This window comes from Benincasa hispida, chromosome 12, assembly GCF_009727055.1.
Source record: "Benincasa hispida cultivar B227 chromosome 12, ASM972705v1, whole genome shotgun sequence".
Taxonomy (NCBI): domain Eukaryota; kingdom Viridiplantae; phylum Streptophyta; class Magnoliopsida; order Cucurbitales; family Cucurbitaceae; genus Benincasa; species Benincasa hispida.
Window position 1 is genome coordinate 26,645,630 of NC_052360.1, and position 71,741 is coordinate 26,717,370.

At 32.5% G+C, this 71,741-nt stretch overlaps 3 protein-coding genes across 9 annotated transcripts; all 3 read right to left on the reverse strand.

Moving 5' to 3' along the window:
- Positions 1 to 8,207: 8,207 nt before the first annotated feature.
- LOC120067936 (putative calcium-binding protein CML23) lies at positions 8,208 to 8,991 on the reverse strand. Its single transcript, XM_039019581.1, has one exon. The coding sequence runs from the start codon at positions 8,698 to 8,700 to the stop codon at positions 8,293 to 8,295; it is 408 nt and encodes a 135-aa protein (XP_038875509.1). The 5' UTR covers positions 8,701 to 8,991; the 3' UTR covers positions 8,208 to 8,292.
- Positions 8,992 to 10,483: 1,492 nt separating this feature from the next.
- On the reverse strand, positions 10,484 to 23,240 carry LOC120068066 (uncharacterized lipoprotein syc1174_c-like). 7 transcript variants are annotated; one of them, XM_039019740.1, is made up of 11 exons: positions 23,085 to 23,240; positions 22,839 to 22,973; positions 21,669 to 21,785; positions 21,403 to 21,546; positions 20,932 to 21,108; positions 20,261 to 20,401; positions 18,444 to 18,629; positions 18,204 to 18,275; positions 16,148 to 16,313; positions 15,787 to 15,843; positions 14,930 to 15,011 (listed from the first exon to the last, which is right to left on the reverse strand). In XM_039019740.1, exons 1-9 carry the CDS (start codon positions 23,208 to 23,210, stop codon positions 16,149 to 16,151), a joined length of 1,263 nt encoding a protein of 420 aa, XP_038875668.1. In that variant the 5' UTR covers positions 23,211 to 23,240; the 3' UTR covers positions 14,930 to 15,011; positions 15,787 to 15,843; position 16,148. The 7 variants fall into 7 exon arrangements, with proteins under 7 accessions (XP_038875665.1, XP_038875664.1, XP_038875663.1 ...); XM_039019741.1 differs by having other exon boundaries at positions 15,007 to 15,091; positions 21,403 to 21,531; XM_039019739.1 differs by having other exon boundaries at positions 15,007 to 15,091.
- Positions 23,241 to 36,886: 13,646 nt separating this feature from the next.
- LOC120068569 (heavy metal-associated isoprenylated plant protein 37) lies at positions 36,887 to 39,213 on the reverse strand. Its single transcript, XM_039020384.1, has 3 exons — positions 38,854 to 39,213; positions 38,584 to 38,659; positions 36,887 to 38,171 (listed from the first exon to the last, which is right to left on the reverse strand). Exons 1-3 carry the CDS (start codon positions 38,890 to 38,892, stop codon positions 37,087 to 37,089), a joined length of 1,200 nt encoding a protein of 399 aa, XP_038876312.1. The 5' UTR covers positions 38,893 to 39,213; the 3' UTR covers positions 36,887 to 37,086.
- Between the last annotated feature and the right edge of the window lie 32,528 nt (positions 39,214 to 71,741).

Consider the following 71,741-nt stretch of genomic DNA (forward strand, 5'->3'; position numbering starts at 1 on the left):
TTATATATGATGTAATTTGGACTGGTTATTATATATGATATAATTGGCTAAATGTATGAGACACATTATTTTGAAGGAAATTAGATATCAATTATGATTTATATCAAGTAGAGGAGAAAATACTATAGTAGATATGTGATATCAAACTATAGGATAAAAATATAATATGATTATATTTATTATTACTTAATTGGTTAATCATATGATAATTAAGCCAATTTTTCACGTTCGGACGTGGGTTAGTGGGGCAACGTCGGTTATTGTAACCGATGAATTAAAATGAAAATTGTTTTCATTTTGAATCGTCTGTCCAAAAAAAAAATAGACATCGCGCTGGTGAAAAGTAATCGATAGCTTAAGTATTTCGAGAGCCTATATAATAGTCACTCTCTGCCTAAACGATCGTCTACCTCACGCCTAAACGATCGCACACTACTTCCTACACGATCGGATAACTTCCCTAAACGATCGTAGTGTTTGTCGAGTTTGTTAAATGATCGTATACCATTTCCTAAACGATCATTCTATAAAACCTACATGATCGTGTAGTTTCTCCTTAACGATAAGCATCATGCTATACGATAATGCCTTTTTTCCTCCCACTTGCTTATCGCCTACATAATCTGTGCTTTCTTCTTCCTCTACCAAATTCACCAAAGACCACGCTTTGGGTTCTCACTCCAAGAATACCTGGGGCTCTTTTCTAGTGGTGTCGTCCCTGCAGTGTTCGTGTTCATGTGGTTGTTCTGGTGTTGGTTGATTGGGTAGAGGTTTCCGCTGCATTGAGTTCCAAGGTTTAAAGATTGTCTTCAACTGGTATGGCAACTCTCTCCTTCGTTTATTTCTTGTTCAAAGCATGCCTTTAATTGATTGTTAGTTTGCATAACTGTGCGTTTGAATGTATAATATGTATTTCAATCACGGTGAGATCGGAGCGATCCGATGCACTCATGGAACTCTTCGGTAAGAGATCCTTCAACAACCCCATTCATGACAGAGACTTCACTTCACTAGGATAACCATAGGTAACATGACCTCAATCGTGAGTGAGTTGGAAACTCCTACTATTGAGGGCGGTCCTTTGATTTGCTTGGGTGCGAATGGCCAGAGCGCCAACTCAAACTTACCACTTTGGGGATTCGTCTTATTTGGGAGTTGGGAACTCAGCTATACAAGATGGAGTTCACTCCTTCCCCGAAGTAGAAAATAGATTGCACCCGGGGGCATGAACAATGTGGTGCCACACACCTTTTCATGGCTCGAGAGGTGTTCACACATAGTAGGACTATGTTGTATTGTTCATTAGAGGGACCAGTGGTACTTAAGAAGTAAGATGTAACTATAAGGGCAAAATGGTAAATTGACCCAGTTGTACTTACGAGCATCTGTGAAGGGTCATCGTACTAATGATTGGTTATATCCGATGGACATAGAAATATAGTTATGGTAAAAAGAGTTCAGTTGTCGGTCTTTAGTAGAATGCCTAAAAGTTAACGGATGGTGGATATCGTGGCTAAAGAGTTTAGTCAGTTATTCACGTACTGTTGAAGCTTCAAGCCCTAGGTCCATAAAGTCCCCTTGATAGCTTGGATATAAGTTAAGGATCAGATTGTGGGTCAGTTTAAAATGTTCAAATTGACAAGAGGGAGTTCGATTATATATGATATAATTGAACTAGTTAATTATATATGATATAATTGACTTTATGTATGAGATATACTAATTTAGTGAAAATTGGATATAAATATGATTTATATATAGTGGAGGAAAAATACTATGGTTAATATATGATATTAAACCATAGGTTATGAATATAATTTAATTATATTTATTATTTATTAATTGGACAGTTATGGGATAATTGGTCGGCATCTCTTTTGTTTTCGTAACTGATGAGTAAGATGAAGAATCGTTTTGAGACGCTTAAATAGCTCACCGTGTGTTGCGATTCTAGAGAGTCATCGCTTAGTAAATCAGAGCTTATACGATAGTGTTGTTTACTGAACGATTGCTTACACCCACGCGCGCTATTTACTATACAATTGCTTATCTTTTACTAAGCGATCGTTTAGCGCCCGAGCTTCACTAAAAGATCATATAGACGATCGCTTAGCTTTTCCTTTAGCGCCTGAGCTTTACTAAATGATCGTATAGACAATAGCTTAGCTTTTCCTACACGATCGTATATTTCACCTAAACAATCAAGCATTTTGTCTATATAATAGACGAGTCTTTCTCCCACTTGCTCGATTGTTGTATACAATCTCTTTTCCTCTTCTCCTCTACCAAATCCGAATAGAGCCCACTCTTTGAATTCTCACTCCGAAAATATTGAGGATTCCAAGTGGTGGTGTCGTCCCTTTTTTTCATCTGTTCGTATGGAGACTGCTCGTGGTAGACGATTGGGTGTTGTTGAACGATAGCTTGCCGTTTCAGCGAAAGTGAGATTTGATGCGAAGAGAGTCTTCAACTGGTAAGTTTACTTGTTCTCCTGTTTATTTATCTCTAAGCATGTCGGTAATTTAGTATTATGGTGCATATCTGTATATGTGAATGTAAATGTGGTAATTCTGTCACAATGTTTTTGGAAAGATCCACTTCTGCTCAGAGGTACTCTTGTATAAGAGTTCCTTCAGATGGATGGCGCTTGAATAGAGATGGTGAAGAATGGAGAGAAGGAAAAGTGTAGAGCGACCACATGTGAAGGGATTAGAAGAAGAGATGAAGCTATTGTTGTGAGAAGGTAAAACGTTTAAGTAATTATTAAAAATTAATATGATACTTGATATTTAAAATGTATCAATTAATAACATAACAAACTTGACATTTTATAAACTTCAAGTTTTATGTTAGCATGAAAACAATCCGAAAAAATGTGAACTTCTGCATTTGTTTCAATTTTTCTTGACGTTTTATTATTAAAAAAGTATATTTAAAATATCAAGTAATTAAAAGTTGCAAGTGTCAAGTAACATAAAATTTGTAGTAATGGATCTAATTTTCATGGTTGAAAGTTTAAGAGTGCAATTGCAACTACCATCATATTTCAATTGTGGTTTTTGCAATTTGCCCATTTTTTCTTCCTCTTGGTCCTTTCTATTTCACTCCAAAAAAATAAATAAATAATCTAAAGATGTTACTAAACATTATAATTTAAGATTGAGAAGTAATACAAGATTGAAAAGAGTGTTTTTGTTAAAAGATTAGAGGCTAGAATAAAAATTTTAAAAATTAGCAACAAAATAAAATAAACTTGAGAATTTAAGGATTCAGAGTGTTCAATTAAATTGAGATTTAGACCTTGTTTTTCTTTTGAACTATGGCTTTGTTATGGAGTTGCTCACATGAAATTTCAGAAGCAATTTAGTTCATGAAAGTGAATTTGTGTTTGTATCAACTTTTATAGTGAAATATAACTTCTAGTTTTTGTCATTTCATCCTTTTATCTTTTAAATGTGATTTTGTTTTGAGAGCTATGGAGTTTGTTATCAAAATTGAATCTTCAACTTTTTGAAGGTTAATTGATATCTTCAGAATTTCTTACAAAATTTATTCGTATCTTGAGGTGACATTCAAATATTTAAATTTACCTTTGTTTAACAAATATTTTTTATTCTTTTTATTGATGTGACATCCAATAAAATTTAAAGTTAGGAAAAAATGGGTTAATTAGATTTTTGGGATTGAATTTTATTTTAGTTAGGTAAAAGGGGTAGTTTTCAACTTATTTAGGTAAAAGGAGGTATTTTTTTGTCTTTGTCTGAATGCGTCTCGACGCACTCTGGATTATTTTATTATTATTATTTTTTCTCCATATGAATGCGTCTCTTCATTAAAAAAAAAAAATTAAGAAAGAGACACATTCATAAATAATAATAAAAAAAGAAAATTATTTTTGCTTTTATTTTTTTCATTCTTTTAACAACCCAAAAATTAACTCTTTCATTACTTATGTTTTTTTACAATTAATATATTATGTTTAATTCTAAATCATTGTTACCTAAAATCAACTATCTCACTAATCTCGTTTTTTATTTTAATAGTAATATTACTAGTTTTTTAACAGTATAAACAATAATGTTACTTTGAGATTAAGAAATTTCTATGATTGATTTGATATACTTAATATTAATTTTTAATTTTAAATTATTGTTTTTGTTTAAAGTTGTTAGAAACTTATACAAAAATATAGATATTAATTTTTTACTATTGTAAATAATATTCAAGGTTCTTTAGGATGTGTTGTAGTCTGCAAGTGCATTTTCGTGTTTGAATTTCATTAATAAATTTAATTATATGTACAATTTTCTTTATTCACGACTAGAAGAAGATCCTCTATTATGCCTAAATCGATCATGTTGAGTCACATGGTGTCCACGATCGCCACGACCTCTTACACTTGATGGTTGGCTTTCCTTTATAAAATGTATACCCTCACCACGATGTCAGTATGTCACATAGTGGTCATGGACATCTGGATGGACATGTGAAGTTTGTTCTTCTTCCATATTTAGTGTATTGAGGGTTGTTGGAAAAAATTCAAATGTTGAGGGAGAGGACATCATGGAAGTATGTGTAAAATGATCGAATGGTGTTGCTGGATATTCATTCTGAACATTAGGTCGAATAGGAATATCCTGATGTCTTGCTAGATCACCTTATTCTTCCATTGAAACATCACCATCGAAATATTGCACTCGATATATAGAGGTAAGTCTACGCAGGGCTCTTTTAGCAGATAATGTCAAATTTAGAAGTTCAGCCTGAAAAAGAATTGAATAACAAGTTAACGACTTTAAAATTTATTTTAGTGTGCAATGAAGAAATAAAATCAAACAATCCTAGTAAACAATAAACTCATACCAACAAGTATTAGGATGCTCCTGCTTTCATTATGTATTGGCTGCTCACAGTGGAATACCATTCAATATATCCAGGCCCAGTATCTACACTATTGTTAATAAGAGGTCTATTAACAACCAAACTTTGACGATTTTCTCATATTGAGATTTGAGGAGCCAAATATGCAATTTAATCTCGCTCATACTGCCCCTTAGATCGTGTGAATGGAGTCAGGCGTCTGTATTGCAAGGTTAAGGAATTTGTTGCAACATCCCAAATTGACGCATCACACGATATGGGATTTCACTAATTTTTGAATGATTTGATTGCAAGGTTGAGGAATTTGTTGCAACATCCCAAATATACACAACCTTTGAATGACTTGATTATAGAGTTTTTCTCAGAAATAATAGCTACTATAAACAAAAAAAAAAAAATCAATACAAAATTATGGACATTTTAAATTTTTGTTTCATTTGAGAAATAAAACGTCCAATTAACCAACTATAAAATAAATTCTCCAATCAATCCACTATAAAATAAATTCTCCAATTAATCCACTATAAAATAAATTCTCCAATTAATCCATTATAAAATAAAACGTTTATATGTATGTATACATTTTTTTTTAAATTTTCATTAAAATCCTATTCCATATATTTTTTTAATCCATTTATCATTAAACATTTAATAGCATAGGTTTGTGTAGAATTTAATGCTTGATTTATTACATTACTTTGAATAATAGTTATAAGATATAAACATTTACTCATCACGTAAATAAATAAAGGATGTAATTTATACCAATACTACTATTAACTTTAAATTCTTATTTAAATACCTAATTTTGGATTTCATTTTCTTTCTTTAATTCTTTTTATTAAAAAAGAATATCATTGGTTTTATTTTTTTTTCTTTTCTCCAAAAAATAAAGTAATATCACTATTTTTTCCATTAGGAACATATTCTTAATTTTACATTTAAAACTATTAATAAATTTTAAAATTTTGGCAAAATGAAAAAAAAAAATGTTTGATTATGCTCCTAATTGCAAACCTTTTTCTTTTACGTGTGATAAATATAGATAGGTATTTGATGTGAAATAGATTTTTAGATAATATTAGATTTTTTTTCTTTGAATGTGAATTAAAAATAAATTTTGATTTTGAAAAAATTTGAGTTAGATTATTTTTACTAAAAGTATAGAGAAAATTATTTTTTTTCTAGTAAAAAAATCTCTCATTTTACATGATATGGAAAATGTGATTTTTATTATTTTTCTCTTACATATGATGCTAAAAAATAAGAGAAAAATAAATTATTGATGATTTCAAATGTAAAATTTTTCTCTTTCAAAGCTAATCATTTCAATATGAACAAAAATAATAGTAATACCATATTTATCAAAATAGTTTTAAAAGTGTCTTTTTGTTTAATTATCTTTGTAAAGTACCTTATTTTTCCAATTAACCCGTTAGTACATTTGATTTTGAATTTACTAAGTCATTGACTTAGTGATTTTTTTAAAAAAAATCTAGAATCATTTAGAAGTCTAATAACCTATTTTTAATAGTTAACTCGAACATATATAACACAATGTTAATCACATGTAATTTTCCCTTATAAAAATCTATGAAATTAAACCAATGTAAAAAAAATTATGAGAATCAATACAAAAGAAATTAACCCACTATAAAAAAAAATATATCAACTTATTAAAAGAAAAATATTGCACCTTACTAAAAAAAACTTTGAATGATGGTTTATAGAACTTTTCTTCAATAATATCTACTGTAAACAAAATAAATATTTAAAAAATCAGTATAGATTATCAAAAACTTTTTTTTTTTTTTTGTTAAATAACAAAAATATATCAACTTACCAAATAAAATACTATACTAAAACAAATTAATAATATGAAGGTGGAAATTGCGATTGTCGTTAAATTTGAAATGGGAAGAAAATATGGGGAGAAAATATGAAGATAGAAGTTTGTTTCTTGGGTGTTTGAAAATGAAGGCAGAAGATGATCAGTATTTGAAAATAAATGAAGAAGGTGAAGAAATGAAAGGAAGAAAATAGGATTCGGGTGTTTGTTATTTGTAAAGGAAGAAGATGAAGAAATGAAGGGAAGAAAATAGAATTCGAGTGTTTGTTGTTTGTAAAGGAAGAAGAAGAAATGAAGTTTATTTAGGGGTTTTAAGTTGGAAATGAAGGGGAAGAAGACAAAAGTGGAACAGGAAGAAGACAATAATAATAAAAATTTTATTATTATTGTCGCATTCAGACCTTTTTTTTTTTTTTAATGAATTGAAAAAATAATAAAATAATCCAGAATGCGAGACACATTTGGATAAAGACAAAAAAATCCATTTTACCTTACCCCTTTTACCTAATTAAAATAAAATTCAACCCCAAAAATCTAATTAACTCGGAAAAAATTGACCAAATGAATTGAAATAGAATGTAAAATTAAAATTGAAAATTTCTTATTAAATAACGAGTAAAAAATATTTAGAATTAAAAATGAAGTTGAGGTTAAGTTAAAAAATTAAGATATTTACTTGCTGAAAATTGAGAAGTATTTAAAATTAAGAATTAAAATATTAAGGTTGATACATACATAAAAAGTTATGGCCTTTTGGTAACTATTTGGTTTTTAGTTTTTTTTCCTTTTTAAAATTAAGTCTATAAACACTATTTCTATCTCAAAATTTCTTTCTTTGTTGTCACTTTTTACCTATGATTTAAAAAACCAAGCATTGAAAACTAAAAAAAATAGCTTTTAAAATTTTGTTTTTATTTTTGGAATTTATCTAAGAATTTAAAATCATTGTACTTAAATAAATATACAAATCATGGTAAGAAATGAGGAGGAAATTGAACAAAAATAAAATGGTTACCAAACGGGTCTTAATTTTGTAAATTATCAATATGAATACTAATAAAGGAAGTTAATTGCTTATAATAAATTATAACGGGTGTTTGTCCTATCAACTTCAAAGTTAAAGATTTGACTTCTCACTAACATGTAAGTAATCTAGGATAATATTATTTTTTATGTTTATTATTGAATAATCAGCATACCCTTTGAGTGGAAGAATAAACAAATATTAAGAATACAATAAAGAAAAATAGCAAAAAAGAGAAAAAAAATATAGAAAATGAAAGAAAATACTAATAAGGTGAATTAGGACTCGTAAACATAAAGTATAATTTACATTAATGAGTAGTTTGTGTAACAAAATGAAAATTTTGAGAATATATGAACCAAAATTAAAAATACAAGCTAATATTTAAACCTAAATAATAAATAAAAGAGTGTTGTAATTCTAATAAATACATTCCCTGAAAATCTGTATTTCTTAAAAAATAAATAATTAATTAAATGGTTGTAAATTAGAATACCCATTTTTCCCCAAACACAAAAAGAGATTAGGGGTGAAAATTTCAGAGCAACATCATAGTCCTAAATTCATCGAAACACAAAACTCCATCGCCATTGACATCAAATTTAGCGATCATTTTCTTGCAATCGCCGACGCTCCTCGACTCCCCAAGGCGGCTGAGCATCCGGCGCAAACTCACCGGCGTAATGACTCCCAATCCCTCCATTTCATACATCTGGAAAGCCTCTCTCACCTCTTCTTCATCATCCCCCTCCACCAACCTCCCAAACTCCTCCATGTCCAGCAGCCCGTCGCCGTTCCAATCGAAGGCAGCCACAGCCGCGGCGGCGTCCACCTCGGTAAGGTCCTCCCCTGTCAGGGGCGGGAGACGGGTGAGGAGATCGTGAGGGGAGACCTTGCCGTCGCAGTCGGTGTCAATGGTGTTGAATAGTAGTGTGAATTTGTCCATGGGTAATTGGATATTGAATTGGATGAAGGATTTGATTGATGAAATGGGTAATGGAGATGGAGATGTTTATATGGAGAGGGAATTTGCGCGTTGGGATTGCGTGTGAACAGTATATTTTAACAAAAGAAACAAGGGGGGGCCGTGGTTGGTTCCATCCCGTGGCGGCGGTAGGCGGTGGATCACAAAGTTTTAGGAAAACGCAACGCTCCTCCCCCCTTCTTTTTCACCTTTTTTTTCTTTTAATGATCAGAGCTCCTGTCGATTGAGCCAATATCAAGATTGCGTTTATCAATTTCTAATTAAATTAGAGTAATCATAATAGATTTCATTAGTAAATGAATCATAGTTGATCGGATTAAGATTGTTTTTTATCACATTTACTTAAAATTATAAATTTATTATATTTATCATTATTGTTATGAATCTTTCATATTTATTGTTATTTTTTCCATTACTATTAATAAATGTAATCAAATGAGATCCAACGGTCTTAGCCGTAATAGTAACAACTATATATAAACAATAACAAATGGTATTACATATTTATTTAGTATAGTTATTTAATGTTGTTATTATTATTATTATTATATAAATATTGCATTTAAATTTCATATTTGACTATTTTTTGGAAAAGATAATGAATTTGTTTAAATTGAATATTTAAATTTAGATTGTATATGTGAATAATTTGATTTATATTTATTTCTTTCTACTAAAAAAATTATTTTTTTAGGCCAAAATTTGAGTAATTTATCTTTAAATTCAAATTGTCATATAAAACTAACCATAATAAACTAATAAAATTAATTATTTAATTAAAATTTACTTTATTTAAATTAATTGACTTTTTACAAAAAAAAAAAAAAAAATGTAACGGAAAAAAAGAACCCAATCCCTGCGAATTCCCCGCAGAGAAGAGAATCCCGTCTCAATCCCCGTGAGGAATTTCAAGAGGATGTGGAATAAAATAGGGAGTTGGAATGAAGATGGAGAATGGCATTCCCAATCTAGCCCTGCCCGTGGACATCTCTAACTATATGTAATTTTTTTGAATTTTTTGAATTTTTTTCCTTAACTTTCAATTTTATTAAATTGAAACTTTAAATTTAGAATTTGTAGGTAAAGAAAAACCTTGAGTCATTTTTTTTTTCCATATCAAAAAGTCAAAAAATTAAAAGGGGAAGGATTCATCCATGCAATTTCTCTCAACATTCATTGACTTCCAAAATTACAATCAAGAATCTTCTTCTACTATATATGGACTTATATGGAATTTCATGGATGCTTCAAGATTATTAATTTTCCCTTGTATTTTCCAAAAATGCTTCTTATTTGCTTTCTCAAGAATTTCATTTCACTATTTAGTCTTTATTATTTTTTAAACTCATAAAATTTTTACATTTAGAAAAAAAAATGTCAAACTATTTGTAGAAATGGCAAAAAAACAATTTCTATCTGCGTTTGTCACATAGTTTCTGTCACATAGTTTGAGTGATATACTTCTATCAAGTTCTATTACTAATAGACACTAACAAGCTTCTATCAACTTTTATCAACTTCTATCAAATAAAATTAAATATTTGCTATTTTGTGTAAATAGTTTCCTTATTTTTCTATTTGAAAATCCCCATTAAATCCAACTAATTATTCTGTTTATTAGCAAAAGTTTCATCGATAAGTAAATGTGAACATAGCCAAGAGACCTCATCTTCAATTATTCAAACTTGTGAATTATATAAGAAAAGATTATACAATTAAAGTTTAAACTTTGATCGTAGAAAACTTGAGACAAAAAAAATGCATAAACTAGCAAAAACAGACTTGAATATGATAAACTCAAAAGAAAAATAAAACTATTCACATTGTTTTTTATGTAAATGTCAAAAAGAAAAAGAAGGCCATAGAAGAACTGAGGCTCTCAGAGCACAGCAGAAACTGATTTGAATCTTGTTCATGACTTTCTGAGTTGTTCCAACAATGAAGCAGCCTTCCGCCTCGCTCTCCCCGTGCCGTTCTCCGCAAGTTTCATCAACGACGCCATTGCGCCAAGCCTAGTTAACCATTCCAGCTTCTCCCAATCTCCCTTGCACAATGCAAGCAGAACTGCAGCTGCATTTTCCTTGCTGCGAGAGGATCCCATCTTCAGAACATCGGTCAATACGAGCAGCGTATTCGCATTCGCCATTGCAGCTTTCGCTTCTGGGTGGCCGCAAAGAACTGACATTATATAGAGAGCATCATCAACCAAAGATCCATTTGGATCAGAGAGTATTTTCAACAATGGTCTGACAATCCCAGCCTTCAAAGCCCTGCCCTTGTTCCCTTGGTACATACACAAATTCAATAGAGCTCCTGCAGCATCTTTCTGCCCTCTCGGGCTACCGATCTCGAGAATTTCTAACAGGTCCGGTATCACACCTGAAGCCCCGATTATTGCCTTGTTCTCATCGGCTAACGACAAGCTGTAAATCGTCGCAGCAGCACACTCTCTCCCTTCCATGCTCCCAACTTTGAGGACTTTGGAAATGTAAGAAACAGCACCAGAAAGCATAACAAGTCTCTTGTTTTGCTCATGAAGTGAAAGGTTGAGAATGCAAGACATTGCATTCTCTTGTGTTACAATATCTTCTGAAGTTAAAAGGTTAACCAGCTGTGGGATTGCTCCTGCTTCTGCTATTTCAACTCTATGATCTGAGCTGCTTTTCGATAGTTTTCGAATCTCGGTTACAGCTATTTTCTGCTCCTGAATTGACCCGAATGAAAGGTGTCGAACGAGAGTTTTTATCGGCAGAGTCCTTCGGCAGTCGTCTTCGAAGGATCTATACTTCTTAAATTTCCTGCTGGTTAATCCTTCCTCTAGCTTCACATTGTGCTCTTCACACCATTCAGCTATCAGTTTTCTCATTAGAAAATTTGGAGTGAGGATCAGAGTTTGGAGCTGCTCCTGAGTTTTTGGACATGTTCTATTTCCTCTGTCTATCCAATTTTGTACGTTGGATCTTTCATATGTCTACAAAGGATCATAATTAAGACGGTTATGAAATTGACAAACAAAGAAAACAAAAAACGTAGAAAGAAGAGAAATCGAAACAGAGATTTAGTGTGTTACAGAAAAACATAAGAATATAGATTCAAAGGCACCAATATAACTATAAAGTTTACATAGCACACTCCTCTAAATCCTAAGGATAAAATAGTAAACAATATAAATACGAATCTCATTCCAACAAAATCCGTCCGAGCCCCATTCCAAAACGGTTTCATTTTAACTTTTTTTCTTTTTCGAACTAAATTAAGTGAAAACATGTTTGGTTAAAAGCTTTCATAAAAGCCAAACAAAAAAATAGAACAGTTAAATCACCAATCAACTTAAAAACTTAAATGGATGGGTTACGATACATTTAATTATATCAATACTTAAACAAAGATTCAATCAATGGTGATTGTACCTGTCCGGTCGAGCAGATGACGGGATCCAACATCAACTCAAAGGAAATGGGGCACAAGAAGTTTTCAGGAATGTCAACTTCAATAGGCTTCCTAACCTCATCTTGGCTCTTGCTGGCTAGAACATCTTCCATATCAGAATGAACAACACTTGAACTCTCATCAAAACAAGAATTCACCGAATCGAAACTAGTCGGATAATTGCAGTTCCGAGGATGATGCTGAGACTCTACATCTCCATCATCAACACTAGAAATACTCTTGACATCATTATTGATCATCCATTTTACAGAACCTCGAGTTTGAAGCTTCTTTTCTGCAGGGTTAGACATAGATTCATACTTGTTTGATGCTCTCCTCAATTGAGCTCTAACCAAATCAACCTTAACAAACAAAACAATAACTTTCTCAAACATTATTCGAGGAAGAGACTATTCAAATTATCCTCACTTATATACCATAGATCTTTTCTTTTGCTAATATATCTAATGTTAGAAAATTTCCCATACTTCTTATAAGATAGATGGGTTACTTCTCTTATTATCAATTAGTTTTGAGATGAAATCTCATGCTATCAAACATCTAAACTTCTCGAAGAGACTTCGGTTTCCTTTAATGATAGGAATGAGGATGTTATGTTTACCTGTTCTTGTACTTCGTCTGAGACACAAAAGTGGTCGTACGGCAGATTTGAAAGTGCAGTTTCCAATCTTGTTGTCACGTATTGAAATTGTAGAACCAATTTTTTGGTAGCTTCCTCCTTAATTCGAACAAAGCAGATTATTAAGAACATTAGCAAAACTTCAGAGTGGAATTAAAAGAAAATATAATAATCCATTTTTTCATTTTATATATATATATATTATCCTCTTCGGTTGTCATATTTCACCACAAATTCCCAATTAATAATTAACTAACGAATTGACGAATTTAATGGCAAAAGTCTATCAAACATAAAATTAAAAGCTCTAGATGTAATTGAAACCTTCTATACAATTTTGAATATTCAGAATCGTAATCGTAATCGAGATTTTCTTTTAATTTTATTTAAACTTTTCTGCAGTAATCATGAAAATATATATTCATTGATGTATCTTATACTTTTGGTCCAAAATTTTGAACTTAGTTTTTAAGAATTTAATCCTTAAGATATTTTTATTTGATATTGGAGAATCCAAAAGTGACATGTTTGGTCTAGTTTGAATTTCAATTATAGTTGGTTTTGAAATCTGTTTCTAGTTGTTTCTCAAGTTAATGATTTGTTAGCTTAACAAAATGATGATGTGGTTGCTAATGTAAGCTAATTGAACTTTCCACAATGTTTTTTTTTTTGTTAAATTAGCTAAGAAAAAGAATATTTATTATTGTTGACATTTCTCTTCCTTCTCTCAATTGGCTCTAGAACTCGCCACTTTGTATCAAAAATAAAATAAACCATTGACCACATGTAATTGACAGTTAAATTTCCATTTTGTATTTAACAAACAAAAAATTCATAAAAATTGAGACTTATTCAATAACAATTTCATTCTTTAGCTCTCTGTTTCTCATACTAATTTTCTTGCCGTTTCTTTATATTTTAGTCTTTTTTCTTTTAAGTTAAGATTTGAATTTTTAATCAAATTTCAAAAATAATACCCTTTTTAGATTTTCGAATTTAGGTTTTTTAAAAATATATTTTAGAAAGTAAATAGCTAAGACAATTAAACTCAAAAGCGGGAGATTTTCCAAAACGAAAAAACAAAAAACAATAGTTATCAAATAAGCTTTAGGTTCCAATTCACATACACCTCGGTGTTAAGTTCAAAAATAGATAGACTAAGAAATATTTTGTATCTTATAAAACAAATTATCAACCATAAGGACATATTTGAAGGTAATTTTGAAATCATTAAATCGCTTATGTAGTATTCGTAATTACTCTCCAATATGTTTTGAATAATTTAAAATCAATTTGAATAATATGATAATCACAAATTAAAAGTATAAAACCAAACATCCTATGAAAATCTCTTTTAGTAAATCACTTGGAAACAAACTATTTCCATTAAAATCACTTTTAAAAATGATTCCTCAAACATGATCTAAATAGTTTTAAATTTTAAAACTAAAATAAAATATTTTCAAATATAAAGGTAAAAGAAGAAAAACTATATAACTTTATCAATGGAATGGAAGCCTGAAAGTTGAATTCTCTTGTTATAAACAAATCTTTGGACAACCCACTAAAAAAGAATTGAAAAATTATATGGAATGCTTAAATATGAGGATCGTGCCTAAATATATATCTTTTTAAATTTTCAAAAAAAAAAAAAAAAAAAACGACGACCACCACAAAAACAGCTGCAACACGTAGGAATGAAATTTCTCGCAAAATCAAAGCAAAGCAAACAGAAACGCTTTAGCAGCCAAAAAAATTTGCCAAAACTGCACTGAATCAAAAACTCAGAAGTGCTGAGTTATTACATCAATCGAACTATGGAAGTTCCACTTCCAGCTCTGTTGACTTTCGTTTTCCAATTCAAACACACAAACAATGTAATCTAATGACAACAGAAAGACAACGATAATGATCAAACTCACCGTCGAAGTCGCACCACAACCTTCCTCGTCGTATACAGAGAAAGTCAAAGCCATGTACAGAAGCCGCTTTGCTGCCTGAATTGCTCCGACCACTTCCGAAAGGCAATCCAACGAAGAAGATGATGAAGAAGACCCATCATCATTCAATGCCTCAAAATTCTCCCCGCTGCCACTACAAAAGTTTGTGATCTCCTCCGCCAGATGAATCAGGAGAGCAATCCGACGAATGAGATCGGTGCAGTCTTTCTTCATGACATCTCCGGCGCCAGCAATGGACCTCCCTGACATCAGAACAAAGTCACGTACCAGGTCAAGAAGTTGCAGCGCTAAAGCACGCCGCTGACCGTCTCCAACAACTTCCCTGCTCATTGCCACACCTAGGTGTTTAGTTTTTCTTTGGAGAAAGCAATCAGAATCTCAAGGAGAAGTTTGTGTTGTTTGTTTTTAAATTGTTTGTTCCTTTTGAAACTTTTCACGTTTCCATCAACAAACATATTTTAATGAATTGGGAAGCCAGGAAGGTAATGATTCAGATTGCTACAACAATGGCCAATCCAATTTTGATTGACTTTGACACTGTCTTAATATGATATATTATGAAGCAATTTGGTTGGCTGATGAAATATGATAGTTATACAAACTTTGAGGATATCATTCTGAATAATATTTTATCCTATTAAATACTATGGTAAACACAGCTGTCTCTCTCCATAAAACTGCCAAAACACAAGGCTTGAGAACAATATCTGTTCTATAGTTTGGTTAAATCTTCTATATAATCCCTATTAGTGAGGAATAACGTTGGTTTTAACAAGAAACTGACCTAAACTAGTTAACTTCTTCATTTATATTGGTTTTATTATTTACATTAATTTCTTATTAAGATTAAATTTTCTATAAAAACTTAATTCATTTAGAAGTGGTAGGAGACTATTGAGAAAATCAGAAAATTCAACTTAACTATAGGGATTAAAATATAAGATTAAAAAATACGGGACAAAAAACTGACACAAGGAGTAAAATACAAAAAATATAATTTAACCAAATAAAATCTACCTGGTGAGTAGGAGTTGAATATGAATAACCAACTTTTGTAGGTGAATTCAACAGATCCTGCAGAAAGCAACATTCATATTTAGCCGATCAAGTTCAAAATCCAAGCTTAAAAAAACAATGTTCAAATTTAGCTGTTTATCACATATCCCAAATCAAGATATCGAACAATTATACTAGATGCATCAAAGAAAACACATTAGACATCACATAACAAGTCCCATGAGTGATGATATTTCGAAATATGCTGTTCCCTTTATAACATTTTATATTGACTAGTTGTACATCTTGAACCAAGGAATGATGCTTTATGGGATGAACGAAATAACATTTATAATCATACGCAATATTGCTTATTAGATACCTCAGTTGAATTGTTGAAGAGCACTTGAAACTGCGTGGCCATTAGGAGATGTACTGGAAATGCAATTAATGTTGTTGATTCTATTTCTTCGAAGGGAATAAGGATCTATTCCTGCCTTGTGAGCTGCAACAACACCTATGGCTTCCCAATAATTTGAGACTTTTACCTGCACAAGATGCTTAGTTACACGGCGTGACAAATATCTTTCTGCACAAGTTTCTATAATATATGTTTTATAACTACCATTAGGAATTAGGATGATTTAACATATTGTTTATAAAAATCACGAATGTTTTTTAGTTTATGTCAAAAATAATGGACAGCTAACCTCTAGGATTTTCTCTTCTTTTTTTTCCATAACCCCATCAGAGTTTGTAGGGTTTTTTTTCTTCGGTCCATGAGCTAAGACCAATTTTATGGGAGGGAGATTTAACTTAATCACAAACACTACAGCGACCAAATGCCATAGAAGACAGATCATAATAGCTCGACTTTGGTTTTAAAAGGTTCCACAACCTTTTTTCTTCTTTCATCAATTTCAACTCTGGCCTGTTTTTTTTCTTTTCTTTTTTTTTTTTTTAATAAGAACGACTTTCATTGAGAAAAATTGAAAGAATGTATGGGCATACAAAAACCAGCCCACAAAAAAGGGAAATCTCACTACAAGGGACTCCAACTAAACAAGATCATATCAATCGAATAATTATAAAAAACCTTCAAAATTGAAACCTAGTGAGACATATGAAAGCGAACAAGAGACCAACTCTCCCTAGCATCCCTCTCAAGTCCCTTAAACACCCTACTATTCCTCTCACCCCACAAAACCCAAACTATAGCACAAACTAGCAAGCCAGAGAAAACGCCCTCTCTCCCCAAACGGCAGATTGAGGAGGACGATCATCTCTCTAAAACCTCTGTGACGAGCACACATCCAACCGAAAGTCTGGAAAAAGTAGCCCCAAACAAGGCTCGCAAACTCACAGTGCCAAAAAATATGATCTGAGTCTTCCTCCACCTTTCAGCAAAGAGTACAACAGAAGGGGCAAACCAGCGAAGGCATCTTCCTAAAAAGCCTATCCAAAGTACTGATATGCCTATGAAGAACCTGCCAAGTAAAGAATCTAATCTTTCTAGGGATCTTAATTCTCCATGAGAATGAAAAAACCAACTCACTCAAATGAGAAGGATTAACCAGACACAAAAAGGAAGACTTGCACAAGAACCCATCCAAAGGGTTAGGACTCCAAACTCTCACATCCCGCCTCCCAAGACAGAAGAGATGACTTCTGAAGAGAGAGAGGAGAGCAACTATATCCATCGTTTCCCTATTGGAAAGAGTACAACAGAACCCGCAGAAAAATGAACAAGAGCTCCCTGTCCACATAAGAAAGTTGGCCACAAAATGATTTTTAAACGAGGACAAATGGTATAACCGAGGAAATGCCCCACATAGGAGTTTCTCCCCCACCCAATGATCTTCTCAAAAATACTTCTCTACACCATCCCCCACCACACACCAAACCCAAAGAACAAAAGAAGGGAGCTCTTTCGAAATATCTTTCCAAAGATTTTAGAAGACCCGGAACCCAAGGGTCCCAAGGGTTCGTAACAAAACCCTTTTAGCCAAATGGCTCTAGCGCTTTTCCGCTGAGCCTAACTTTCTTTGGAGAAGGATTATTGAAAGTAAACATGGCACTCACCCTTTCAAGTGGTTGGATAAAGGGATTAAGGACACCTTCCGGTATCTTTGGAAAGATATTTTGAAAGAGCTCCCTTCTTTTGTTCCTTGGGTTCGGTGTGTGGTAGGGGATGGTAGAGAGACGTATTTTTGGTAAGATCATTGGGTGGGAGAGAAACCCCTATGTGGGGCACCACCGGTTATACCATCTGTCCTCGTTTAAAAATCATTTTGTGGCCAACTTTGGCCAGTTTGTAGGAGGATGTAAGATCACTAGAACTCAATATTTTGACTTCCAGATTGTTTCAATTACAGTTTCTTCTGCATCAACCGCAAAAGAGAAGAAGATAAAAGTTGCAGAAGTTTTCCAATGCATACCGCCTCAATCCCAAGTGACATTGGAGAATCGCTAAGAACTGTTTCATTTTCCTCCACCGCAATAATAAGTGGCTGCGACAAAGTTAACATTATTTAATTAATGTCAAAGTAGTAATCCAAAGCAGTATCTTAGAATTGAAATGTACTGATGTCATTGGTTAGATATTACTTCTAAAAAGCATGTATCCGCACCAGACCCATCTGCACGTTTACAATGTATTAAGTTCATAAATTTGATACCTTGTACTCTTTGCTTCTGGCAAAAGCAAGAGTGCCATCCCCTCCACATGCATTTATAGGTACAATGACACTATCGACATCATTTGCCAATATGCAGTCCTTCCCCAATGAATCAAAATTCTTGCTCAAGTATTGAGGCGCATTACTTAGCCCAGAAAGTACACATGGTAAGAATGTGAATCCTAACTGTTGCACAGAATTGAGGCCTCGAAAGCATGAGAATGAGAAAGAGAAGAGAACGAGACAGATTTACCACCAAGAACAAAAGATAAGGAAAATAAGCAGTTGGGTTGATGTCGTTTATAGTGAACATACTTCAGATCAGAGCAAATGCTGTCAAAAGTTTTCCCAAGTAATTAACTTTGGTTTGTGATTTCTTTTCTTTTATTTTTCTCAAATGTATCCTACAAATCATTATTTCCTCTTGTTAAATAAGTGATTTCTAACATATTGCAGAGAAATATACTACCAAGAGTAACTGAACAAAATGACAACCCCACAACAAGCGATATAAGTCAGCTTGACACCTACCAATAACATCACTGCAGGGACAACACAAGGGAAGAACATCTAGCCTATAGTGTTGACTCTCTCATGTAAAATCTGCCACACAAAAAAATGTACCTTCCTAAGGAAACCTTCTAGATGGAGGAGAGAGTAGAGGCAATTAGAGAGGGAACAGGATGAACAACAAAGGAAAGAAAGAATTGCAACATAACCCTTAGAAGGGTCAGGAGTCCAAAGCCTAAAATTACTCCTCCCACAGAACATTTGTTGATCCTCAAGAATCAAAACAAGACCCACAATATCTAACGCCTCTCTAACAGAAAAGTGATGCATAAAACCTAACTACAATGAGGCAAAGGGATCCGTACACGGTAAAATAGAAACCACAAAATGCAACTTCTTAACTGAAAGGTGATATAAATGCAGAACAACTCACAAAGAGGTTTATTGCCCACCCACCAATTCGCTTTCTCCTTCGATTTGCTGTATTTGCTTCAAAAATGAGGAAACTTTGGATCATTTATTCCTGCACAATGATTTTGTTTACAAGGGGTGGTCTCTCCTATTTAGCATTTTTGGGGTGGAGAGTTGTCTCCCTAACAAAGTTGACAATTGACTCCTTGAAGAGCTTGATAGTGCTGCGTTCAGTGGGAAAGGAAAAGTGTTGTGGAGATGTGCCACGAGATCTCTCTTATGGTGCATTTGGAAAGAGAGAAATAGTAGAATTTTTTAAGATAGTTTGTCTTTTTTTTATTCTTTTTGGGCTTTTGTTCAACTTACATCCTCTTAGTGGTGTACAAAGCACACAAAATCCTTTTGTTATTACAGCCTTTTGATAATTTTTAACAATTGGAAGATTCTCATTTGTTAGTTCATTGGAGAAGGATTCCCTCAACCCCTTGCCCTTAGGTCGTGTTCTTCTTTTGTCTTGTTTGAATATATTATCTCATTTCCTATCCAAAAAAAAAAAAATCTTCCCAAAAATAAACAATGAGCCCTCTCCAACAAAACATTTGACAAATGAGAAAAAGAGTGGAAGCCAAAGGCAACCACTTTCCAAAGGGTTGCAACCCTTATCCCTAAGCCAAAGAAGCGATTAGTCACATTGTTTTGAGAACTTCAAGTAGGAGTACTTTAATACTCATCGACAGAAAGTAGCAACTTCTTTCTTGCCCCCAACTAACCGCTTCTTTTTTTTCTTTAAAGAAAAATAGAGTTAAAAGTTAAAAATAAGAAAAGGGACTATTTCCCTATAAACTATAGTCCAGTACACACAATAACCGAGAGGATAAGTCCAGCGTTTTACTAACCTCCTCTGCTGCTGATTTTGGAGATAGAGATGTGCATAAGGGAGTAGGCGACAAGGCAGGAGCATGTGCGCATGGAATCTGAAACTCCTTCACCACAAGGTGGCTGATAATAGCCTCAACCCCTGCCAAAGTATCGACTCCCTTCAAATGGCAGATTGAAAAATATTAGATATAACTAGAAAGAAAAAGTAGATATACATCTCAGAACTGTTCCTTAGATTGTTTACTTAAATATTTCATTACCAAAAAAAGCACATGAAGACAATATGTCCTTATCTTATTAGTATAACTTGAGTTCTTTAAAACCCTACCAATAGAAATGTCTAAAAAAAACCTCTGATTTCATCAAATCAAATTGACAATGGTTAGGAGACTCATAAAATATTTAATATCAAAAATAGTTTTATCAAATCAAAGGACAAAATTCAACTGGAGAGCTAGCCTTTGAAGTAATATCAGTTCTAACTACAACTTCAGGGCGTACTAATGGTTTCTAACTTTCTAGCATACAAGATTCAACTATATGCAGGGTCAACATTTATGGCCTATTTCATAGTATACACCAAAAAGTATCCTCAACAGCTCACAAAAGTTCACCGGTAGAAGCAGCGGAAAATGTCTGACCCAAATAACGTATAACAAGCATCGGAATAACCAAGGAATTTCCATACCATCCCTTGTCGATAATTATCTGTCTCTTCAACATCATCGTCTGGAAACCGTCCAACAACTGCAACTGCATCCACCTTTGACCCATTCATTAATGTTTGCACGGCTCTAAGCAGTGAGGCAGGATGTCTAATCCTCCCAGTTGATTGCCCAGTTATTGGATCAATCCACTTCTCTACCTATCAATTATCAAACAGTACATCTCAACTTTTATAATCATACATTAAAAACAAAAACAAAAATAAAAAAGGTTCAAAATTTTTTATTAAAAAAAATTGTGATTTTTCCTGTTGAGGCACACAGAACTGATCTTGAAAGCAAACTATCAGCAATTTAGTGTTCCTCGTGGTCAAAATACTCGAAATTAACCAGCTTATGAGATTCGGACTATAGATATTATTAGCTTTAAGTACTCAGTAGGCGTGAATTAGCCAAGTTAAATTAGATATCTCATGTGAGTACAAAAATAATACCATTAGAGGTGTATCTGTGACAACATATTCCATCACAGGCAATCCAAGAGAAGCTCTAGCAGCATCAGCCACTTGCAAGTGACGAATTCGAAGCTCTTCCTCCATTCCAGCATCAAGAACCAATCCTACCTGCTTCACTAAACTCTAAAAATACATTATCATGTTGCAGGGAAGTCAGTGATGCATACCTGACACCACTAGGCTTGCAAAATACGACATTTGACAGCTCGTTCAAAGAAAAGATAAGCACATTAATTAACATATACCCGATTTTGGTGAACAGGTTTGAGGGCCCATGAACCTTCTGCAAACCGATCTAGTGCATAGCCTTCAACATAAAGCACATTGTCCATCGGCCAATAAAGCATTGCTGCATTAAGCACCTAAAAAGAATTCCCCAAGTCAAATACAAGCACTTCTTCGGTACACAGATAAAAGTGGGAGGAGGAGACTTCTTCGTAAAACAAATGTGAAAAGGCATGTACATCTGAATTATTGAGTTATGCACAAATTGGCAAGAGACAAGGAGGATTCAAACCTCAGATAATTCTATGTTTGATGGAATTATATATTTCTTTAAATAAATAATCTTTTCATTTTAGATAAAGCATACATTCAATCTTGGAATTAGCCAATAGACATCATTCTATAGAAGCTTGTGAGAAAATTTGAAACCAATTTCAAATATAATAATGTTAACCTACATCTTTTTCTGCTTGTTTTAGCCTCCTACACTATAAATAAAATTAAGCATTATATACTATTATACTCCTACCATCAAAAAAAGGAAAAAATAAGTTATTTACTTAATTTTGTAACCTAATTAATTTATCCAATTTTAAACATTATACAATTCTTTATGTGTTAGTTTATGTATATATACTCATTTAATAATATAGAATCTAATTCTTCCAAGAAAAAAAACATTTTAGTTTATTTAAAAATACATGTCGATATATTAAAATTAAAAGGGAATAAGCTATTGTATTAATCAGATAAGTTAAGAGACTAAAGGGGGTAAAATTACATTTCCAAGAATGAACTAATATTTTACAACCAACTGATCTTCCAACAATCAAGATAAAGAATTATACAATACTTATGTGAACTTTTCAGTCTGAATACAATTATTTGTTCTATTTTATAATTTAAAAAATAATAATAATACAAATGTGATAAAATACAATTAAATAAAACAAATATTCCAACAAAAATATTAAAGTAACTATTACACTTCTTATGATAGTATCCACAACTAAAATCATACACTACTACTGTTGAAGAATGACTAGAAAAGTAACATGTGAAGTTGTGAACTAATTACATAATTTACTTTGCAACAACATTCTGTAAAATTACACATATTACTTATCAATATATTTTTTTAAATCAAAACTTAAAATCGTAAAATATCAAGGAAATGTGAAAAAAATTACGTTAGGGTGAGTTATAAGGCAATCGACAACGGAGGCGAGGGCACGAGCAATCGGCAGAGCATCACCTGCATATCCACCAATGGCAGCGCCTACGCCCGTCGGGACTATCATCACACTCGTATACTGCCTCTTACACTGCGTATTCATTTACAGACAATTGGAAACGAATGGACGCAGTAATTTGAATTTCGAAAAACTGTATCCTATGTGGAAATGAAGGAAGGGATATTAAAGAGGCAAACTCACTCCGGCGATGTAGCGTTTGACAGCGGAGCAGGAGACGATCGACTTCGCCGCCGATGACTGAGATTTGGTCGGGAATCCATTCCGGCGGGGGAATATCGGGAGTGGATAACTGAGATGAAGGGACATTTCTGATGGTACCAATATGAAAAATGAAAATGCCGCGGATTTTTCTTACAAAATTGAATTTAAGAGAAATATAACAAAGACGCCATAATTTGGGCCCATTGAAGCCCAATTCGAGCGGCCCAGATAAATTCTAGGTCCAAGATTTTACGAAAAGGGGCTACTTCCTTTCTAGAATTCAACCCAAGAAACATTACAATCCCATTCATATAGAAAATGGATTTTTACATTAAAAAAAACATCTTTAGTCATATATTTTTAAAAATGTCTTTAATTTTAAATTTTTTCAATAAAGACTTTTAGTGTTATTTTTGTACAAATTTTCCCTTTTCCTACTTCTTTTTTTTTTCTATTTTCCTTTTTCATCGTATTTAATTGTATAATTATATTTTTTCATTAATGAGTCACCTTTATTTTCCTATTTTCGAAGTTCCCTTAATAATAGGGAGATAAATACATTTATTATGAGGGAGAAAATGAATTTAATATATTTTTTTCTATTTTTATTTGGAGAGAAAAAGGATTTAATTTTCTTTTTTATTTTTCAATTAGAAAGATAAAACGCATTATTTTATTTTCCATTTCACGGTTTCTAGCGTCTCTTCGTTTTTCATGTTTGGTTTTTAATATTATGTGATATATACCTTTTTTATTTTTAGTATTATTGGTTTTGATGTAATATATTCCATTGTTTATTTAGTTTTATATACCGAGTGTTTATGTATATATTTAGGTATCACTTGTGACGGTAATATATTCCTCCTATGTTATGATATATATGTCAATATATCTTAAAACATTGTCAATATACTTTGGAGCATATATAAAATTAAGAGTAGATTTTCCAATATTCAAAGTAAAGAGCGAAGGATCCCTGTTAGAGGTCCTTGAGCGGAAGTGAGGATCGTCTCAAATTCTCAAAATTCACAGAACACAGAATTTTCATAGAAGAATAGAAAATTATGCATTTAATTAAAAATTACGGCGTGCTTGAAAAAATACAGAAAAATAAAATTAGGGTTCAGAACCCATACCTTTAAAGAACAATTCTTCAATTGAATCCCTCGAACTGACGAGCACCATCACGATGGCTACCTCAGTATTCTCTAGATGAGAACCTAGGAGTTTGTGGACTCTGACTATTTTGAAATAGAGAGAATTTGATAGAGAAGATAGAAGAAGGAAGATGATAAAGCTCTCAAAACCTTTTTATGTAGAAAGAAAAAAAAAATCTGTTACTTTCTCTATTTTCACACACTGCACAGAATGGGGAACTACCACTCATTCACACATTTGAGAAAGCAAAAGAAGGGGGAGTCACAACTCCCTCCCAAAAATAGTTTTAAAAAATTAAATTACGTTATATATATATATACTGTCTCTTATACACATCTAGATGTGTATAAGAGACAGTTACCAACTAGGGTTTCTTTTCTTGCCTTCGTCGTTCTTCTTCGCCGACCAGACCGCCGCCGTTCTTCTTCGTCGACCTCGACCAGACCACCGTCGTTCTTCTTTGTTGACCTCGACCAGACCGTCGTCGTTCTTCTTCGTCGACCTCGACCAGACCGCCGTCGTTCTTCTTCGTCGACCAGACCGCCGCCGTTCTTCGTCGTCAACTAGACCGCCACTCACGCCTCATGGACGCCTTCACTTCTTCTTTCGTGAACCAGAGTTCTTCTTCGTTTCAATTAAAAAAAAAAACTCAAACCGATTCTTGAAATCGAACCGAACCGAATTGAACAGGTTCGGTTCTATTCGGCTCGAACCGTACAAACGGTGCGGTTCGATTTCATGTATAAACAAAAGCGGTTCGGTTCGGTTTTGGCCATCAAACCGAACCGAACCAAACTGATTCCACCCTTAATATAATCTATAGTTTGTATATTATATCAAATACAATATAACATATAGTTTCAATATTCTCTTACCAATGGCTTTTAATATAAATCTCATTTATATTAAGTTTAATTATTGATAGGATAAAGATCCAAGCAACAGAAGCAATCAGAATCAATAAGCACTCTAATTACATTTAATTTGAGTTCTAAAAGCATGTAAAACAGGTTTTTCAACAAAAGGGTTTCCAGAAATCATACCTTTGAAGAATCCTCCAAATCCAGCTACTCTCTTCAAATTATCAGCTTAAAAAACTCAATGAACTACCAAGAGATCTTCTCTACTATTCTCAACCTTGAATTTGAGTGGTGGAACTCTAGATTGAAATGAATTGAAGAGGGAAAATGGAGATGGTTTTGGTAGAGTGAGAAAACTTCAGAATTTTTCTCAAAAATCTGCAACTCCGTCTCAATCTCAGAAAAATTGAGCGTTTTATTCATCACTTACATGCAAAACACTTAGCTACAAAGGAGATAGACACCTCAATTTTAAGTGGAAAGTGGTCTAGGTGTAAGGATTAAATTAATCCACTTCAATTTCCAAACTAATTTGGAAATTTCCACTAACACTTTAATTTTTCAGATTTTATTAATTCAAAATTAAAAACCATTTTCCGAAATTTAATAATAAATTGAATAATTAACTTGATTATTAATTAAATAATAGTTTAATATCAAATATTAAATTAATTAAACATCTAATTTTGAACATGAATCCTATTTATTTAATCAATATTTAAATATTATAAACTCTCTAAATTTTTTTAAAATTCGATGAATTAAACGTTCAATTATACCGAAATATAATTATACAAACCCTAATTGTAATTTGAACATTTAAAATTGAAAACCTTAAATTCAATTTGAACATTTCAAATGGAAACTCAATTTTAACACTTCAAATTGAAATTATTTCAGATTTGTTCAATTTACTAATTCAAGATGTTCATGTTTTACGAGCTAGTAGAGGGACCTCATAAACATACAAATCATGAGCTCCAACGATTTAAGATTAATTGGCTAAAACTCTTTAGACTGAATTAATCAATATTCGTTAACTACTAAGTCACACCACTATAGCTCCATAGTTGCACTCTTCTCACTGTAGATATATTTGTGTGCACATGATTTAACCATAACTAATAAGTCGACCCTTCACAAGTTGTTCGTAATACCTACTAGGTCAATATGTTGTTTTACCCTTGATATTATGTCTTATTCCTTAAGTTCCAACCGATCTTCTAATGAACAATTGGTTTAAGATCCAATCACGGATGGGGCCTCTTGTTCAAGACCTAGATTTGATACTTAAGAGAACAACCTTTCTCCAATCCCTAAATCGGGTAGGCAGGAATTCTGTCTTGCACCCTATGTCCCCAGCTATCTACTTAGTCTTATCCCTGGAATTGGAGGCTTATTGAACTGATGCTGTTCAGCCAACCCTCACCTATACAAATCTAAGAATAAAAAAGAGTTCATATTTAGCTCAGGATTAAGATCGAGTTACATAGGTTATCTAAGCGAAATAATCGGTCTTAAACAGTAAACAACATTATAAAGTAAGAGTGACTTATTTTTTGGTCCGATCTTATGCAAACTCATTGCATAGGACGCCCCACTCCTCATGTAAATACATGAACAAATCAAGATCACTTCGTTTATAGTACTTTACAACAAATTGTAACAACTACACAGTGGGTCGCATCAAGAGCGTTACCAGAATACGACACCCACACTTATTCGTATACTATAGACCGTTTTGGTTATTTACTCGAACTTGATCCATCTTTATGTCTCCACATAAAATTCAAGTATTCATTTAATAGTCATGGATCTTAGTTTATTGGATTTAGTCTTTAAAAGTGAAATTTACAAAATTCAATAACAACTTTCTTGAAGAAATGTTGAATAATATCTTTATTGGTAATAGAAAATTGTTAACTTTACAAACCGTGAGTTTTAGGACATACAACTCAATAATTATATGAATCAAATTCATATAATTAATTATATGAATTGTTCAAATATTTATTTCCTCTCAAATATACTTTATATATTATAATGTATCAAATACATTATAGTAATTATATCATATATAATTAAAATTAAATTAAATTAATTATATTGTATATAATTAATTATCTCGATTAATTTGAACAATTCAAATTAATCCAAAAACTGATTTTCACTAATTCTCATTGAGCTACAAAGGGGACCTCAAGCTACAAAGGGGACCTCATGGACCTATAGTTTGAAGCTCCAATTGTATGTGAATAATTAATTAAACTCCTTTATTAAATTATCTACCATCCATTAACTGTTGGGCATTCCACTAAAGACCGATAACTGCACTCTTCGCACTACATATATATTTTTGTGTCCATTGAATATAACCAATCAATAGTACGATGAACGTTCACAAATTGCTCGTAAGTACAACTAGACCAAAATTACCGTTTTGCCTCTGTAGTTACATAATGAGACTAAACTCCTTTGTATAGAATATTCTCACTCACATGTCTCTACATGAATGATCAGGATCAGATAATTTGTAGCACTTTACAACAATTGTAACATCTACAAAGCGGGTCATACTCGTAGTGTCAACAGGATAAGGTGGAACTTTATCCATCTACTACAGACCATTTAGGTTATCACTTAAACATAATCTACTCGTATGTCTCTACATACATGTTTAAGCTACAAGATAACCTTGGATATTATTTTATTGGTTTGTGGTTAATGCAACTCAAATTGAAATAAAATATCATATAATTTATTAAATAAATAAGATGTTTCAACATTACAAATACAAACTATAACACTCTATGAGATTTAGGGTGCCAACCCTAACAATCTCCCACTTGACCTAAAGCTAGTGGGGTGTACAATATATAAGTCAAACTAATATGCAAAGTACACAAACAATAAACTAGGGCATAACATGCCCAGTACAAATCTCTCACTTACTCTAGTATAAACGTGGTCTGTCCCATAGACCCATACTCTACTGGTAACCTTCAAACACCTTAGCCATGATGGTCTTTGTAAATGGATCAACAACATTGTGTTCTGAAGCTATCTGTGTGACGATCACGTCCCCTCGATGAGCAATCTCTCGGATGAGATGATAGATTCACTCTATGTGTTTCCCGCGCTTGTGACTCTTAGGATTTCGAGAATTAGCCACAATATCATTATTATCACAATAAATTGTGATTGGTTTTGACATGTCCGGAATGAATTCAATATCAGTCAAGAATTTTCTAAGCCAAACAACTTCACAGGTCGCTACATACTCAACCTAGATGGTAACGTCAGCAATACACCCTTGTTTGATGCTTCTCCAGACTACTGCCCATCTGTTAAGAGTGAACACTGATCCTGATGTGGATTTCCTAGAATTCTTAGGAGTTTGGAAATCAGAGTCTGTGTATCTTGTCAGGATCAAATCCTTAGAACCATACATGAGCATGTAGTCCATCGTTATCCTGATATACTTGAGGATATTCTTAACGGCAGTCTAGTGACCATATCCTGGATTAGACTGATATCTACGAACTATCCTCACTGCATAGCAGATGTCAAGTCAAGTATACAACATCGCATATACCAGGTTGCCAATAGCCGATGCATAGGGGATTCGTCTCATTTTATCAACTTCTTGAGGTGTCTTAGGACACTATTCCTTAAACAATATAACTCCATGCCTGAATGGTAGTAAACCTCTCTTGGAGTTCTACATCGATTATTTGACAAGTATTTTGTCAATGTACGATGCTTAAGATAAAGCTAACATTTTTTTCTTTCGATCTCTAAAGATATGAATTTCCAAAACAAATTGAGCCTCTCCCAAATCTTTCATTTGGAATTGGGTTGCTAGCCAGTTTTTAACTTCAGTCAATAGACCTAAATAATTCTCAATGAGTAGGATATCATCTACATACAACACTAGGAAAGCTACTAAACTATTGATGTTTTTCTTGTATACACAAGGCTCATCAACATTCTGATCAAAGCCATAAGATTTGATCGCAATGTCAAACCTTATGTTCCAAGATCGAGAAGCTTGCTTCAGTTTATAAATGGACTAATTAAGTCTGCAAACCTTTTGCTCTTGACCTTGAATTATGAGTCCCTCAGGTTGCTCTATATAAATGGTCTCCTCAAGATTGTCATTCAGAAAGCCAATCTAGACGTCCGTTTGCTAAATCTTATAGTCATAATATGAGGCAATGGACAGGAGGATCCGGATAGACTTTTGCATGGAAACAGGTGAGAAAGTTTCCTCATATCGACTCCCTCAACTTGGGTATAACATTTTACCACTAGTCTAACCTTGAAGGTTTTATCTCCCCATCAATACCCCATTTTCTCTTGTAGATCCATTTGCAACCTATAGGTTTAACCCCACCAGGCTGATCTACAAGATCCCAAACCGAATTGAAGTACATTGACTCTATTTCGAGATCCATAGCTTTTATCCACTCATCTTTGTCAACATCCTCCATTACTTTCTTGTAAGACAATGGATCCTCAACACCTCTGTCAGCTACCATAGCTAGATTTCGTTAAACCCATATAACGGACAGAGGGGTTCATAACCCTTCCACAGCATCGAGGCTCCCTCTACACTTGAGGTGGATTTGATGTACTAAATGATCCAACTTCAATAACTCTTGTTAAAGGTTAAGTAGATTCCTTGGAAAGTTCATTCAACACAATTTTACTGTGGGGCTTGTGCTCCCTTATGGGGTCTTCTTCTAGAAAAGTAGCGTTTATTGACACAAACACCTTATTTTCCTTAAGGTCGAAGAAGTAACCACCGTTTGTTCTTTTAGGGTAGCCTACAAATAGGAAAAGTTTTGAACGAGGTTCCAGTTTCTTGGGATTTGGCTCAAGCACATGTGTTGAGCAACCCTAGATTATGAAATGATGTAAACTAGCTTTACAACCATTCCATAACTCCAAAGGTGTTCTACTAACACTTTTGGATGAAACATAATTCAAAATATACGTAGCAGTCTGCATTACAAAACCCCAAAACAATTCCCTTTGCAATCTTGGCTTTCTTACCCTTTTGGGTAGCAATTATGAGTTAGCTTTCCCCTTTCCACCTTTCTTCTTCTACTACTTTTTGGTGCCAGAAAAATAAGGCATAGACTTCGTCCTAGAGGTCGAACCTCTATGGAACTTCTTGGAGGATGAAACAACATTTGTTTCACCCTTCTGTTCCTTGGTTTTCATAAAGGACTAGAAGTTTGTCGCTTATTGAGAAAGGTGGTCAAGTTGTAGTCAATCCTATTCATACAACATTGTTACGGAACTGTAGGAAACTTTTGGGTAAAGATTTCAGAATGAAGCTAACCTGACTGGCTTCATCGATGATAGAGTCATTCATCTCTGCTACGTTGAAGTGGGCCATCATGTTGAGAACATGTTCTTGAACAAATGCCTCTTCTTGCATACAGGCATTGAAGATGTGTTTTGAGGACATCGTGTTTGAACTGTGCGGACGGTTGTCTAAACATTCCCCTCAAGGACTCCATAATCTCATCAGTCGTGAATATGAGCTCATGCTTCTTGGCCAAGACTCCATAAAGACTTACCAAGATATACGTTCAGGCCTTCTCGTTTGCCCATGTCCATGGCTCGTATGCATCTCGAACATTTCGAGCAACATTTAGAACTGGAATGGGAGGGCAGTCCTCCATTAGGACAAAACATAGGTCATCAATGATTAAGATTGTATTGATCGTATTTTTCTAAGATGTGTAATTTTCAACCGTTAATTTGTCAGCTGGGAGTAAATTAAGCGTTGCGGAAGTCATTATGAAAAAGTTTGTTGAAACCATACAAATTATTTATAGTAGTTTATTTTCATTAAACCACTTAGAAAAACCAAACAATTTTAGCAAAATAATCTAATGTACTCTAACTGACATCTATTTTGTAATGATGTTTCAGTGAAGCCAGACAAAAGCCACTGTAGGGTGATCAGGTGCTCTTTCAATGGAATGAGATAATCTCAACTAATAGACAAAACAACTCCTTGTTACTGTAACTATCAGTCACCATTGTTCGGTCCATAGATTGTTAAACTCGCTTAACATTTCTTGTAAGTGTAATCCCTCATTTTAGATTCTAAAGTTCTGCCCCAATGAGCCAACCGTAGGGAAAAACCGATTGGGATGTGAAACTAAAGTAAGTAACCCTATCCATTGCTAGAGTTTGAATAAAGCATCATGAAAAAATGTCATCTGTAAGGAAACACTCAAGGTGCCACGAGGCCGTGCATGAAACTTTACTTCAACTAATGAGAGAGACCAAGGGATGTGTTATCAAATATCTAAATGTCACTTACTCTAAACACTCTCTCCATTCACTTTGATATTGATTTATACAAACACAATCCTTAGGGGACACTTAAGGTGTCACGAGGACGAATATAGATCTCACGGTGTGAACTTCTTGGGAGAAAATGTGAAGAGGAAAAATGAAGTATCATATATCTCATTTTCCTCCCACAGAATGTTTTACTTAAGGTTAATTAACTTAAGAAAATCTTGCTATTGATTTTAACTTAGTGAATGTTTAATTTGCCCAAAAACAACACTTGCTTTTGATAGTTAAACAATTTTGATCAAGGTTTATTAAAAAATTTAACAAACTTTAATCAAACATTGCATGCTTGTAAAAAAAACTATCTAATTCACCTTTCCAGGTAAGTTCCCATGTAAGATGTTACATTTTTGTCAACTTAAATACCTCAGCCTAGACAACACTAGCCTTAGACAAAAGGTCATGTATAGACACATTTGTTACAATGTTAATCTTTTAATTATAACCAATTTAATCCTATTAAACCGATTAAAAGATTAAACTAAAATTCTAATCTCATTAGAAAAGTGATATTAAGTCTATTTGATTCATATTTTAAAACTATTTTAAAAAATGAATTTTAATTTAAGGTTTGCATGCAATTCTAATTTATTGATTTTAGTTTCTAATTTCAAAAAAGATATTTATAAACAAATGAAACAAATTAAAATTATACATTGCATGTAATTGACATACTTAGTAAATTATAACATTTATAAGTTACCTAAGTTAGTGTCATGCTTCATGCAAATTCATTTCATTACTAACTAATATAACAATTATATAAAAAGGTAATGAAGCTATTAAAAACACACTTCAAACATACATTCATGCTATATATTATAACTCTTATAATATAAATGATGCATGTATATGTTATAATCTATGCAAGCATATATTATAACATTTATACTATATGATGCATGAGCATACTATAAAATTAAATCATGCAAATATATATCATAACATTTATAATATAAATGATGCATGAAATTAAATGCATAACCTATGGTGGAATTTTATACTATATGACATACAATATGGCATATAATAATAAACTATTTAACCATACATCACATACATAATTTAATAAGCAATTACGAACTGGGATTGAACACCTAAAAGAAAAAAAAAACTAGCATATAATAATAAACTATTAAACCATGCATCACATGCATAATTTAATAAGCAATTACGAACTGAGATTGAACACCTAAAAGAAAAAAAAAAACTAACTATTACAAAATAATAGCCATCCGATTTAAAATAGGTAAACCATACCTTGAATCGCCCGAACCAGACCGCGAAAAGCTCGAACCAGCCAAGAACCGGTCTAGGAGAACCCAAACGGGTCGAACCAGAGAACCCACTAACCCAACTGGACCAGCAAACCAAGAACCGCGTGCGAATCGAAGTTGAACCACGTGAAATCTTCGTCTTGGAGCGTCGCGACATTACGAAAAATTCTTCATTCGCCGCATCGCAGCGTCGCAACATTAGAGCACAGCGTTGCAATGCTGCGATACAATCGCCCACTGTACTGCTTCGAACTCCTTCGAAACTTCACTGATGTTTGCCTCGTTTTCTCCAAAATTCGGCTGGAAACTTCCCGAACGACTCAACAACAAAAAATACAGACTCAATCGCATAATAATACCCCAAGAACATGGGCCCGTACAAAACCAAATTTGTAAATTAAACGACGAATCTATACTGCCCAATCCTGAAACCATCCATTAATTGTAAACCATAAAAACAGAACATCACATGAACTATAGAATTCAGAAACCCACCATAAACTGCAAAATTATTCTGATACCAATTGAAGGAACCCTGTTAAAGGTCCTTGAGCAGAAGTGGTTATCGTCTCAAATTCCCAAAATTCAAAAAACAGAATTTTACAGAAAAGAACAAAAAATTATGCATTTAGTTCAAAATTATAGTATGCTTGAAAACATATAGAAAAATAAAATTAGGGTTCATAACCTATACCTTTAAAGAACAATTCTTCAATTGAATCCCTTGAACCGACAAGCATCACCACGACGGCTACCTTCATATTCTTTGGACGAGAACCTAAAAGTTTATGGGCTCTGACTATTTTGGAAGAGAGTGAATTTGAAAGAGGAGAGAGGAAGAGGAGGATGATAAAATTCTCATAACCTTTTTGTGTAGAAAGAAAAAAATCTATGTTATGTTCTTTATTTTCACACACTGCACAAAATGGGAAACCACCACCCACTCATATGTCTGAAAGAGCAAAAGAAGGGGAGGGAATTCCTCCCAAAAATAGTTTTAATAAATTAAACTAAATTAAATTAATTATATATATAATTAATTTTCTCAATTAATTTGAACAATTTAAATTAATCCAAAAATTGATTATCACTAATTCTCATTGAGCTACGAGGAGACCTCATGGACTTATAGCTTAAAGCTCTAATGGTACGTGAATAATTAATTAAACTTCTTTAATTAAATTATCCACCATCCGTTAACTATCGGGCACTCCACTAAAGACCGACAACTACATTCTTCGCATTACAGATATATTTTCATGTCCATTGGATATAACTAATCAACAGTATGATGACCCTTCACAAATTGCTCGTAAGTACTACTAGGCCAAAATTATCGTTTTGCCCATGTAGTTATATTTAACTCCTTAAGTACCACTGATCCCTCTAATGAATATTAAATCATAGTCCAACTATGACTAAAACCCTCTCGGGCCAGGAGAGGTTGTGGTGCCACATTATTCAAGCTCCGGAATCAGTCCTTAAGAGACCAATTTATCTACTTATCCCAACATTAGGGAATAAGTGAATTCCTTCTTGTGTAGCGGTGTTCTTAACTCCCTAGTCAGACAAATGCCCAAAATGGTAGGCTTATTGAGTCGGCGATCTTGCCACTCTCATCCATGCAAATCAAAGGACTGCCTTCATAGGCAAAAGTTCTTAACTCACTCAGGATTCAGGTCATGTTACCTATGGTCATCCTAGTGAAATGTAAGTCTCTATTATGAACGGTGTTATATAGTGAGACTAAACATTTAGTGGTCCTGTCTTATACAAACTTCTTTGTATAGAATATCCCCGCTCACATGTCTCCACATGAATGATCAGGATCAGATCATTTATAGCACTTTACAACAATTGTAACATCTACAAAGCGGGTCATACTCATATTGTCAACAGGATAAGGTATCCAACCTTATCCATCTACCACAGACCATTTAGGTTATCACGTAAACATGATCCACTCGTATGTCTCTACATACATGTTTAAGCTACAAGATAACCTTGGATGTTAGTTTTATTGGTTTGTGGTTAATGCAACTCAAATTGAAATAAAACATCATATATTTTATTAAATAAATAAGATGTTTGTATATTACGAATACAAACTATAGGACCCACGAGATTCAGGGCACCAAACCCAATAAAGAGTAGATATTACAATATACAAAAATAAGAGTATATATTGTTTAATTGGATTTCTTTATCAATTATCCCACAATATATAAATCGTATATTGACTTAATGTTCAACATAAATCACAGTATATATCAAATAAACAAATGTATATACTATACTTTATAATTCACATATATCAAATAAAGGTATACATATTGACTTGGAAGTTTATAACATATATTTAGGGGTTTTTTTTAAAAAAGAAAAAAAAAAGAAAAGAAAAGAAAAGTTGTCCTCGATCTTGGTGCGAAAAATCTGTATAGGCGACATGAACAAAGTCCTCTTCATCACTCCATCTTCATATGGGGCTTTATAATACATAACCCTTCATCTTCATCTATTTTTCTTCTTCAGCCATGACGGCCACGAATCTCTCACCCTGTGCCATCGACTGGATCGTCTCGCCCCATTGCCATCGATCAGATTTGCTCCCCCCACCGTGCTGTCAACCGAATCTGCTCGCCCCGTTACCGTCGATTCGCCACGTGTCATCCACACCGTCGATTCGTCCCATGTCGGTCATGTCGTCTCGTGTTGCAACGTCAGTTCGCCTTACACCAGTTGTCTCTCGTCGTCAAATCTGATTGCCCCATGATATCCATCTCCTGCCTGTAACTTACACCGTCGGAAGGAGTGGGAAGGGGAAGGAGAGAAAAGAGAGAGGAGAAAGAAATGGTCGTGAATCATGGGGAATAGAGAATATATGCATTGAGCTAAATTATAAATAGTTACTAATATTAGTGGAAGAATAAAGTTTAATAGGCCTTTTTTGTAAAAAAAAAAAATATATATATATATATATGAAATATTCAAGATATTAATGTAATATACCCTTAATTTTAGGTTTTCTATGTGGAAACCCCTATAGAAAAATAGAAAAATGAATGATGATTTGTGCGTCATTGGATAACGATATTTGTTTAGTTTTTAGTTTTTAAAAATTAAGTCTATAAACACTCATAAACGATGGATTCAATAAGTTCTATACTAAAAGCCCATACAAAATGAGCACCTAGGAAAAATGGGCCATATGCAGATAATGAAGAATCATAAGACTGAATTACATAAGAAATCGCAAAGCCACCCACTAATAGTAATAGAACTATGCACAAAGTTTCCTCCCGTGGTATGAGTTATTACCCCTGGATCACTTACACTATCCCAAACATCTAACTGTTTTTTACTTTTAAATTTCTTGTTTTATTATCTACTTATACTCATATTTTCAAAAATCAAACCAAGTTTTAGAAACTAAAAATTAACTTTTAAAAAATTACTTTTATTTTTAGAATTTGTCTAAGAATCCACCTCTTCCTAAAGAAAGATGAAACTTTGGTGAGAAATTAGGTTTAATTTTTAAAAAACTAAATTATTACCAAAGGCTCAATTCATGAAAAACCTGCCAAACAAACTAATGAAGAATGGCTAAATCGAGATTTAGATTCTAATTTAATTGTTTTTTTTTTTTCTCATTTTACCCGTGGCTAAACTAGACTTCACGTTTCCACCCTTATATTTGAATTTCCACATAATATAATTTGAATTTTTATAGTCTTGAAGCATTTTGGTAAGTTCGGGTGTTTTTAATTCCTTAATCTAAGGGTTAGAATTTAGGTATGTTTCATGATTGAATTTATACATACCTTGAAATCATAGTTAGATAAATACCTGACTTAAACCATTTGAACTTTTTTTGGGGGCTTTCCAAGATCCCAAATTCATCCAGAATCTTCAAAACCCTAATCCAAATCCTGTTCTTCTGTTCAAAATTGTGCACAGAATCAAATCTGTTCAAAATCCAACTACTCTCTCAAGTCTCATCCCCCAATATTATATTTTTCTCCACAGGTCCCCTTACACCAAAACATCAAAGTCTGTTTTCTGAAACAACAAAGGGAAAAAAAACAACAAAAACAAACAAACAAACATATAAGACAGCTTCAAATTTCACAAACATCATCTTTGAAGAACAATCCACAAAATACACTGACAAGAGAGAAAGAGAGAGAGAAACAGATCCCCTAAACACAAAAAAAAAAAACAACCCCCCATCAAAACATACACAGAAACAAACATCCACCCAAAAAACATTAACATGACAATGATCTTTGTCCCTTTTCTTTCTTACATGATTGAGCAACTGCTGCTTGTGTTCTCATCACTGAACATATCAGCTGCAGAGTTACTATTATGGCCATGGTGGTGATGACCAGACTCAACATAAGGATAACTTGGATGAACAGGGCTTGGATTGTAATTGAAGTAATATCCTGTGTTTGGTGGAACCAATTGAGCTCTATTGTACATCATTTGAGGCTGCTGGTTCATTGCTTGTCTATTTAGCATGTTGTTCAGGTTCATCAATGGTTGTTGCTGATGGTACTGGTTGTAGCCACTAATGAAGGTTGGTTGTTGTTGATGATATTGACCAGTTGCCATGGAGAATCCAGAGGTTGATGATGGCTGGTAGCCATAGCCATAGCCGTTGTTCTGTTGAAGGTGAAATCCTTGAGAGGTGTTTGTTGAATTGACATCAACGGGAGACGGAGTGGCGAAATTTAAAAGGTTGCCGCCATTGAATCCTGCTATGCTCATCAATGAATTCAGGTCGTTGTTGTTTCCTCTTTTCGCTTCCCCGAGATTGATACTTTCTCGGCCATTACCAAAAAGTTGAGCATTGTTCATCTTCAAAGCTGCCAAAGTTTTTCTGTCAATCTCAGATGGGGTGTTTTTTATTGCCATTTGCTGATTAGGGTCTATTTTCTTTCCATTCCCAGGTTTGTCATTGATGTTGATGTTGTTATTGTTGTTGTTGTTCATCTTGCCATTTCCCGACGCAAGCCCAGGAATTCGGCTGATCCCAATGCCGCCTTTCCCAGCATTGTTTGCTTCGATAGCTCGCTGTCTAAGGAGATCAAGATTAGCTGCTCTGAACTGAAGCTGTGCAGCTTCATAGTCTTCTCCTTCCTCAACACAATCAACAATGTCATCATCTGCACAGTTGAATGAGGTCAGTTTGAGATGCTTCGGTTCCTTGTTTGGAGTCTTATCGTCTTTGTTCTTCGGTTTCTGGCTCGGGTTTGCTTTCTGTGACCAAAGCTCAGCATGTTTTCCAGCTCTCACCAACTTATTGATCAAAGTTGTAGAATCCACATTTCCTAAAACAGTAACCTTCTGATTCTCCGCACCTATGGCAACCTGAAAAACTCCTGTTCAAACAACACAAATTTCATCAAAAGGTTGTTTTTTTGTTCACTTAAATTCCTAAACAAACAGGCCCTGAATTGGACTTTTTTTTTTTCTAATTTACTCACTTTCCCAGTAACCAAAGCTAAATACATGCAACTTCCATCACAACAGACAATTGTCAATTTCTCAAAACAGTAATCTGTTCCCAACCTACAAAGTCTCCATTTTTTCCCTCTTTCTGTGAACATAATTCTTTTTGGGGTTCAAGAATTCCCAAACCCATGTCTTATTAGAAAACATTTTTTCCATTTTCTCTCAGAATCCCAGTCCCTAAACAAGTTTCACAGCAGCATTACCATTGACACCAAAAAAAGGAAAGACGGCATGAATGGAAAAAGATAAAAGTAACAAAATGGAAAGGCAAAAACAAACCTTCTATCCTCTGAAGAAGTTTCTTCACTTTCTGCCTACACCCATCACAGTGAATGTTCACTCTGAGATCACAAGTCTACAAAAACAAAACAAACCAAACAAAAAAAAAAACCCAAAACAAAAACAGAGTCACACACATAAAAAAGAAGATTCCTTCAGAGAAAGTAGTATAAGAGAGCAAAGAAAAACCCAAAAAAAGGCAACTTTAGAACAAAACAAAACATCCTGGAAAGTGGGTTTTGTAGAGAGAAAGGAAAAAAGGGGGGAAACCTGAAACTTTAGTAGCTTAAAATCTTCCTCTTTGGTCATTTCTCGAGTTGAAAGTGTATTTGTTTTTAGAGGCTACTGTAGAGATAGAGAGAGAGCAAAGAAGAATGGGGGGATTTAGGTGGGGAAAACAGCAATGGGAGAAGTGGGGTTTAATTTATTGAGAGGAGTTTCCTCAAAAAGCAAACAAAAGAAGAGGCACATGGGAGAGAAGGGGGTGTTTGGAGAGAGAGCATTTTGATATGGGTTTTGAAAAGAAAGAGGAAAGGGAAGAGGAAGAAGTGAAGGAAGTCAGGAACAGGGGAAGAGAGGGGGAAAAGGGAGGAGTTATGGAAATAGAGGAAAACAGAGAGAGAAAAGGGTTTTTTTTAAAAAATTAATGAAAGGAAGTCTTTTTCCTGTCCCAAAAAAAAAAAAAAAAAAAAATTGAATTGGGAAATGATGTGATTCAACGTTAAACTGAACACTGAGGAAACAAATAAAAACAACAGCGACTTGACAGACCCATTTCTTTCTTTTTCTGTCTCTCTCTCTCTCTCTCTTGCCTATGCTATGCCTAATACCTTATCACCTTCCTCATTTTTCCTTTACAATTTATTTTTCTTTTTTTGAACTTTCAAAAATTATGTTAATATTAATCTATTAAATTTCATTTTAATTAACATTTTTAAAAAAATTAAAATTCCATGATTATTTGAGACATTGAGTTAAAGTGATTATTATAATCCATGAGGTATTATAATAGATAGTTATAACAATATGTATTTTAAAAGGATTACAAATGAGAAGATATGATCATTATAAAATATTAAATATTATAGATATTAAAATTTTTCACATAATTGTACTGTAATTAGGTGTGGTTAAATAATCGAAAATTTCAACTATTACAATAAAAAAAAAAAAAAAAACTAAATATTAAGTGGATTATAATAACATCCGTTTTTTTTTTTTTTTTTAAATTTATCTTTTTGTTAATCAGTTTTACACTCTGTTTCTGGTTGAGAATGACAGAATTTATGATACATTAGAAATAGGACAAAAGGAATGCTTCCTCTGTTTTTTGTTTTCTTCATTAGTTTGTTTTTCAGAGGTTTATTACCTTTTTTTTTAAGTAAGTTTTGTTCGACCCACTTTCTAAGTTTAAATTACTTAAGTTTCGTTTGATAATCATTTTATTTTTTATTTTTATTTTTAAAAATTAAATTTATAGACATTATTTCTATTTCTAAATTTTTTTCTTTTTATCTACTTTTTATCCATAGTTTAAAAAACCAAACCAAATTTTGATAACTAAAAAATTATTTTCAAAAAGTTGTTTTTGTTTTTAAAATTTGACTAAGAATTCAACCATTATACTTAAAAAGTCAAATTATTGTAAGAAATGGATAAAATAGACTTAATTTTTAAAAATAAAAATAATAAATCAAATGGTTACCAAACTTTTTTATTTTCATTTTATTTTGGTCTTTAGTTAGTTTTTTGTTTTTTTTCAACCTTTCGCTTTTTCTTTTCCTTTTTCGTTTGATTCCATATCAAAATTTTAAGATGGGTTCGATAATAATTTTGTTATTTATTTATTTATTTTTAAATTAAATATATTTATTCTATTTCTTATCATGATTTACATCTTTTTAAAGATGAAACAAACAAAAAACTAATTAAAAGCTACTTTTTAGTTTTCAAAGTTTGGCTTGGTTTTTTAGACCATTAATAAAAAAATATATAACAAAAGAAGAACTTTTAAGATGAAAGTAGATTTATAGGCTTAATTTTAAAAAACCAAATGGTTATCGAAGCCTAAATCTTCCTAACTACTTGATTTTTTAAAATTGAGTATATTATCTCTCAACTTGTTACCATACCATCATTTTCATCTTTCTTAGTAAAAAAAGTTGAATGCTTAACCAAATTATAAAAATGATGCAAAATTATTTTTCTAATTTTCAAAACTTAGCTTGATTTGTGAAAATATTAATTGAAAGTAAATACTAAAAACCAAAAACTATGACCATATTTAATAGTCATTTGGTTTTTTAAAATAATTCTATTTCCTTACCATTTCTTATATATAGTCAAACATGCAATACCAAACTATTGTACCATGAACTAATTACTTCATAAATGCATATATTTTTCCCCATTCAATAATAGATTGTCTTAGACCTTTCATCTTGGTGAATAAATTCCTTTTCATTCATATAGCTACAAATAATTAAAATTGCCCTTAATTTTTTTTCATTAAGTTCAACAACTACGTAATAGAAGATTGAATCGTCAATCCTTTAAAATAGCAATAGAAATCGTGATATATTGGACTATGCTTTAATTGGTCGCATCACAAACATTGATCCATATATAGAAAATAATTGTGACATTCCAAATTTTTATGAAATTTAATTTTTTTTTTTTTTGTAATATTTGAGTATTATTTTAAATTTTGGGATTTGAATTGAATTATTGTGAAAGGATAATTTTTTTTTCCTGCTCAGTGAAGACTTTGGAATTTAAGTTTTAAATTAATGAGAATATGAATTTATTTTAATCTTAATTTAATTTGAAAATTTGAATTAAAATTAGGAGATTTGGGGATAATTGATTTAAATCTATTTTCTAAAAAGGATTTAAAATTTAAAATAAAAAAAGGATTCCAATTTTTTGGAAATTTGGAAAAGGAGAAGGAAATGAGTTTATATGTATATATATAAGTTTGAATTAAGCTATTAGTGGTTTTTTTTTAATAAAATAAAAATAAAAAGAGAAAAAAATAAAGTAATTCCCTTGCTTCTTTGTGGAATGCGCAACCCCCTTTCTCTGAGTTTTCTCATGTCGCACAGCCCTAGTCACCGATCGTTATAATTGTCGTCGACTGCACACCGTCAGATCTCTCTCAACCATTCGTGATTCACCAGAGCCGTTGCGATCGCAATTCGCATTGACCCTCTTCTTCAAGTCACACCAAATCTAAAGACTCCATCCACCGTATATCTCATCGTGCCTCTCCTCCATTTGCTGAGCTAGCCACGCGCTCTCTCCTTCTTTCAGTAGTTGCCCTAGCGTCCTCGCTTTCAGTCCCAATCGGTCAGGTCCGGATTCATATATGTAGTGACATGAGGAGTGGGAGCGTCTTAGTGCAATGAGTTTGAGCATTATCGGACCAAGAAATAAGTCACTCTTACTTTATAACGTTATTTACTGTTTAAGACTGACTATTTCACAACGATAACCTAGGTAACTTGACCTTAATTCTAAGCTAACTATGAACTCCTGTTTATTTGGGATTATCCTTAGATTTGCATAGGTGAGGGTTGGCTCAACAACGTCGGCTCAATAGCCTCCCATTTCAAGGGTAAGACCGGGTAGATAGTTGGGGACATAGAGGGCAAGATGGAATTCACTCATGCCCGCTTTCAGGGATAGTAGAAAGGTTGTTCCCTTAAGTGTTGACTCTGGGTCTTGAACAAAGGGCCTCGCCCTCTCATTGACCCGAGAGGGACTCGGTTTAATGATCGGATCACAAATCAATTGCTCATAAGAGGATCAGTGGGACTTAAGGAACAAGAGGTAATCTCAGGGGTAAAACAGTCTTTTAACCCAATCGTTATTACAAACAACCTGTGAAGGGTTAACTAACTAATCATGGTTATATCGAGTGGACACAATATATCTACGACGAGGGGAGTGCAACCGCGAGTTTTAGTGGAGTGACTTAGTAGTTAACGAATGGGGGTTAATTCGGTGTAAAGAGTTTAGCCAATTAATCTCGGATCGTTGGAGTCCATGATCTATAGGTTCATTAGGTCCTCCTACTAGCTCACAAATGGATTTGCCTTAGAGTAGCGTGATACGTTGATTTGAAACGTTCAAATTAGAATTAAGGGAATTAGTAATTATATGTGATATAATTACACATTTAATTTTGGAATTAAACAAAATTGGAGAATCGAGTAGGATTTAAATATGATTTAAATATTAAGTTTATGAATAGGGTTTCAAGAAGGAGGAATTGGTACTAAATTAATTTAATATTTGATATTAAATTAATAGAACTAATTCAATTGTTTAATTAATTATTAATTATTAATTTTATTAGAAAAAATGATTTTGAATTTTTTTCTAAAATTAATAAAATTTCATCATTGTTTTTTGAATTAAAAACTGAAAATATTTTTAAATTTTGAAAATAGTTTTCAAAATGAAAAAAAAAATAAAAAGAAAAGAAAAATGAAAAATCAAAAGTGGGTTTTTCCTGCTTTTGGAACCATAAGTACCTTACTCATATTTTCACTTCAATTCCAACTCAATAATGAAGGTGGAGCTGGAATTCATGTAGAAGGTTTGTTGTTTGAATGTCATGCAATATAACTTCAGTTCTAAGTGGAAATAAGGCATGAAAAAGGTTGCATTTTTGTTGAGAGTTTGTGTTTGAAGAAGTGTTTTTCACACTGTGTAAAACCAATAACCTTCCCTCCAATTCCCTCTTATTCAAGCTTGTCTTGAGTCCCACAACTCAATCTAAGGCTCCAAAAGAATAGGAGGGAAGACCTTGTGGTGGTTCATAACCAAAGAAAAAGGAGATTGCAGATCAAGATCGGTTGGTGTTGAAACTCTGTTTTTTGTTTATGAGCATGCTGAATTTGAAGCCAAAATTAATGAATTAGAATGCTTAATGATCTTATTTTTCATTTTGCTGCTTTCTTTCTTAATCCAACAGTTACCTATTCTCAGCAAATCTGAAAGTTTTTTGGGTAAGAATGTGATTTTTGGAAGGAATTTTGAAATATTGTTGTTTTCCCTCGAACTTCGACTCCAATTTATTGTTACCCATAAATTTTGGTTTTAGGTTGGAAGATTTTGGGCATTGCAAATCATTGTCCAACAAGAACTCTGAGCAATTGGTGAGTTTAGTTTGGGCTTTTGTTAATTTATGAATGCCCATTTGGTTTGGCGTGAATTAAATTATTGGTGGGGTTTTAGATTTAGGTTGAAACCCCACAATTTGGCTTGTATTTGTTGGGGTTGGTGCTCTAAATATCGTAGGGTCCTTTGGTTTGTAATTGTATTGTACAAATATTTTATTTATTTAATAAAATATGAAATGTTTTATTTGACATTTAGCAACAATAAACCCACAAACCAATAAACTAACATCCAAGGCTTTTGTAGCTTAAACATTTATGTAGAGACATATGGTGGATCATGTTTAAGTGATAACCTAAATGACCTATAGTAGATGGATAAGGTTAGATACCTTATCCTTGTGACACCATGAGTATGGTCCGCTTTGTAGATGTTTCAATTGTTGTAAAGTACTACAAATGATTTGATCCTGATCATCCATGTGAAGACATGTGAGCGGGGATATTCCATATAAAGAAGTTTGTATAAGATCGGACCATGAAATGACTATTCTCATTATATAACGCCGTTCATAATAAAGGCTTACATTTCACCAGGATGACCATAGATGACATGACATAAATCATGAGTAAATTGTGAACTCCTGTCTACGAAGGCGATCCTTTGGTTTGTATGGGTGAGAGTGGCCAGATTGCTAACTCAACGAGCCTACCATTTTCGGGACTCGTCTGATTTGAAAGCTGGGAACACAGCTACACAAAAAGGAATTCACTCCTTCCCTAACGTCGAGATAAATAGATAAATTGTTCCCTTAAGGGTTGATTCCGGAGCTTGAACAATGTGGCATCACATCCTCTCCTGGCCTGAGGGGGTTTGGGCATAGTTGGACTATGATTTATTGTTCATTAGAAGAATCAATGGTACTTAAGGCGTTAGATATAACTACATTGACAAAACGATAATTTTGATCCAGCTGTATTGTACGTACAATTTGTGAAGGGTCATTGTACTGTTGATTAGTTATATCCAATGGATACAGAAATATATATGTAGTGCGAAGAATGCAGCTGTCGGTATTTAATGGAGTGCCCGACAGTTAACAGATAGTGAATAATTAATTAATCCAAATGAGTTTAATTAATTATTCACGTATCGTTGGAGCTTCAAGTTACATGTCCATGAGGTCCCCTTTGTAGCTCAACGAGAATTAATAAGAATTAATTTTTGTATTAATTTGAATTGTTCAAATTAGTTGAGTGAATTGATTATATGTGATATAATTAATTTAATCTAATTATATATGATATAATTACTATAATGTATTTTACATTATAATATAAAGTTTATATAAGAGGAAATAAATATTTGAGTATGATTCAAATATTAATTATATGAATTTGATTCATATAATTAAATTTAATATAAATGAGATTTATATTATATGTCATTGATCAGATAATAGAAACTATAGATTTTATTGTATTTGATACAATATAGAAACTATAGGTTATGTGTTATATTTGATATAACATATAGTTTATAACCTATAGTTTAATATATATTCTATGATAAGGTAGTTATCATATAAATATATATTAAATTGATTTATGAAAATAAATTATTTTATTTCATTTTATTTTAAAAATCATTTTGGGAGGGAGTTGTAAACACTCCCCCTCTTTTCTCTCTAATACATGATAGTGGGGCAGAGGAGAGCACTTCTTTTTCTTCCTAATGTAGTTTCACAAAAAGATTACAGATCCACAAAAACATTCCGAGAAAATCTAAATCCCATCACTTTCTCTTATTTCTCTCAAAATCCCTCTATTCCAAAATAGTCAGAGCCCATAAAACTTCTAGATTCTCACCGGAAAAATATCGAGATAATCAAGTGGCGATGTCCATTATGGGGTTTCAAGTTCGTAATTTTTGGAGAAAATGATACACGAAGAAGATCATTCTTCAAGGGTTAGTTTTCTCACCCTAATTCTCTAATTTTCTTTTTGTTGGCATGCTGTAAATTTATGATTATGCATAATATTTTGTACTCTGTAATTTTGATTTTATGAAAATAAATTTTGAATCGATCTCCACGCTTCCATTCAAGGACCTTCAAAGGTTCCTTCAATTGGTAATAGAGCACGGTTTTGATCCCCAACTTTTATTGTTCCAGATTTTAATTTTACAGAATTGGTGGGTAGCATTCTGTATATGTGCATGTGATGAATGTTTGTTAATATGAATGGTTTAAGATTATTGGATGTTTTCGGGATTGAATTTTTTAGTTTTTATTACTTTCAATTTACAAATTGGTTTGTAAGGGCCCTTGTTTTGGGCATATTTTTTTGCGATCAAGTCTATAATTTAAAGTATTGAGTCGCTCGTGTTGTTCCCAATGTGTTTCAGAAGAAAAACAAAGTAATACTACGATGAGAAAGAGATCGCATAATGTTTGATAAGAGATCTCTCACGTTTGCTAAGAGATCGTTGTTGTAAGATCGTTTGTGATACGATTATGAGAGGGGCCCGCCTCACCACTGACGGTTCGATTCGAGCGGTTCTCGGTTCACTTGTTTCGAACTGGTTGACTACTATTTTGTAATAGTTAGTTTTTTTTTTAATTAATTGAATAAATATAAGTATTATATTAATTTAATTAATTGTTAAGGTGTCCAACCCCGGTCCAATAATTATTATTATTTTTTTTAAAATTATGCATTTGATGTATGATTTATATTTCTTATTATATGTCATAATGTATGTCATATAGTAAAAAATCCCATAATAGGTTATGCATTTAATTTCATGCATTATTTATATTATAAGTGTTATAATATATATAGTTACATGATTTAATTAATATAGTATGCTCAGGCATCATATAATATAAGTGTTATACTATATGTTTGCATGCATTAATAACATTGTCATGCATCATTTATATTATAAATGTTATAATATATAGTTTTGAGTATGTATAGATGAATGTTATTAATTATTTAATCACGTTATTATATATTTGTTATATATAGTCAGTAATGAAATAGATGTAGGACTATTTCAGCATGCAGTGGAAGCAACAAAGATCAATAAGCATCCTAATTTATCAATTTTGGCTATAAATGAAGCATGCTCATACAATAATAAGAGGGTTTCAAGTCATAACTTTGTAAAACCTATTGAATCACGAATTCAGGTGCAAATCTTCTTCAAATCTCGTTGTGAACCACCTCAATATCTTCTCTACTATTCTCTTGGAGTTTTAGAATGAGTTGTAGGACTTAAAACAAGCTTGAATGAATGAAATTTGGAGAATAACACACTGCTGCACCCACTTAAAGGACACTTTCTTCAACTCAAATTTTTCAGCAAAAACTCTGATGCACGCTCAATTTTCATTTCAATCTTCTCTATTTATTACAGGACTATCATGCAATGGAGAAGGCTACATGAGGTTTAACTCATGCTTGAAGATTGACTTAAGAAGAAGGTGGGATTGGTGTGAGCTACTTGGTTCTTTAGTGTAGAAATCCAACTTTTCAAATTTTGTGTTTATTTTAAGTTTTTCCAATTTTGTTTTTATAAATTGATTTCCAAAACCAATGTTGTTTTCAAAATTGAAAAATTTATTAATTTTACGAAAAAATAATTTCATAAATTAATTTTCTAATAAAATTTATTAATAATTAATTAAACAATTTAATTAATTCTAATTGATTTAATATCAAATATTAAATTAATTTTACATAAATTCCACCATCATGAATCCTTGTTCATGAATTTAATATTTAAATCATATTTAAATATTAATTGATTCTCAAATTTACTTTAATTCCATAATTAAACATGAAATTATATCACATATAATTACTAATTCCCTTAATTCTAATTTGAACATTTCGAATAAACTTATCATGCTACTCTAAAGCTAATCCATTTACGAGCTAGTAGGGGAACCTTATGACCCCAGCTATTGAGCCAACCCTCACCTATGCAAAGGATAATCTCGAATAAACAGAAGTTCATAGTTAGCTCAAGATTAAGGTCAAGTTACCTAGGTCATCGCTTTGAAATAGTTAGTCTTAAACAGTAAACAACGTTATAAAGTAAGAGTGACTAATTTCGTGGTCAGATCTTGTACAACCCCTTTGCACAGGACGCCCCCACTTCTCATGTCATAACTTGTACAAATTAGGATCACATCGTCTGTAACACTTTACAACTCTTTGTAACAACTACAGAGTGAGTCTTAACCAATAGTGTTGCCAGAAAAAGGCACCCAACCTCATTCATATACTATAGACTATTTTGACTATTCACTCGAACCTGATCCATTTTTATGTCTCCATATAAAGTTCAAGTACTCATGTAATAGTCATGGAACTTTTAGTTTATTGGATTTATTTCTAAAACGAAATAAGTAATTCATATATTCAATAACAACTTATTGAATTTTCAGAATAAATTTTATTGTTTACAAACCATGAGTTTTAGGATATAAAACCCAACAATGGAATTGTATGAAGCATGACATTACTTTAGGTAATTTATAATTGCTATAATTTACTTATGATTGTTATAATTAAATGAATTTAGAAATTAAAATCAATAACTCATAATTGCATGCAAACCTTAGGTTAAAATCATCTTTCAAAATATGATTCACATAGACTTAAGATCACTTTTCTAATAAGATTAGAAATTAAGTTTAATCTTTTAATAAGTTTAATAGGATTAAATTGATTCTTAATTACAAGATTAAATTTGTAACAAATGTATCTATAAGTGACCTTTTTGTCTAAGGTTTGTTTTGTCTAGGTTGGGCTATTTAGGTTGACGGAAGTGTAACACCCCTACCTGGAAACTTACGTGAAAAGGTGAATTAGATAGATTTGTTACAAGCATGCAATGTTTGATTAAAGTTTCTTAAAACGTTTAATAAATATTAATCAAAGTTGTTTAACTATCGAAAGTAAGTGTTAATTTTGGGCGAATTAAACAAACACTTAGTTAAATCAATAGTCGTGTTTTCCTATGATAATTAACCCTAGGTAAAAATGTTCAGGAGGAGGAAAATGGGATATATGATACTTCATTTTTCCTCTTTAAGTTTCTCCCTAAATGTTCACACCGTGAGATCTATACTCAGCCTCGAGGCAACTTGAGTGTCGCCTTACAGATAGTATTTGCATAGATCAATATCAAGGTGAATGGAAAGAGTGTTTATAGTAAGTGGGAACGGGACAAGTGTCAACTGATCCCTCAGTCTCTCTCATTAGTTTGAAGTAAAGTTTCATGCTTAGCCTCGAGTCACCTTGAGTGTCCCCCTATGGATGGCATTTTGCATGACGCTTTATTCAAACTCCAGAAATGGATAAGGGTTACTTTAGTTTTTGCCCCCAATCGATTTTTCCCTATGGTTGGTTCATTGGGACGGAACTCTAGAATTTAAAATGAGAGGTTACACTTACAAGAAATGTGAAGTGAGTTTAACTATTTCTAGACCGAACAATGGTGACTAATAGTTACCATAACAAGAAGTTGTTATGTTTATCGATTGAAATAGTCTCATTTCAGTGAAGGGCACCTAATCACCCTACGGTGGCTTATGTTCTGTCTCACTGAAGCATCATTGCAAAGTAGATGTCACTTAGGGTGCATTAGATTATTTTGCTAAAATTGACTGGTTTTCCTAATTGGGTTGATGCAAGATATACTAATACAAATAATTTGTATGGTTTCAATAATTTAATTATGACTTTCGCGGCTTTAAATTTGCTCGCCGTCGACAAACTAACTGGTGATAATTATACATCCTGGAAAAACACAATCAACACTATACTGATCATCGATGACCTCCATTTCGTCCTAATGGAGGAGTGTCCTCCTATTCCTGCTCCAAATGCTACTCGAAATGTTCAAGAGGCATATGAGCGTTGGACACGGGCAAACGAGAAGGCCCGAACGTATATCTTGGCAAACCTTTCAGAAGTCTTGGTCAAGAAGCATGAGCCCATGATCACTTCCCGTGAGATCATGGAGTCCCTACGAGGGATGTTTGGACAACCATCTGCACAATTCAGGCACAACGCTCTTAAACACATCTTCAATGCTCGTGTGCAAGAAGGGGTTTCTGTTAGAGAACATATTCTCAACATGATGGTCCACTTCAACGTGGCGGAGATGAATGAATCTGTCATTGATGAAGCCAATCAAGTTAGCTTCATTTTGGAATCTATACCTTAAAGTTTCCTTCAATTCCATAGTAAAGTTGTTATGAACAGGATTGACTACAACCTGACCACCTTGTTCAACGAGCTACAGATCTTTCAGTCCTTGATGAAAAGCAAGGAACAAAGAGAGAGGCAAATGTTGCCTCATACTCAAAGAAGCTCTACAGAGGATCGTCCTCTGGAACTAAGTCTGTGTCTTCCTCTTCCGACACCAAAAAGTTGAAGAAGAAGAAAAGTGGAAAGGGGAAAGCTAACTCACCAGTTGCTGCCCAAAAGGGCAAGAAGACCAATGTTGCAAAGGGAGTCTGTTTCCATTGCAATTAGAAGGGACATTGGAAGAGAAACTATCCCAAATACTTGGCAGAAAAGAAGAAAGCCAAGCAAGGTAAATATTGGTAAAGATACATGGAAGCTAACAAAATCATTAATCACTCTAATTACACTTAATTTGAGTCAAAAGCATGCTAAAACAAGTTTTTAATTCATAAAAAGGGTTTCAACATGTATTCCTTCGAAGATTTCCACTTGCTCCTTGCTTAATCCACGGAATTGATCTTCAATTTCTTCAGTAGACCACCAAAATAATCTTCTCTACTATTCTTAGCCTTGGACTAAGTGATGGAAACTCAAAATTGAGAGAAATTGAGGTGGATTTTGGAGATCTTGAGAGTAAAACTATTTTTGCTGATTTTTTTTTTTTCAAAATTCAGAATGCATGAATGCAATACTCTGAAATTTGGAGTATTTATCAAGTTTGAATCATGCAAGCACTCACTCATTCAGCTAATTGATACTTTAATAGCACTAAGTGAGTGGCCTAGGTGTTGAAATGTGAAAAATCCACTAAAAAACTTAATCTTGGATTTTTCCGATCAAACTTAAAAAAGTTAATTTCAAATCATTTAATAATATTTAATTTAAAATTAAACTAAATATAATTTAAATTCAATTACAAAATTTGAATTTCCAAATTAATTTTAATTTAATTAATTAAATAATAATTTAATATCAAATATTAAATAAATAAAACACCTAATTCAAACATGAATTCCGATTCATGTATTCAATATTTAAATCATTATTTAAATATTTTGAACTCTCCAATTACGTTTAATTTTAATAAAATTAAACGTTAATTATATCGAATATAATTATCCAAATCTTAAATTGAAATTTGAACATTTCAAATTCCAAACTCTATTTCCGAATTGGAACGTTTCAAATTCACTCTATATTCTAATCCAAGGTTTAATCTTTTACGAGCTAGTAGAGGGACCTTATAGACTTACAGATTATGAGCTCCAACGATTTGAGATTAATCAGTTAAACTCTTTAACCTGAATTAATCAATATTCGTTAACTACCAAGACATACCACTATAACTCGATGGTTGCACTCTCCTCACTGTAGATATATTTCTATCCATTCAATTTAACCATGATCAGTAAGTCCATCCTATGCAAAAGGTCGTTCGTATTTACTGCTAGGTCAAAATTATCGTTTTACCCTTAAAAATACATCTTGCTCCTTGAGTCACCACTAACCCTCTATTGAATAATGGATTTATAGTCCAACTAATAAACCATGTCTCTTTCATCCATGAGAGGGTGAATCCTCTTTATTCAAGATTAGGAATCGATACTTAAAGGAATAACTATCTACTAACCCTAAATGGGTAAGGGTGAATTCCATCTTGCAGGACTATGTCCCCAGCTATCTATTCGGTCTTATCCCCAAAATGGGAGACTTGCTGAGCAGTGATATTGAACTACTCTCACCTATGCAGATCATAGGATAATCTTGAATAAACAAGAGTTCATAGTTAGCTCAGGATTAAGATCGAGTTACCCTAGGTTATCGAATTGAAATAGTCAGTTTTAACAATAAACGGTCGTTATAAAAAAGTGACTATTTCGTGGTCTGGTCTTATGCAAACATCTTTTGCATAGGATGCCCCTACTCGCATGTCTCCATATGAACAATTTTGAGATCACATCGTTTGTATCCATATACAAAATAGGTCGCTTCCATAGTGTCCCTAAGACAAGGTACCCAATCTCATCCATATACTTATAGACCTTTTAGGTTATATACTTTAACTTGATCATCTTTTATGTCTCTACATAAAGTTAAAGTATTCATACTATAGCCATGGATTCGTTTATTAGATTTTATAACAGAATGCAATGTCAATAATACTTTTATTGATAAATAGAATATGTTTCCATGATTACAAACTGCGAGTTTTAGGACATTCTCAACAAATATGATTTACTTGTTCTGGAAACCTGTTTAGTGGAGAATGATGATTCGGTCTAGATAATAGATTTGGGTGTCACTAACCATGTTTATTCTTCATTTCAAGGAATTAGTTTCTGACGGCAATTGGAAGCTAGAGAGATGACGATGCGGGTTGGAATAGGGCACATCGTCTCAGCTAAGGCAATGGGAGGTCTCCAGCTGACTTTACAGAATCAATATATTTTACTTGAAAATGTATATGTTGTTCCTGGTTTGAAGAGGAACTTAATTTCTGGTTAGTGTTTGTTAGAACAATATTATAATATTCAATTCTCTGTAAATAAAGTATTTACTTCAAAGAATGGTATTAATATTTGTTCTACTAAGTTGGAAAACAGTATTTAGGTGCTAAGATCGTCAGCAACTAAAGCCCTTCTTAACACTGACAGATTGGTAAAGAATGGATTTCTAAGTGAGTTAAAAGAAAACTCTTTACCTGTGTGTGAGTCATGCCTTGAAGGAAAAATGACTAAAAGATCTTTTACTAGAAAATGTTATAGGGCCAAAGAATCCTTAGAGCCTGTACATTCAGACTTCTATGATCCGATGAATGTAAAAGCAAGATGAGGGTTTAAAAGATCTCTTACCGAAGAGTTCCATGAGCGCGTTCAAATCGCTCCGATCTCACTATGACCGAAATACATATAATACATTCAAACATACAGTTATGCAAACAAACTCTAATTATCGGCATGCTATGAACAACAAAATAACAAGGGAAAGAGTGCCATACCAGTCGAAGACGTTCTTTAAACTTCAGTACTCAACGCAGCAGAACCCTCCACCCGATCAACCAACGCCCAGCAGCAGCGTCGACTACAGCAGCATGAACAACCGCACCAACACGAACGCTGTGGGGACGACACCGCCAGTAAAGAGCCCCGGGTATTCTCAGAGTGAAAACCCAAAGGGTGTTCTTTGGTGAATTTGGTAGAGGAAAGAAGAAACACGAATCGTGTAGGCGATAAGCAAGTGGGAGGGAAAAAGACGTTATCGCATAGTAGAAATGCTTATCGTTTAGGAGGAGCTACACGATCGTGTAAGTTTTACTGAACGATCGTTTAGAAAAAGGTATATTATCATTTAGTAAAAACGGCACACTATACGATCGTTTAGAGAAGCTATCTGATTGTGTAGGAAATAGTGTGCACTTGTTTAGACGCGAGGTAGATGATCGTTTAGGCTATCGATTCTTTAAGCGATCGCTTTCTTTTTCACAAGCGCGCAGTTTCGAAATTCTTTTGGGCGATTGAACTCCTGGCGATTCAAAATGAAAACATTTTTCATTTTAATTCATCGGTTACAATAACCGACGGATCTTACTAACCGACGTCCGAACATGAATTTTAGATTAATTATCATATAATTAATCAACTGATTAATTAATAAATATAATCATATTATATTTTTATCCTATAGTTTGATATCACATATCTACTATAGTATTTTCTCCTCTACTTGATATAAATCATATTTATATCTAATTTCCTCCAAAATATTGTATCTCATATATTTAGCCAATTATATCGTATATAATTAATCAGTCCAATTATATCATATATAATCGAACTTCCTCTTGTCAATTTAGGTATTTCAAATTAACCCAAATACTGGTTCTCGACTTTATCCAACCTACCCAGGGGACCTAATGGACCTGTGTGGACCTGTGGCTCAAAGCTCCAACGGTCCGTGAATAGTTGACTAAACTCTTTAGCCATGAGATCCACCATCCATTAACTATCAGGCATTCCACTAAAGACCAACAAATGAACTCTTCTTACTATAGATATATTTTAGTGTCCATCAGATATAACGAATCATGAGTACAATGACCCTTCACAGATGCTCGTAAGTACAGCTGAGCCAAATTATCATTATGCCCCTATAGTTACATCTCACTCCTTAAGTACCACTGATTTCTCTAATGAACAATACAACATAGTCCAACTATGTGTGAACACCTCTCGGCCCAAAAGAAGGTGTATGGCGCCACATTGCTCAAGCCCCGGAATCAGCCCTTGAGGGAGCTATCTATCTACTTACCCCTGCCTCGGGGAAGGAGTGAATTCCATCTTGTGTAGCTGAGTTCCCAACTCCCAAATAAGACGAATCCCCAAAATAATAGGTTTGAATCAGCGACCTAGCCACTTGCACCCATACAAATCAAAAGACCACCCTCAATGGAAGAAGTTCCCAACTCACTCAGGATTGAGGTCATGTTACCTATGGTCATCCTAGTGAAGTGAAGTCTCTGTCATGAACGGTGTCATATAACGAGATATTAACACTTCGTGGTCAGGTCTTATACAAACTCTTTGTATAGGACACCCCTGCTCGCATGTCCCTAATACGGATGATCAGGATCGGAACCATCTGTGACAAGTCACAACACTTGTGACCATTCCACAAAGTGGGCCGCATCCATAACGTTACTAAGATAAGGTTTCCCTCCTATATCCATATACTACAGACCATTTTGGTTATCACTCAAGACATGATCCACTTGTATGTCACCACATACATGCTTGAGTCACATACAGATAACCAGATATTTTATGTTTATTGGTTTGTGGTAAAGCAAATAAAACAAGCAACTGAGCAAAATACAAGATGTGAAGTAAATATCATATATTAACAACACAAACATTCGTACAAACTGTTTATAAACTATAGGACACGAGACTTTTAAGGCATCAACCCCAACAAGTCATGCCTTGAAGGCAAAATGACTAAAATATCTTTTACTAGAAAATGTCATAGGGCCAAAAAACCCTTAGAGCTTGTACAATTAGATTTTTGTGATCCGATGAATGTAAAAGCAAGAGGAGGGTTTGAATATTTCACCACCTTTACTGATGATTATTCAAGGTATGCTATGTTTATTTAATGCAACATAAGTTTGAATCCTTTGAAAAGTTCAAAGAGTTTAAGGTCGAAGTTGAAAATGCATTGAATAGAACAATTAAGACATTTTGATCAGATCGAGGTGGAAAGTTTTTGGATCTTAAATTCTATAGTTATTTAATAGAGCATGAAATTGTATACCAACTCTCAGTACCTGGTACACCTCTACAAAATGGTGTATTAGAAAGGAGAAATTAGACCCTGTTGGGCATGGTTCGGTTTATGATGAGTTACAATTCCTTACCTGATTCATCTTGGGGTTTTGCAGTACAGGTTGCAACATATATTTTTAAGTGTGTTCCATCAAAGAGTGTTACGAGAAGACCTTTGATGTATGGAATGGTCGTAAAACTAGTTTATGTTATTTCAGAATCTGGGATAGCCTAACACATGTGCTTGATGCAAATCCTAAGAAACTAGAACCTTGTTAAAAAAAGTGCCTATTTGTAGACTACTCCAAAGGAACGAAAGGCGGTTACTTCTTCGACCCTAAGGAAAATAGAGTGCTTTTATTGAAAAACGTTACTTTTCTAGAAGAAGGCCATATAATGGAGCACAAGCCCCGTAGAGTGCTTTTATTGAAAAACGTTACTTTTCTAGAAGAAGGCCATATAATGGAGCACAAGCCCCGTAGTAAGATTGTGTTGAATAAACTTTCCAAGGAAACTATTGAACCTTTAACAAGAGTTGTTGAAGAACCTAACACCTCAATAAGAGTTATTGAAGTTGGATCATCTAGCAGGTCAAATCCACCTCAAGTGTTGAGGGAGCCTTGACGTAATGGGAGGGTTACGAACCCGCCTGTCCGTTATATAGGTTTAACAGAAATTCTAGCTATGGTAGCTAACGGAGATGTTGAGGATCCATTGTCTTACAATAAGGCAATGAAGGATGTTGACAAAGATGAGTGGATCAAAGCTATGGATCTTAAAGTTGAGTCGATGTACTTCAATTCGGTTTGGGAACTTGTAGATCAATCTGATGGGGTTAAACCTATAGGTTGCAACTAGATCTACAAGAGAAAACGGGGTGCTGATGGGAAGGTGCAGACCTTCAAGGCTAGACTAGTAGCAACGAATGATACCCAAGTTAAGGGAGTCGACTATGAGGAGACTTTCTCACCTGTTGCCATGTTAAAGTCTATCTGAATCCTCTTGTCCATTGCCTCATATTATGACTATGAGATCTGACAAATGGACGTCAAGATTGCCTTTCTAAATGGCAATCTTGAGAAGACCATATATATTCAGCATCCTGAGGGATTCAAAACCCAAGGTCAAAAGCAAAAGATTTGTAGGCTTAATCGGTCCGTCTATGGATTGAAACAAGCTTCTCGATCTTGGAATATGAGATTTGATACTACGATAAAATCTTATGACTTTGATTAGAATGTTGATGAACCTTTTGTATATAAGAGGATCATCAACAGTTTAGTAGTTTTTCTAGTGTTATATATTGACGATATCCTACCTATTTGGTACTGACTGAAGTTAAGAACTGGCTAGCAACCCAATTCCAAATGAAATATTTGGGAGAGACTCAGTTTGTTTTGGGAATTCAGATCTCTAGAGACTGAAAGAACAAAATGATAGCTCTATCTCAAGCATCGTATATTTGATAAAATTCTTGTCAAGTATTTGATGTAGAATTCCAAGATAGGTTTACTACATTTAAGGCATAGAGTTATATTGTTTACGGATAGTGTCCTAAGAAACCTCAAGAGGTTGAGGAAATGAGACAGATCCCATATGCATCAGTTGTTGGCAGCCTGATGTATGCAATGTTATGTACTAGATCTGACATCTGCTATGTAGTGGGGATAGTCAGTAGATATCAGTCTAATCCAGGATATGATCACTGGATCGCCGTTAAGAATATCCTCAAGTATCTATACAGAACGAGGGAATTACATGCTCGTATATGGTTATAAGGATTTGATCCTTACAAGATACACGGACTCTGATTCTCAAACTGATAAGGATCCTAGGAAATCCACATCAAGGTCAATGTTCACTTTTAATGGAGGGGCAGTAGTCTGAATGAGCAGCAAGCAGGGATGCATTGCTGACTCCACCATGGAGGCTGAGTACGTAGTGGCTTGTGAAGCTACTGCCTTAGGAAATTCTTTGACAGATCTGGAAGTCGTTCCAGACATGTCAAAGCCCATCTCACTTTATTGCGATAATAGTGGTGTTGTGTCTAATTCCCGAGAGCCTAGGAGTCACAAGTGTGGGAAACATATGGAGTGAAAGTATCATCTCATCCGAGAGATTGTGCATCGAGAGGACGTGATCATCACACAGGTGGCTTTAGAGTACAACGTTGTTGATCCATTTACAAAGGTCCTAAGGTGTTTGAGAGTCACCTGCAGAGTATGGATTCATGGGACAAGCCACGTTTAGACTATGACAAGTGGGAGATTTTATACTCGACGTGTATTATGCCTTAGTTTATTGTTTTGTATACTTGTATATTAGTTTGACTTTTACACTGTACACCTCACTAGCTTTATGACAGATGGAAGATTGTGGGCGGTCGGTGCCTTAAATCTCGTAGGGTCCTAGAGTTTATAATTGTATTATACAAACATTTTATATATTTAATAAAATACAAGATGTTTTATTTGACATTTAGTAGCATTAAGCCCACAAACCAATAAACTAACATCCAAGATATCTTTTACAGCTTAAACATGTATGTAGAGACATACATATGGATCATGTTTAAGTGATAACCTAAGTATTCTGTAGTAGATGGATAAGGCTAGATACCTTATCTTGGTGACACTACGAATATGGTCCGCTTTGTAGATGTTACAATTGTTATAAAGTGCTACAAATGACCTAATTCTGGTCATTCATATGGAAACATGTGAACGGGGATATTCCATAAAAAAGAGTTTGTACAAGACCATACAACAAAATGGCTAGTCTCATTATATAATGCCATTCACAATAGAGATTTACATTTCACTAGGATGACCATAAGTGACATGACTTAATCCTAAGTGAGTTGTGAACTCCTGCCTATGAAGACGGTTCTTTGATTTGTATGGGTCAGAGTGGCCAGATCGTCGACTTAACAAGCCTACGATTTTGGGGATTCATCTGATTAAGAACCTGGGAACACAGCTGCACAATAAGGAATTCACTCCTTTCCCAACGTCGAGATAAGTAGATAAATTGCTCCTTTAAGGGTTGATTTCGAGCCACAATGTGACACCACACTCTCTCCTGGCCTGAGAGGGATTAGGTCATAGTTGGACTATGATTTATTGTTCATTAGAAGAATCGGTGGTACTTAAGGAGTTAGATGTAATTACAGAGGCAAAACTAATTTTGGCCTATCAATACTTACGAGCAATTTGTGAAGAGTCATTGTATTGTTGATTGGTTATATCCAATGGACATAGAAATATATCTATAGTGTGAAGAGTGCAATTGTCGGTCTTTACTGCAGTGCCCGACAGTTAACGAATGGTGAATAATTTAATTAAAGAAGTTTAATTAATTATTCACGTATCGTTGAAGCTTCAAGCTACAGGTCCATGAGGTCCCCTTTGTAGCTCAATGAGAATTAATGAGAATTAATTTTTGGATTAATTTGAATTGTTCAAATTAATTGAGGGATTAATACATTATAATATAAAGTTTATTTGAGAGGAAATAAATATTTGAATATGATTCAAATATTAATTATATGAATTTGATTCATATAATTAAATTTAATATAAATGGGATTTATATTAAATGTCATTGATGGGAGAATATAAACTATAAGTTATATTATATTGATACAATATAGAAATTATAGGTTATGTGTTATATTTGATATAACATATAATTTAATATATATTATATGATAAGTTAGTTACATATAAATATATATTAAATTGATTTATGAAAATAAATTATTTTATTTCATTTTATTTTAAAAATCATTTTGGGAGGGAGTTGTAAATCCCTCTCTTTTCTTTCTAATATGTGATAGTGGGGCAGGGGAGAGCACTTCTTCTTCCTGGTGTGGTTTTACAAAAAGATTGATCCACAGAAACATTTAGAGAAAATCTGAATCTCATTACTTCCTCTCATTTCTCTCAAAATCCCTCTATTCTAAAATAGCCAGAGCCCACAAAACTCCTAGATTCTCACCCAGAGAGTACTAAGGCAAGTAAATGGTGGTGTCCATTGTGGGGTTTCGAGTTCGTGGTTTATGGAGAAGAGGATACACGAAGAATATCATTCTTCAAGGGTTAGTTCTCTTACCTTAATTCTCTCATTTCCTTTTTGTTTGCATGCTATAAATTTATGATTATGCATAACATTCATACTCTATAATTTTTATTTTGTGAAAATAAATTTTGGATCGATCTCCACGCTTCCACTCAAGGACCTTCAGAAGTTCCTACAGTATCTACATTGAATTTCGTGTTTAAAGCTCAGGTTCCGGTTTGAGCAAACATTTCGGGTAAGTGTTTTGGATGTATTGGTGTGAATTTGTGATTTGAGTTATATTCTTAGGATTGGAGTTAAATTTTGGTTTTTAGTATCGACTCAATTCAAGATTCGTTTTAGGCAAGGAAGAGAATAAATTTGTTTGATTGAGCTTAAATTCTGAGGTAAGTAATCTTACTACTGAAACCGCCTTTATGTCAGGCGATAGAATTAAGGATAATTTTGATGGTTTTAAAACTGTATGAATCATGATGCTTGGTTAGAGAGGAAATATGAAAATATGACTGTCTTGTTGATGTATATGATAAAATGAGCATGATCTTATTTTATAAGATATTTTACAAGCATGTATGAGCGTGATCTAGACCTTATTTGACATGTATGAAGATGAAAGAGCTTTATGTTATGATTTATGTGCGGAACTCTATTTTATGATGCATGATATTTACGTAGTAGTACTTACTCCCTAACAGTAGACATGTACCTACCAAATGTTTGTGTTTTTTTTTTTTTATTCACCAGAGGTTATTGTATCATTTGGGACTCACCAAAGGTTAATGTCTCATTCGGGATTTCACCAGAGGTTTGTGGACACATCTAATCTATGATAACTATCACTAAATGACTATCCAGAATTAATAGAGGTTTTTGCATGTCTCATTTGAAGGGTACATTTATTGGACATAAATGTATAGCCTGACCCCGGGTAGTGAGGTTACTTACTGAGTATTTTATACTAATTCTCTCTCATATTTCCTTTTTAGGTAAAGGCAAGAATATGCCAACGAAATCCGTGATCGAGTCATTGGGACCAGTCATATGCTTTCGCTTACGTGTTTCAGGATTTTATGTTTTAAAATTTCCAGCATTGATGTTTGAACTTGATGTTTTGGTATTTGTGCTTTTAGACTTTTTTAAGGGAATTTTCTAGTTTTGTTTTATGGTTTAAAGGGTACCCTTTAAATGAATTTCAGTTATTTATTTTTAATAATCTTAATTATTTTATGATATTTATTTGGTTTTATTGAGTCATGAAAAGATGTCAATTTGAATTGTATGCGTACAGGTCTATAGTAACGACTTAGTTTGAGTCCTAGGAGTTGGGTCGTTACAGTAATAATCCCGTCCAAAACAAATTCATATGCATAATTTTAAGCCTAATCAAAATTTTAAAAAAATTGAAATATCAAAAAGAAAAAAAAAAGTCATCAACATATCTCAACCACATGTGTATATCATTCACGAAACATATAATTGGTATTTTTTAAAACAAGTTGGTAAATTGGTGATATGTACATAACTATTATTTCTTTTGAAATTTTTAAGTTTTTTTTTTAATTTTTAAAAGGGTTTTCATGGAACATTTTTTATTTTTTCTATCCAAAATTTAGTAAGATTGAGCATATTTTAAATATTGATTCAAGATCCTAAAAATAGTTTTACTATTTAGTCAACTTCGCTTTGATTTAATAATAATTTAAACCTTAAACTAACCTTTTCTTTTATTAAACTTATAAGCTCTATTACTTTTTTGCCGATACACTTACGTTGTTTAGCTATAGATTCATTTTAAAATATATATATATATTTGTCAAGTTATAAAATCTAAACTAAACGGTACTAACCATTCGAATTTTTAGTAAAATTCTAAAAACGGTATAATAAAATAAAAAAAACTTTTTTGATATTCAAAATTCTCGAAAAGTATCTAGAGACCTGACAATATGAAAAATCACCTAACTCTAACATTAATTATAGGTTATTTGGGTTGGGTTAACAATTTATTTGGTTGAATTCGGTGAAAATAAATTGAAACTCAAAGTACTTATTCAAGATTGATCTTTAATTAGTTCGGATCGAACTTAATCAATCCAAACTTATGGTTAAAATTTTAAAATATTTTCACTTACAATTTAGTTTATGTACATATATTTATTTTAATTTTATTTTTTTTAGATTACTTACTTAGAAGTTGAAATTGAGTTTCCAACCTTAATTCAATGTTCATAAATAAATAGAAATTTTACAATTCAACATTCTTTTTAAAACAACAATCTAAATAAATAATTCAAATAACCAAACCAATCAATCCAAAATCTTTCACCATCAGAGTTGATTTGGATTGGGTTTAATGGTTTAGGTAGAAAAAAAATTACAATCTCGATAATTGAATTGGTCTATAAAGTGTATTGACTTGACACGAGTCAAACCACAAATATTCTTATTGTTGATGACAAAATCTGGACAGAAAGAGTCATATGACCTTCACGTATCTTCAATGGTAAATTTATAATTTTGGAGAATAAAGATGACCGGTAGACATAGAAGAAGAAACAACGATGTGGTGTTTGCCACAAGACCTCTAATGCTTAATTTAGTATTTAGTAAAGGGTAAGGGTTGGGGTTGATGCCCTAAATTTTGTAGGGTCCTATAGTTTGTAACTGTATTGTACAAACATTTTATTTATGTAATAAAATATGAGATGTTTTATTTGACATTTAGTAGTATTAAACCCACAAACCAATAAAATAACATCCAAGGTTATCATCTGTAACTTAAACATGTATGTAGAGATGTACAGGTAGATCATGTTTAAGTGATAACCTAAATGATCTGTAGTAGATGAATAAGACTGAAAACCTTATCTTGGTGACACTACAAATACAACACGCTTTATAGATGTTACAATTGTTGTAAAGTACTACAAATAATTTGATTATGATTATTCACATGTGGAGACATGTGAGCGGGGTATCTATACAGAGGAGTTTGTATAAGACTAAACCATGAAATAACTAGTCTCATTATATAACATCGTTCATAATTAAGACTTATATTTCACTAGAATGACTAGGTGACATAACTTGAATCCTGAGTGAGTTGTGAACTCTTGCCTATGAGGGTGATCCTTTGATTTGTATGGATGAGAATGACCAGGTCGTCGACTTAACAAACCTACAATTTTGGGGATTCGTCTGATTGGGGAGCTGGAAACACAACTACGCAAGACAGAACTTACTCATTCACCAAGGTCGGGGTAAGTAGATAAATTGCACTCTTAAGGACTGATTCTGGGGCTTAAATAATGTGACACCATACCATTTCTTGGCCTGAAAAGGGTTTAATCATAGTTGAACTATGACTTATTGTTCATTAGAGGGATCGGTGGTATTTAAGGAGTTAAATGTAACTACCGGGGTAAAACGATAATTTTGGCCTAGCTGTACAAAAATATATATGTAGTGCGAAGAATGCAGTTGTCGATCTTTATTGGAGTGCCTAACAGTTAATGGATATTGAATAATTTATTTAAAGGAGTCTAATTAATTATTTAAGTACCATTGGAGGTTCAATCTACGAGTTTATGAGGTCTCTTCTGTAGCTCAATAGGGATTAAATTAGAATCGATCTTGGATTAATTTAAATTGCTCAAGTTAACTGAGGGAATTAATTATATGTGATATAATTAATTTAATTTAATTATATATGATATAATTACTATAATATATTTAATACATTATATTATAAAGTTTATTTGAGAGGAAATAAATATTTGAATATGATTCAAATATAAATTATGTGAATTGGATTCATATAATTGAATTTAATATAAATGAGATTTATATTAAATATCATGTTGAGAGAATTAAAAACTATAGATTATATTGTATGTGATGCAATACTAAACCATAGGCTATATGTTTAATGTTGTATAACCTATATATATGTGTGTGTATAGGTCATATAGTTTTATTCAAATTAAAACTAATTTATTGTATTTTTAATTTTAATTTGAATTAATGGGAGGAAATAACTTCCCTCCTCTATTTTCTCTCAACTCACTACGTGAGTGGTGGGAATAATTGAGGGTCGTTCTCTTCTTACAGAGAAGGTTCTTTGCAAAATTTGTTTTACATAAAACTATGAGAAAAGTTCTCAGGCTTTCACACAATCCTCTTCCTCTCTCAATCTCAATTTTTCCTCTCTTCCAAAAACCTAAGATCTCACAAAACTCCTTAGAGATTCTCTTCCCTTACAGAGAATACAGGAGGTTTTGAGTGGTGGTGTCCAAATTAGGGTCTTGAGTTCGTGGCCATTTTGGAAAGGAGAAATCATATATCAAGATTGGATCTTCATGGGTGAGTCCTCTTTTTCTCTCTTCTCAATTTAATTCATATTAGCATGTTGTAAATTTTAAATTTAATGCATGATGATTCTGTAAAATTGGGATTTGGGTCTGATTCCCGCTTCCACTCACGAACCTTAACCAACTCTTGCAGTAAGAACAAGCTAGAAGTATAAATAAAAGCTTATCTATGGTGGAGCTATGAGATGAAGAGGTGAACTCTTGGGTTTCTAATCTAAAAAAGACTTGGAGATGTTAATTGAGTCGACCATGAGGGCTAAGGCTATGGCCCACAGAAAGTGGACCTCTGTGAAAGGAAGAGAGTTGCCTCAGCCTTAGGCGAGGCAAACACCTTGGGTCATTTGGTTCAAAGTAGCCTCGACATTGGCCTTCGAGATCGAGGTGGACACCTTGGGTCGCTCGATCCAGTTTCCTTTCTTGTCCTGATCTCTTTCTCCCAAAGCTATCACGTGACTACTATTATCTCGATCTTATTCATAACGTTTCACTCTTTTAAACTCGATGATATTTAATCCAAAATTATCCATAACACTTGAATTTTGAAAACTAATAAAATTACCGAAAAGATAATCAATGAGACCATAAAAGTTAAAAGATGAGTCTGACTCAACGTATGTAAATGTATATAGTACATGGATAAGAAAAAATGATTTTGTTTTCATTGGAGTAGAATAATTATTCAGAAATAATTATTTATTTTGTTTTTGTTTTTTCGAAATGAAAAAAAAAAAAATAATAACAAAGCACTTGAATGCAGATTTCACATCTCCCTGTGAGTGGTGGGACCATTCTCAGTTATCGCTTGGGTGGAAACCCAACAAATTCGGTTTCAGTTACGAGGACAATGTTTCTTCTCTCTTTTTAACATTTCCAGTCCTTTCTTTTCCCTTTATTCCTCAATTGTTCCACAAACTTTTCCAATTACTGTTTCTCTCCCCTCTCTACTTCACATTCTTAAAATGCATATCAACTCTCTTTTTGGTTTGCGACAATCCACGTCGCAATTATTTTTTTTATTCTACTTTATACATTTTTTTTTCCAAATGTATTAGAAAAGTTCGAATGATTTAAATGTCTATTTTATTTAGTTTAGTTTCAATAGGGTGATTATAAGTTTAAAAATTTTAATTTAATTCTTATAATTTCAACTTTATTTAGATAAACTTCTCGTTTGTAATTTTTCATAATGAATTCTTATGTAATTAGTGTACGATAGTGAGATAGACTTTGAAAATGTGATTTGTGATTCCAATGATGAGATAATGATGACTATGAAGAATTTATAGTTGTTCCTTGATGAATGAAGCTCGCGGAGGGGATATGACCCTTCATAAAGTTATTTCCAAGGCAATAATGGTAGGTATTTATTTTATTTAGGTCAAAGGTGACTACAAAATCCTTTGGACATCCGATCAATCGTTTGTGGACTTCATCCGACAATTACCATAGAAGAGGTGCAATCCTTAGCTTTCTCTTTGTTAGTTGCAAAAACAACTCATTAGTTCACGAGCTTGCTTCTCATGCTAGAAGACAAGATTGTCTCAAATTTTGATGGAAGGCTACCCTCCACGAGTTAATCGTTTTTGTTTTCTGATCTATCATGTTCTCTAATTTGTCTTCTTATTCTTCTCTTGTTTTCCTATATTAAAAGAAGGCCATTTCATTTTCATGCTTAGAAATTTGATATTCTCAATTTGGATAAACCTTGCTATTTGTCTCTAAATAGTCTTTTTTTTAATCTATTCTAAAACTACCCGTTTTTTCCTAATAAAATCAAATAAAAAAAAATCAATTTTGACCAAAAATTTATCAAGTCGTATAAATTTTTGTATAAACTTTTAATTTTCATCCCATTGTATCTCAAACTTAAATAAGTATTACAATATTAACTTTAAACTTTAGAAATTGTTGAAATCTTTACCATCTAAAAGTTCCTGCTCTAAATATTAATTCTCCTATGCATTTAATGCATTATAAAACATATGTATGTTATGACATCATAAAATAAACTTTGGCAATTTATTCAATAGTTAATGTTATGTGCATTGGTCAAACTTATTTTTGTGAAACTTTATTTTAGTGAAATTAACGAATTTATGAAGATTTTTACATTATCATTTCCGGTTAAACTAGTGGTCGAATTAGAGAAGATTGAATTGAGATCAAAATTTCAACACTTATTTAAGTTTGAAGTCTAATTTAGTGAAATTAAAAGTTTAGAGTCCAATTTGATGCAACCTATTAAATTTATGATCAAATTTTGTTTATTTACTAAAATTAATAAACAAAAATAGATAACCTGTAATTGTTGCCACATGTTCAATATGACAAGCTAGAAAATGATCTGCGAGGTTTGACTAAATGACAAAAACTAAATTGAAACTTTTAATCAAGTTTTATATTTAATTGTATAAACTTTATCCAATCAAGATTCAATTTGATTAACCACTTTAAATAGGTCTTTATTGGTCATGGATCAAAAAGTTTGTTGCGAAATCGACAATTAAAAAACACAAAAAGGGAATGTAGAGTAGGAAAGATCGACACACAGATATACGTGGTTCACTAACAGTGTTAGCTACGTCCACGGGCAGAGAGAGAATAATATTATTTCGAGAGAATGTTTTCAGAATTACATAAAAAATGACGCCTCCGTACTAGGTTGTTCGAAGCGCCAGTAAACAGATTCAACGCATTTCAACAAAGTCATTGGTTAGAACTTAAGTCCACATGACAATGGCAAATAATAATATTGTAAGGGCCGTTTGGTGGTCCCTAATGAAATTGATTTGAATTGTAATGTAATGCAAAATCTACGTGTTAGATTGGGTATTTTGAGTTCGATTTGTAATACTAACTCACAGGATTTCTATGTAAAAGACCTTAAAAATAGGTCCATATTATGTTAATGTTTTGAACCTTTAATTTTTTTTTACAAAAAAGACCTATTGGTCTCCCTATTTTCACTAATATCAGTGGCTATTTAAAATTTAGCTATCCTCTCCCCATGCTAAGGCCATTTATTCCTCCTCCCTCTCTTTCCTCTTTTTGACGGTGTGAGTTATAGGTGGGAGACGGATGCGTGAGGCGATCTGGCGATGAGGCGAGCACGGGACGACAAGAACAACGATGGCAGACTGGAGCGGACGAACAACAATGACGGATTTAGAGCAAATGAACGGTGATGGCAGACTTAGAGCAAATGAACGACGATAGTGAACTTGAAGTAAATGAATGGCGACGGTAGACTCGGAGTGGATGAACGGCGGATCCGATTCAATTTTTAGTTTTTTTCTATTTTTTTTATATATATGTACTTTTTTTAGCTTCTGTAAGAAATTTGATATATATTGTGGTATATGTATTCGTTTATTTGATATAAACCAGAGTTATATATATATATTTATACTTCATGTATTATGATATATATACTATGGTGTAAATTAAATTTTCTGTAGTATATTTCATATATTGGTTTATATTGTAATTTATGTCAAACATTGAGTTAACCTCTAATTTATAAATGGTAGTATATTTTATATATTGGTTATAATATTTTCAAATACTCCTTCTCACTTTTTTCACGTTTCACAATCTCATTTTCATTCCACATTTAATTCCTCACACGTTCCAGTACTCTTCTAATCCTTAGTAATCTTGATTACATTATAGTCTCTCAAATAATCTCTAAAAACGAGAGTGAGCAACTAGAACTATCATAATTCAACTAACCTATGATGTAACGTCTAGTCACAAAGAGATGTATTAAATATTAATAAAAAAAAAAAAAGAAAGGTACATGGGTGGAATTAGTTTTTGTAAAACAAGTAAAAGAAATGGTAAAGTTGGAATTGTGGATGTGTGTGTATATATAGAAGTAATTTATGAAATGTTGAAAAATGTTTTTGCAATTGATGTAGCTGTCCAAGGATCAAACATTAAGCTGTCACAATTCAACATTTTATAGGTAAATAAACAGAATGAAAATAAGTGAAAGTGGATGGATCAAAGTGCTAAATTAAATTATCTTAAACTATAATTATCAATTATTTCATCGGTAAGCAAACAAAGCAATACAAAGAGAACACACTTACAAACTAACCTCCTCCGAAAAACATATTTTCAGATCAAATAACAATCTTAAAAAGACCTAAACTTTTTTTCATTAAAGACCAATTTTGATGTTGAAAAATTCTTTATTTCAAATAGAGGACCTATGTTATTGTCTTTGTTGTATAGATCATTTATTTATAAAGTTGGTTAGTGAATTTAATAAAATAAAATAAATTTGTATTAACTCAAACTTATTATTAATTAAAAAATGTACTTACATGTACTTCGATCCAAATTCAACCAGAAACCAACTAAAATATTTATCTAAATTTATAAGTTAATTAACTTAAATTATCTTACTTAGACAAAGTTACAAAGTACGTGTGTGTATATATATAATTTATCTATGAACTTGGACCATTTTACAAACACGTTCCAAATAACTATATTCTTGGTTTCAGTTTAAGAATTTTTAAAGTGACTAAGAGGTCAAATATTCAATTTATGGTGGTCACCTATCTAAGAATTAATTTATTACAAATTTTCTTAAAATCCAAATGTTGTAGGGTTAAGTGAGATTGCTCTTGTGAGATTAGTCGAGGTGGATAGAAGTTGATCCGAGCACCCACGAATATAAATATATATATATATATAAACTTATATATAAAAAAAGCGTTCATAAACTTAGACATCCTTTTTGACATTTTGATGCAATACAATAAAATTATCTATAAGACATCACTAAAGAGAATGATTTAAAAAAACTATGTAATGTTTATTTATTAATCTAAGTATTTTTTTAATGATTTTTTATATTCATATATATTTTTACTAATATTTATAGACATTCATCTGTACTTTTATCAATATTTTAATATTTCATAAAACTGAGACATCACTATTTATGTCCACGTGGATATTTAAAACTTTTATTCTTTTCCTTTAAACTCTTCATATTATATCAATTATCACCGTAAACCCTCTACCCTCATCAAATTAAATTAAATTCTTTTGAAAATAAAATTGAATTAAATATTGGAATTGCACACTATATTCTAATTTTATTATTTCACCCACTAATTATAAAAGAAAAAAGAAAAGATTACAAAATTTAGCAACAATATTGTTTGTTTAAATTTGAAATGAAAATTTAGAAGATAGGTAAACTTTCAACCTTTCTTTAAATTTTAATAATTGATATAACATCACAAATTTAGAGATATATATATATATATTATTTTTCTGAAACTTATAACTAAAGTTTTTTTTTTTTTTTTTTTTTTTTTTAAAAAAGTTTTGAGTGCGTGAATTGGGCAGAGGAAGAGATAACAAGAGCACGCAAACACAGTAAGTAAACTGTAAAAAGGCAAACTCTCATAAATGCAAATAAAAGAGGGAGAGAGAGAGAGAGGTAAAAACAATTAATTTTTATATATTAAATTTAAAAAATGTTTAAATATCGAGAAAAACAGAGAAATAAATAATAAAGACGTGTAGTTCTTAGGGGCATCATTACTTTCTCCCTATTGTCTGCAAGTCTTCTGTGCATGTTTTTTTTTTCTTATCTCTCTTCTCTTTATTCCCAATTCCCATTTCTCAACCAACCCTTTCCATTCTCTCTTTGCTTCTTCCTCAAGTTTATGACATTCTAAACTCTCTCTCTCTCTGATTGCACATTTTAATTTGGTTTTTTAAATTATTAATAAAATATAGATGACGATTGAATAAATTCATAGGAGTAAGTACAACCTATATGCTTAATCTTCCAAAACAAAAAATAAAAAATCAAATGATTACTAAATGTGTCTTAATTTCTTATCATGATTTTTATTTTTCTTATGCCAAATAGTTGAATTCTTAACTAAATTAAAAAAAAAACAAAAGCTACAATTTCGTTTTAAAACATGACTAGAAAAGTAGATAACAAAACAATAAATTTAAAGGTGGAAAGAGTTACTAAAGGATTAACTTTTAAAAATTAAAAGCCAAAAGTCAAATACTTACCAAACTAGACCTACATGGTTATCAAACAAGATTTTAGTTTTTAATTTATGTTTATTTCTTTTCAATTTGTCATTACATTTTTCACTTTTGTAAAAGAAACAATCGAGTTTTTAGTTAAATTCTAGAAAGAAAAAGTTTTTGAAACCTACAATCCCATTTAATAACAATTTTTATTTTTAGTTTCATGATTTTTTTAAAAAAATTATACTTGTTTCCTCATTAAAATTTTTAATTATGGTTTTCACATTTCTTAAAAAAGAAAAGAATTTATAGTTAAATTCTAAATAACTTTCTGATTATTTTTTCTTTCTAATTTAGTTTTCAAGGTTTTACTTTGCTTTTTGAAAATATTAGTGGAGGACAATTACAAAATATAGAAATTTATGAGTGAAAGTAACATTTATATGCTTAATTTTCAAAAACGAAAAATTGGAACCAAATGGTTATCAACAGGGACATATATTGTTTAGTTTTTAAAAAATTTGCCCAAATTTTTAATATATTAATAGAAAATAGATAACAAAATATATAAGCATATAGATTGAAGTAGTGTTTATAAATTAATTAATTTTTAGAAATAAGAAAAAAAAAACTAAATCGTTATAATGAAACGGATATAAACTTTTAAGTTTGGGTTTGATGACTTCTCTAACAAGCATTATATTTATTGGTCTAGTGTATGTATTTGAATTTTTAAGAGCATTCCATAACTTTATAAACTTTTAATTTCACAATTAATAGGTATTTGAACTCGAAAAGAATATTTAAAAATTTAATGTGACTTGATTAAATACAACACAAATTGAAAATTAAGGAATGTAGTAGACATTTTTCAAAATTCCAAAATTAATTAGATATAACATTAAAAAAAAATATTTATTAGACATTTTTTAGTCAAATTTTAGTAGCACATTAGGCACTAATTCTGAATTTTTTGGAATCAAACTTAATTTAGTGTGTGTTTATATATATATATATATATATATATATATATATATATATATATATTTCTATAGTATGAAATTTTCGTCATATTATATAATTGAAGATGTGGGGTAGAGGAAGATCTTAAATTCTGTTTCTACAAATAAGGTAGACTAATAAATAGAAGTGAAAGAATAGAAAATGAGAGTAAAAACATCGTACTAATGTTAGGTTCACTAGCAATAAATTATGTTGTTGCATTCCTGGCATCCAATTAACTCTTGTAATTTTGAAAATAAAACTACCTATCTACACTTTCTCGAGTTAAAGAATCAATTAAATGAAATATTAATAGCATATAGTAAAAGTATAAAAAACAAATTTCATGGCCAAATTTATCATTTAAACCTCTTCTCCACTTATTTAATTCATTGAGTTAATTTTGGGACAAAAAAATTTGTCACATTTTGGATATTATTTCTATTTGGAATATAATTTTGAATTATCTATCTATAAATAAGATGGACAATGGACAATAATAAGTAGAGGAGGAAAAGAAGAAGAGAAAAGGATGGATAGTAAAAATAGAAGAGATGGTACTAGCGTTAGACGATAACGAAATGCTATATTTAAAAGTGATTTTGCAATTTTTAAAAATTATTTTGTTGTGTTCAAACATACTCCCAACACATACATTTCATCCTTCAAAATCAATCTCAACCAAATGGGAGTAGGGAGGTTTGAACATCTAACTGTAAAGATTGGGTTGAAATCTTTCTATTTTGTTAGGTTGAATAATTTTTTTCTTCAGGTTGATCCAACTCAATCTAAATTATTTACATAATGAAATGTGTGTAATATATATATCTATCTTTGTTTAGTGTTCTTTTTTTTATAAGATTGTTATGATATCTGTCTTTATTTTAAACTTGTAGTAAATATTATGGATATTTGGTATTTAACATTTGAATTGATGAGATTATAATTATCAATTATGTGTTGTAGATAAA

Excerpts from the sequence above, each read along its gene's own strand:
- LOC120067936 (XM_039019581.1), bottom strand. The coding sequence starts at position 8,700 with ATGGACAAATTCACACTACTATTCAACACCATTGACACCGACTGCGAC.
- LOC120068066 (XM_039019735.1), bottom strand. The coding sequence starts at position 15,099 with ATGAGCAGGGAAGTTGTTGGAGACGGTCAGCGGCGTGCTTTAGCGCTG. Across the intron at positions 12,908-14,730 it reads GTTGTGGTGCGACTTCGACG|GAGGAAGCTACCAAAAAATT; the intron begins GTGAGTTTGATC and ends GTTCGAATTAAG. Across the intron at positions 12,531-12,790 it reads CAGACGAAGTACAAGAACAG|GTTGATTTGGTTAGAGCTCA; the intron begins GTAAACATAACA and ends TTGTTTGTTAAG.
- LOC120068569 (XM_039020384.1), bottom strand. The coding sequence starts at position 38,892 with ATGACCAAAGAGGAAGATTTTAAGCTACTAAAGTTTCAG. Across the intron at positions 38,660-38,853 it reads TTAAGCTACTAAAGTTTCAG|ACTTGTGATCTCAGAGTGAA; the intron begins GTTTCCCCCCTT and ends TTGTTTTTGTAG. Across the intron at positions 38,172-38,583 it reads ACTTCTTCAGAGGATAGAAG|GAGTTTTTCAGGTTGCCATA; the intron begins GTTTGTTTTTGC and ends TTGTTTGAACAG.